This window comes from Lepisosteus oculatus, chromosome 4, assembly GCF_040954835.1.
Source record: "Lepisosteus oculatus isolate fLepOcu1 chromosome 4, fLepOcu1.hap2, whole genome shotgun sequence".
In the NCBI taxonomy this organism is placed as follows: Eukaryota; Metazoa; Chordata; class Actinopteri; order Semionotiformes; family Lepisosteidae; genus Lepisosteus; species Lepisosteus oculatus.
The window spans coordinates 29,494,011-29,566,099 of NC_090699.1; the positions used below are offsets into that span (position 1 = coordinate 29,494,011).

A 72,089-nucleotide genomic window follows, 5' to 3' on the forward strand; every position below is an offset into this window, starting at 1 on the left:
TCCTTGCATCTGTTCCATGGGCTGTTAAAAAGCCCCATTGTAGCAGAGAACTTTGGAAGATACAGAAATTTAAGTCACTCCAAAATTATGGGAGCATATCTGCTCCAACCCCAGTTATACCATTGAGTACTTGTGCCACACAACATGTACGAGACTCAAACATACGGTGCTAAATGGCAGAACAGCCTAAAGTGATGCCTTTAATTCCCAAGATTTGCCAAGGGAGTTAAATCACAGTTGCAGACTGATTATACACTATGAGCCCCGACACAAAGAGAGGCTACACTGAATAATATGCTGCTTGGATCAGAGGTAGGTCTAAATATGCTAGTATTGTATTAAACTACTCTACCGAGACAATCATTAACACACCGATTTCAATCTGCTGTGTTTAGCATCCTAACTTCAAAAAGCAAAGGGAGAAAAGTGAGTTGCATAACTAGCAAGACCTGAGAGGAGACTCAAGTACACAATCTCGATTTCGAACCAGATTCCCTTCATTGGCCTGACTAATCTTCCTGATCGGTAATTTCATCTTAAACAAATAGCATAATGTTCAAATTAATTTCATGCCACATACCAAAAATGATTTGAGAGTTTGAGCTACTTTGAGATCCTTTTGATATTGTGTGTGGAGCACACCTCCAGAAGCTGAACTGGATTTTCTTGAAATAAAGGACAACAAGGACTTTCAATGCATATGGTAGACTTTGAACACCAGAAGTGCTGGATACTCATTAAGCACTTAAAAAAAATTTAATCCAGCACTGGGGTGTGCACCATGGTGAGGAATGTAGCCAGGCAGCTCTGAGATTAGGAAGATCATGAAAATGTGGTTTTGCACACACCTAACATTGATCAGTACTCTACCAGAACCATAGGAAAGCTGATTAAATAAAAACACAATTCAAATGAATATACAATGTGATCAGAAGTATTTGAAAAAATGCAGCTACACTCAAACCATGTCTGCAAAACAAAATAACATCTCACCCGCCGTCAGGTTTTATCTTTTATTTGCAAAAGTGTCAGGAAATCAACACTTGCAGCAAAAATTTTAATTGGTCCAGTAGAAAACATTAAATGATTTTAATACTCTTTTTCCCTTTTTTGTTTTAATCTTCTTCATAACTGAATGCTGTGTAATCTACATTTAGTCTAAATGAAGTAACAGTGTAGTAGTGGGTATTTGTAAAGACTTTACGTTATATATTAACATCCAGTACCCTTCTCATTTCAAATAAGATGTTTGGAAAGGGACAATAGACCAAGGACTGTGTCTTCTATGTAAAAAAAAAAGGTTAGCTGGCTACATATAAAATGTACAGTATTTAAAATTAACTTAATATTCACATTTATTTAAAAAAATATGTATGAACCCAGGATCTTTCAAAATACCCACTATACAATATTTCTGTTACCTGCAGTGAAAGATCATTTTAAATTACAATAAACATAATGGGTTATTAATTAATATTTTTTTGTACTTTTTAATTTTTTACATGAGTCAATAAATTAACATGCTACCTCTTTCCCTGAAAGCAAATACTCCACCACTGTGTCGAGTGAACAATGAAAGTAATACATGATTTTCACCACGGAGCTATGAAGAGGTGCGACACACTTCACCTCAGTGTGATTCAGAAGGGAGGGGGGCGCTTATTCTTAAATCCATACAAAAAATAATTCAATTGAAATATATAATATATATTTATACATATTTGAATATATTTACAAATATACCCAGCACTCTATATACTGTGTTTTGCTGACCCATAATAAGTGTGTGTGGGCTTAGTTTTGAAAAACAATGATACAAAATAAACAAGGGAGGCAGTTTCTGTCTCCTCTCCTCTTCACTTTTCTGTTTTATTCCCTGTCTTGTGCCTTTGAGTCCATCTTGGTCCATCCCTTCTGGAATGAAAAAAAAAGCTGCGAGCCACCTGCCTGGCTGTTGCAGAATGGAATGGAATCACTGAAATGGAAGTGAAGAATTCCAGAACTCGGAATGAAACCCCAAGCCGTCTTTTGTGACTGAAAAGGTTCCTAAGAGCTTTAAGTCTTGAGCCTGCGGCCAGCGTCCTCATTCGCCTCGGCTCCTCTGCAGGCTCCTGCAGTCCGGGGGGAGCCAGCAAGGTGGGCGGTCTGTCTCTGGGGTGGGGCAGGTCAGGCCTGGGCTCCTCATGTTTTCACACTGCCATTCATGTGCTGGAACTTGGGAAGGCAGGGCTCATCCGGGAGAGGGTCGTGGGAGAAGACGGAGTCGTCTCCCGATGAGCAGGAGCTGCGCGTGTCTGGGAAGCTGGGGGAATACTGTTCTGCTGGAGCGCACAGGTCCAGATACTCCTGAAAGACACATGGGAAATATAAGCCTGGTTTTGGACAGGGTGCAAAAAACACCAAACAATATACAGACTTCTTGCATCATTCAGAAGGAAAACCAACACCCAAGAACTAAGAATTTTCAAAACAGGTTTATAGGGGTGTTTAGTCATAGTAAATTTGGCTTCACCCACTTCGCTGAGGGCCAACCCCCTGAAAACAGGATGAGGAGGCTGGGGCCCCTTGCAGAGGGAGGAGTGAACCCAGGGGGAGCAGCAAAAGTGGAAATGGGTAGAGGAGGGATGCAAAAGACAGACACGAAGGAGAAAAGGGGTTTACCTATTTTTTCTGTTAATTTAATTTTTATAAATCTAGGAAATTATGTGAGGAATGATTGTGATTTAGGACAGGCAAGGATTATTGAACCCCCAAGTGTTTGTTGTAAACTCCATAAAATTTGTTTGCAACACACAGTGTGATCCCAGCCAACCAACTCAGAGAGCCTTCTGATTTCAGCAAGATTCAGACTGATGCTAACTGAAGCCAATTCAAGCTTCAAGTAGCCATACCGGTCTTAGCCTGCCAGAACACACAGAATTACATACTAAAAGGTTATAGAGCAAGACCGTAGAATGTTTTTGAACTGAACATTGCACAAACAGGGAGTCTGCAGTCTAAGAAGGATTATTTCAGCGGAAAATAAGTAATTTATGAGATTGGGCAATGTGTTTATGTATTTTAAACCCAAATTAAATTTGGAGGGAAGGAGTGTTGCCATGACATTTCTTCAAGTCAGTATAACTGCAGCTGGAAACTCATTTAAAAAGTTGTCACGTCACAACAAAAATGATCTTTTATACTTGAAAAAGCTTAATTAAGTCCTCACATGAACCTCCCTTGTGGTACTGGTTATTTCTTTGTTGCCTTTGCTATTTCCTTGGTTAATAATACTTACCAAATTTATTCAGGATAAACAAAAATGGCTTCTGAAATCAGAGCTTGAAACATGTCACTGATCATGTTTCTTAAGAGCTGAACATCTGTGAGTGGTTTAGAAAAGTTTATTATGCCTCAAAAGTTCAAATTCAAAGTTATGCTCTTGGCGTATCAATAACTCATATTTAAATACAAGGCATTTTTGTTAGGTTTTGCCTGTGTCTGAACTCTGTTGTTTATGTGTTGCACTGTTACGGTAACTGACAGAATGGGCAGTACAACACTGCAGTTTATTTTCCGATTGTGCAACAGGATGCCTTTCACACAGATTGCTTACAGTCAACATGATCATATTAAGACAAATGATGATGAGACAAATGATGATGAAACTCTTCCAGAACAATAGCAATAAAAAACAATGGAGGGTCACGTGGTCTCTTCCAACACAGGCCTCACAGCCACTCAGATCCCTGCCAACTGCTCAATCAGCTAGATCGTTAAACTGACACGGACTCTGTAGAATACAGAGCACAATAACCTGGCTGAATGTACAAACAGAGCTAAAAACGATGTAAGCCAATGAGAGATCAAAAAACAATACTTCAAATGATACAGAAAACAAAGGATAATGGCAAGGCTGCAGGAAAATTTGCCAATTTAAGATACTAAACTAAGCACTAGCAGATATACACTGACTTGAATTAGCATGGCCACTTTTCAAATTGAAAATCTGTACAGCATTATTCTAACCTAAATGAAACTCAGCTAACTTTCCACAGATATGATTATGTTCAGAATTTATTTGATTTTGTTTTTCTGTGACTTTTTCTTGCGCTAGAATCAAATCTCGCAGCTTTTGCATTTACTTTCAAGAAATAAGGGGGGAGACAATACAATGTAAGGGTCCGTACAACAGCAGTGGGATTTTCAAAATGTTTTGCTACACAGATGAAACCAATTGTTTTCTGATGGCTGAAGTTTAAAGATGCATATCACATGTGTGCAAATCAGACATTAAATACTTGTACTACTGCCTTTAAAAACTGTTGGGGAATTTTAACTGTCTTATTTGGAAATTGAAAAAGTTGCATTAATCCATATACAAGCCCCAAAAAACTACTAAATGTGAACTTTTTATTCATTCTAAACAAAGTGTAAGAAATGGCTGGTAGCGACAAGCATTTGTAACCAAAGTTCCTGGGTACTCTGAACAGTACCCGGTTACAGAATGCAGAGGGGAAAAGCACTCACTTCGTTGGTAGTTAATGTTAGGATCCGGTCCAGGTCTTCAACCAGCTGTTTGAATGTTGGCCTTTGTGAAGAAATGGCATGCCAACAGTCTTTCATCATCATATACCTGTGCAGAAAGAAGACATCACAGATGAAATCATCTGGCTCACAAAAGCCTGCCACCTGAAGTAGTGAAGCTTCCAGGTCAAAACATGTAGCACTCTTTATGATGACTGTCCTTTTATATAAGACAATTTACTCACAAAAGCACTGATCAAAATCTCAACTTAAAGTAAACTGTGTATATGTGGAAGTTCTTCTTAAACTGACCATACAGCCAGGCTAATTAACCAGAATAGTTCTGTCTGGCATGCAATCTGTAGTAGTCACAAACATCTGTTAGATGGAAAATTAATTATTAAGAACATTTGGGAGCGCTGTAACTCATCTTATACTGTACACTGTACACAGACTAAACATGACAGGCTTGCTGCCCTCTTTTATGTCAGAGTAATAGGCTACGGCAAGAATCTCTGTTCATTTGAGGAGCTGCATCTCAGAGGAGAGACTGCTTTCTGTCAGTCAGTCAATTAGCCAGTCCTGACATCAGAACCCAGCTGTCAGCAGCTGGACCAGCTGAGCACATTGCCCTATTCTTCTAGGTACACTGTAACACTTTCCAAATCCAGTTATCTGGCAGCCCTGCCTCTCACTATCATTCCCTCAGCATGGCCACTTAAACATATGGGGGTGGGAGACAGAAGAAACACAGGGGCGAAGAGAAAGAAGTAGTGGTACCATAGAGAACCCGGAAATATTTTTAAGTCTTGCCTTACAAATAACTCAGATGACATATTCCAGCTTTTTCCGATAAGAAAGATGACTCTTTCTCTGAACCAGCGGTGGCCAGAAGCAACAGCTGAACACTGTCCAGTACAAATAAGGTATAGGCCCCCATTGGGCAGCAGGGATTTTGGTCCTTACAGCTCATTGGTGCAGTTTCCTGGCTTATCCATGCGATGCCCCTCCTTCAGGAGTTTGAAGAGCTCTTCAACTGGGATCCCTGGATAAGGTGACCCTCCCAGCGTGAAGATCTCCCACATCAGCACCCCAAACGACCACCTGCAAGAGCAACACATGAAACACCAGCTTACCAAAAATGTTGACTACAGAAAACAATGACAGAATAAGGATATTCTGTCATTAAGAATAAGAATAAGATGGCAAAGTGTAGCAAAAAGATGGTGAAGCACAATCAATTATGACAGAACACACAGCAAGCGAACAAGAGAAGTACTATGAAAGCAGCATAAATTATGCAGTTAAATTATTGTTATAATATTGCAAATGGTGCATGTGCAAAACCACCATGACTAACTTACAATGTTAACCTTTCTTAAAAGCCATTAGATACATCACCCCAACTTCCTTTGAAGAGAGCCCTTATCTGAGGCCACTGGGACATGGTACAGCTACTGTATCCCATTGCACCATTCACAAAAACATCACGCTCAGATAAATATGCTGTCAATGTGGCTGAAAACTAACACCCCTTTCAACAACGCCTTTATAACTGTTTTCTTTCCTTGCCCACTCCAGTCAGCAGTGCACCAGTTGTAACAGCTAGATGCATTGAGCACTGGTTCTCAATGGTGGCCTTTGTTTGTGCAACTCTCGACAGTTGCCCCATTGTTAATATATGCAATATATACACAACTCATCTTCTACATTTCTTTCAAATTTATCCTCAAAGAAAGGATCATTGAACGTTGTAAGATAATGAACACAGTCTAACGTACATCGGTACCGACCATGATTGTGGCACCTTAAGGGCAAGGACATTGAGATAAGCAGACCAGGAGCCTGTGCTATGTCCTGGCAGAGAATGACATAAGGCCATGGTTTTCATTCAGCACAAAAGAAACAGAAGTGAGGGTCAATGCCACAGAGGCCCACAATCCACAGTTCACCAAAAACAGGTGAATTCTCCAAATATTTCCACAGTGGTTATACACCCCTGGGTATAAATATAACCTATTGTGCGAATGCCTGACATCAGACTCTGACAAAAGCACAAGACAGAGCCAATAGTGCAGGTGGAAATGCATGAATGGGAGACAGGGTCCTGAGATGGAACACAGTCATTACAGGTTTCCATCAGTACAATGACTTTATTATTAATGGTATAATAAATTGGCTATGAATATGTGAACATATTGCTATGAATATGTTTCTCCTGAAGACTATGATCATTAATAAAGATACATTTTCACCACACAAATCACGTACAATCTTTCCCCACTAATTTTCACATTCTGTCTCCTTGTCAACTGCTTGTCAACATCAAGCATACAAACTCTCCCTGGCAGGTTCTGTTGTAGGGAGTGCATTCATGTAGGGTATAAATTCAGTTTATCTAAAGCATTTACCTATTTGTATTCACTTTCTCTGCTTTTGATCAAATTTGTGTATTTTTATCAGACTTCCTTAGAGAACACAGTGGACAGGACCACTGGCAATTATTCTTAGAAACTAATTAATAGACCAAGAAACACACAAGAATAGAAAACAATATAAAGTACTAATTTGTACTTTTGTGACAATTACAATTCAAGTGTAAGGCAATGCTTACAATTGAAGTCTTTTAGTCTTTAAATGAAAATTAAATACAACTGTCAAGAAAAAAGATTACTCCTATTAGCATTCAGGAAAATAATAGAACTCATACGTAAACTACACTACTGCCTTTGATTACTAATTTAAAATGCAATACATAACATATATTCAGTGAAAGGCTTCAACTTGCTGGCCAAGACTCATTTCACTTACATAATTGTTTCACAGTCCCGTCAAAAACTGCTAAATTAACCTTACTGAGCCTTGTCAGCATTGAAGATAAGATAAAAGTGTTTTTAGTATTAGGAATATGTCATTCACAATACAGATGAATGAAAACACAGACGGATTATTTTGAGAAAAGAGAATAACTGAGGGAGGTAATAAAGAAAATGTGCAAAATGTGACCAATTCAGACAAGAGCTTTGTAGTCAAACATCTGTGAATAACTTCAAGGAGGAAAAACTTCCGCACTGACAGAAGGAGGTTAGCATTAGCCACCTTTCTTGTGCTTTGAAGACAGGCAGATTAGTAACAGAGTGTTGGCTACCAGTCTAGCGTGAAATCTTTACTTTCTGTGGGCAAAGTGCCTCATTGTCACCCCTGACCTTTCACCAGCTCTCTCACAGCAAACACCAGCAGGACAGGGTCCAGGACTACAACAACATACTCACACACAGAGGGAGGAAGGTCTGTGGAGACAAGTTCCACCAAGAGTCTCGACAAGAGCAGTAGTACTTACACATCGCTCTGGTGCGTATAAACCCTGTCGAAGAGAGCTTCCGGAGCCATCCACTTCACCGGAAGCCGGCCCTGTGGGAGACACAGAGCAGGAGGGGGTTAAAGTTAAAGGCACGAGTTCCTCTCTAGGCTCGCAAGCGGCCTGAACTGAAATCAGAAACCATAAAAATCATCTGGGAAACAAAGCAGAACAAACATGTCAAGAGAGATCAGACACTAACATACTTTCAACTCCAGACCGCTCTATAACTTTAAACTGTCCCTCAAGAGCTGCTTATTTCGTATGCACTCTCGCAATCTACATTCGTATCTGTACTGGGCAGTTTGAAATCACTCAGCAGCTGATTCAGTTTGCTTTGTGGGAAACTGTCATATGAATATGATGATATTGGTAAGAATCATCTTATGTTCATCTCAGGTCATTTTTTTAAATGTTAAAAAATGGCACTAAAAAGTTAATTAAGGGTGTGATGTACAGATACACTTCACTGGTCTGGGCGATGTCCTCTGTTGAGCCATTCGGCTCAGCGTGCCAGCCTGCCCGGCTGTTTATTCATGTCACTAACTGTGAAGGTAAAGGACTGAAAGCAGCAGTGACACGAAAGCCCATACTTCATTCACTGGCAGCCTGGGAACCTTCGAACAGTGCCAAGTGCAACACTACAGTGCCCAGAGACAGAATAATTAACACTCCGCTCTCTGAGCCACAGCCAAGCCTGTCTCGCTGAAACTCAGCACTGAGCTGAGCCCCCCCAATCCGGCAGCAGCCCCCCAGCGGCTGTTACAGCACTCACGTTTGTCGTCTTTTTGTAGTAATCGATATTGTGGACGTCTCTGGCCAAGCCAAAGTCTGCTATTTTCATCACGTTGTTTTCTGTGACTAACACGTTTCTCGCTGCCAGGTCTCGGTGAATGCACTGGAAACAAAGGGGAGAAAGAAGAGCACTGATCTTACAGATCTGTTGCCGACAGGATTTCAGGCAGGCTCCCTAGAGATGAGGTTGCTGAACAGCATCATCGAGCATGCTGCTATGTCCACGACGAAGGCACAGAAGGCACACCAGATAGCGCAGCAGTAGGCTGTATTGTATTCCCAGGAGATAACCAGAGTTCCAAGAGCAAAATTCAACATATGTAGATACTGCAATTTGAGTCAACACCAATAAAAATGTATGGAGTACATTAACTGCAACCTTTATGCAAAGAATACATGGAGTGAGTGATGTTACGCACAAAATTGAGGTAAATTTATACATACGGATGTCAGCCACTCTGACTCCGTACAACACTGGAGACTGCACTGTGCACGTGTACTACATGTCTACACTTCACACAAGCTAACCGAAACTTCCAGAGAAGTCACACTGAGAGTTCATGCTTGGTGTATACAGCTCAGTTCATACCCTTTGAGGATTCCTCCTTAACCACAGGTATTTTTTCGTTATTGTAAAACAACAGATTAAAAGGTTTCTTGTTTAATCAATAACGACAGATGAAACCCACAGTGTTCAGGCTAGGGAGGCCCTTGTTGCTGGGACTCACTCCTAGGTTCACAAGAATGTCAGAACTGTGTAGCTGCATACTCACTGTTCTGCATTTTCATGTTTATTTTGCAAAGACCTCCCTTTGAAAGGCTATAAGCAGCCAATGTATCTTAACTGTGGCCCAGTCTATCAAAACACTTTCCTTACCCTCTGGGTATACGATGTTTATGTATTAAGTATAATTATTTTTAATATTATACTTGAAATTATTACGTCTCTCTTGTCTTGAAAAGAATATTGTCCGGACATTTTAATCAACAACCGGTGAACATAAACACAAGACCATATATATATATACATTTGTAAACTGCAGGATTGAATACAAGTTAAAGGGATCTAGGATCAGTGATCACCAGGTTACTGTGGCAGCCAGGACTTGATATTTACAAGGACAATTGATTTCTATATGTGCCATCCTTCTTGAATAACATTGATCTAAAATGTTTTTTCACTGAAGTGATTTACAGTCAGATCTCAGGCAGTCCCTTTTCACAACTTAATTCAGGATACTGAGTGTAGCGTTCAATCAGTGTGCAGTCTTCTAAAATCCAATTATGGAATTAACATGCACTTTATGCAACCTTCATCCACACAACCTTTATTTAATCTTTATTCTGCACATCAGGACTCCACTTGCCTTTTGTGATGCCAGGTATTCCATGCCACGGGCTACCTGGTATGTGCAGGAAACCAGATCCTTGAAAGTGAGCTGCTCATCAGGCACACGGGCAATATCGTAGGAGTACTCCATGCCTGGGGGGCGACGGGCTCGCAGGTACTCGCGCAGATTCCCCTTGGAGGCATATTCCACTATCACATAAAGAGGCCCTGCAGGAGCACACAGCACCTAGCTCAAGACACTGCACAATGAATGCTGCACACCCCAGACACACTCTGAGCACTGCACACAGCCGAGCACACAACACACAGCATCAGTGCATTCTGCACACTGAAGAGATACAACCGGAACTCTCTTTATCCACAGATTAAACAGATGTAAGGCTTGCCAAAAGTAACAGAGCCAAATACTTTTCTTGCACTTTGCTTACCATCCTGTGTGCAGGCACCCAACAGATTGATTATATTTTTGTGCCTTCCAATCATTTTCATCATTTCCATTTCGGATACCAGGTCTGAAAGATCCTTTTCTGTGGCATCATCTGTAACAAAAGGAAAGCTGGCAATTCAGCTCAAAGAACAGTTGAACAATGTGCTGTGCTTTTTTCCCTAATGCACTTATAAACAGCACTGTGATTAAAGGGGACTTTTAGACAATGGAGTATGAAGTTACCAAGGAACTGTAATACACAAGCATCCTTTCAGCTATGGAATTAAATGCATCAATTTAATTTAAAGCAATTACCTGCAGCCTCTTTCTTCATTAGCTATCACTGACTGATCCTCATTCTGGTATAAGACAACACATTTCCTAAATTCTTTGTGACAATTAAATGTTTTTTTAAAGGAGCTTCCTTCATATTGGACTTTGTTTCAGTCTTTTTTCATTGAAGCACATGTTTAAAGCGTTCTTTGTTTAACTGCTGAATGACAACTAAACAGCTGATCCCAGAGGTCAGCTATGTGACCACTGACCCCCCACAAACAATCTTCAATCAGCACCATTGTATAACAAAATCCCCAGCCAGACACTTAGTGATGAGCAGGCACTGAAAACAAGGAATGGAGAATTCCTGGTGTACAGTCAGGACTCACTAGGTGCACTAGTCACCTAAGGGTTAACAACCCTGTGGATCAATTATACACACAATTCACAATGCAGGACTTTGTGCACTCCCCTCACGAATAATAAAAGCCAGTACTGAGAGAAAGGTGTGAGTTTGGCTTAAGTGCAACACAAACTAATGGAGCGTTACTAATTTTTACTGGAGAATTACTCAAGGTGTCAATCAGTCCCTTTAGATTCCTGATCAATATCAGCCTCCACCTCGCTTTACCTTAAAATGTCAAGAAGCCTCTACAGACCTTTTGGACAGTCAACACTAGTGGCTGTGAAAAACCATTCATTTTTAAGCACTCAATTTAAGCTAAAAGAAATGCACCGGATATCAAAAACCTCTGCTCCACTCTTTCCACAACAAAGTTTCTCTTAGGGGTTGTTCTACACTTTTCAGGTGGTGTTCAGAAGACGAGATATTTATGCATAGGAGAACGGAAGGGGACAAATTTAGAATTTGACCTACTACACTTGTGTTTAAAAATGAATAAACGTAGGTTAAAAATAACTTTGGTTGTTTTTTGCTGCATTCGACACAATTTACCATTTACCAGTTGGACTTGGTAATTCACTGGATATTCAAGGAACTTTTCACTGGGAAATGAAGTCTAAGTTCACACATTTTTTCACTTGGCTTTTCATGACTTCATCAAAACCACCAGTAAAGATTTCAGAGTTATACTGCATTGAGGCGTAAAATATGAACAGCCTTACCGATTCAGTTGAACTCTGCGATACTTTAGGCATTTGACAACTAGAATTTTTGCCAAGAGTTAACGAGTCTTAAATTATAGTCAAGCCTCTGCTTCCTACCTTTCAGCATCTTCACGGCCACAGTCAAGGCCTCCTTAGGTTTGTCCTTGTCGATTCCCAGAGCCTCTGCCATCACCACCTGGCCGAAGCAACCCTCCCCCAGTGGCTTGCCCAGGGTCAGCCTGAGGAGAAAAGGGATAGTCAGGACTAGCGACTGGGAGATGACTCTAGAATATGGAGAACCTGGGAAGAAGTATTTGTGGTCACAGAGGTTACTCAGCAGTTTCTCACTCAGTTTACAGAAAGGAGAACATTTCTGTGTCTGTGGTGTGCTCTCCCCTCGCACTCAGTACCCTTTCTCTCACAAGATGGGCCCCGCTTTCACCTTATTCTGGGACATGTCTGCATCTCATAGCAGCACCAGACCTTTCTGGATTATGGATACTAGAAATATTCCTGTCATCTGTGATTCAGAAATCCCTTTCTACAAAAGGCTGTTGCCCACTCTGTTCATCACACATTTTCCTTGAAGAGGGTCAACAGCAAACTCCTCACATTTCTTATGTATTGGAATGCATTTTTATTTTTACCTCACAAACCATAGTGGTGTAAACCAAAACAAGTGGGTTTAACATTCAAGTCTGAAACTAGGCATATAATAAAGAAATAGTATATTATTGTATTTCCACTTAAAAAAATAATCTTAATAAATTGCAAATGTTCCAGCTCAATGCACAGAGCAATAAAAGCAAACATATTCAATTCAATTTTCTTATGGAAATAAAAGTATGCTAAATTAAAACAAGCAAATATAAAGATAACATGTTGTTCCAAAGAAGAATGTTCCCACTGACTCTGCTATTGTGTGAGCCATGAGCTCTTCAGGCCTGAGTAAAGTCTGAGAACAGTCAAAACCGCCTGATGCCTCACTCTTTCTGCATTTTAGCAGAGGTTTGAATGGCAGCCTAAAGATATGGTTCTTTCAAAACCTTCACCTACAGTCTCAAGTGTTGTACAAACATTTACATTAGCGATGGATAAAGTATATGACCCAGCCATACCGACTAGAGCAGAACAATTCTGTCTCTGTGCCGAGACTTGTCTTCCCTCCCTAATAGCACTCTCAATAGCACCCTTTCACTGGGTGCAACACAGATAAATGTTTTTTTTTCTTTGCAAACGTTAGCATTCCAGAATTTTCCACATTACCGCATTGCCTAAGGCAGTGAGCTACCAGTGATATTTGTGTGAATAGCTACCAGAAAGCTATTCACACAAAGCTCTGATTCAGTACATCAGCAGGATGTTAAAAACACAGCCACAGTGAGAGTGACCGTCAGATATTCACACCACGCTGACAGGATTAAGAAATTTTCTGTGATGTGACAGAAACAAATTTTACTACTCTGCCATAAACATTTTATACAACACAATGGATCAGATTCACAAGCCTATTTTTAAAGAAGTCTGAAACTTCCCTGGAAAAGTTGGGTAAGTTGCAAAAGACTACTAATATAAAAAATGAAGCCTGGAAAATAATTATTTTTTCCCTGTGCAGAGATTTGGATAATTAGCTGGTGTTACCAGGACTCAAGAAAAAGGAAAACAGAAGCAAGAATTATCTTAAAGCAGAAAGATTTAAATGCTGTCCTTATGTAGTGAATGGCCACAGCTTTCTGTCTCTCATTTCAAATGAGCTCACGATGACTTCATGGAAATAATCATTGACTTAATTTGCCTGAAATACCACATTTTTCCAGATCTTCACCCACTGCAAATTTGCCTTATCCAGGTATTCCCATAGTCCTCAAGTACAAGGCATGAGTCTCACGTCAAGCTCGAACCCAGAGGGGCAAAACACATGACGACCGCGGGCTTACATTCCGTGTGACCTCTTAACTGCTTAACTAATATTAACTGGACCGATTTCCCGATCGGAGCCTTCCGGGACTAGAGTCAGGTGTTCCAGGTCTGAGGAGTGGGACAAGCCTGCGGCGTGCTTACTCACTTGTCCCGTGAGAATTCCCAGCGGGGGTCCTCAGGCAGCTCGTACTCGGGCACACCAGCCAGCATGGGCGCGTCAACGGCAGAGGACAGGCGCGTGGTGATCCTGACCAGCGGGGTGCTTGAGTTCATGGAGGAGCTCGAGTCCGCCGACACCTGTGGACGGGCAGGCCAAACACAAGGCTGATCACCACTACCTGGGTTGTCCAGAACATTCTCTCAGCTTGAGCCCTACTGCTTCAGTATGCGTATGTGCTTGGGGGCAGCACTGCACTGGTACAGCTAACATGCTTCTGTATTAATGTGAGCTAAACAGTTTTCATATAATGATGTTCTGACATTGTTTTTACCATTTATCCAACTAATTGATTTTAATATGATTCATAATTTACATCACACACAATTCAATCGTTTCCTTCAGTAAAATAAATTTAAACCACAAAGTTTGACCTTAATTCTGACGACAACAGGTAAACTGAGGGCTGTCGTACTAGAATGAACAGTTAATTATTTCTAAAACAGTTCCCTCCAATTGTGATTTAGTTAGCATGAAAGCTGAGGAAAGTGCCTGGAAAATGTCCTCAGCATGTCCAAAGTGTTTTGGGCTGATTAACAGGCCACTCAGCTTGCTGTCCAGCCATGGAGCTCTGTGGCTAATTTGAGGTGGTGAGAGATGTTCACTCTGTCCTGCTCTCAGTGCCAACTCCTTATAGCAGTGCAGGCATCTGGACGACCTCCAACCTGTTGCTTTATACCTTCTTGAAGCATCTTCTTCTCCCTCCGAGGCAAATTATGAATCACGTCCGCACATGTCACAACAGTGGAATCATATACTAAAGGCATTTCACAATATCATCTAACTAGCTGGCTCACCTTCATCTAGCTTTGAAACATAAAGAAAGAGAAATGCTTTTGAAATATTCCTGAATAAGGAACAAGGCCACTAAGAAAAGGTGCTACTCTGGGACGGGATCGGCCCTGCTATGGGAGGGAGCAGCAAAGCTGACTGTAGAGAGCTGGGGACTCTGTTATCCTGAGAACTGGCAGGACTGGTAACAGAATAAGGCAATGGGTGGCTCCTGCTTCTCTGGACAGTTTACCAGTGGCCTTCCAGCAACTAGGCACATTAACTAGAGTAACCTTTATAAAATGTTATTGTGGAATACAAGAGAAAAAAGAGAGATTAGGAAGAGCCACATAGTAAACCTAGGGAGAAAATCATAGCATGGTATGTAAGAGACAGATTATGTAAAACTATGGCAAAACAAGTTATATTAATGGCATAACATTTGGGAAAAGCTACATACATATCAGTATTCAGGGGCCAATCCAGAACTTTGCTGTGCACACAAATAGTGGGACTCACAGATCCCCTCAAAAGATGAGTGAAGAGACAAATGGAGATAATTCTAGTTACCTTCTGAACAACCAAAGAGCTCCTAAGGACTAACAGTCTTTACTCCACTAAAAAACTTTCTTAATGGTCTCTCTTAATGGTCTTAATGGCATGCTAAAACAAATATCCTCCTAGTAATCTCATCTGTGATCGAATGTAGACGTTAACTTGCTGGCACTGAGTGTGATGACCCGCGTCTGCGTATCTGCCTCTGTGTTATAAAGTAGATGACATGCGTCCCTGCCTGTCTTGTGCATGGGTCTCTGTGATGTGTATTTCCCTGCTTCTCATGTATAAGAGTTTTTGAACTCTTTATCTACTTTCTGTTACCTGTCTGCGCAGGGGGATTTGCTTGCTCAGCTTGTGCACGGCTGGCTGGCTGCTGAAGTCGGGTTTCTTGGCGGTGTTCTTCATGCGGCACACCACCACGATCACCACCATGCAGGCAATGAGGAAGACGCCGATACAGTAAATGGCGATCTCTACGTAGTCCGGGGACGTCGGGCCAAATATCGGCTCCTCTGGATCAGCTGGATTACAGATAGGGACAGTTATCAGGGACAGAGCCATGCTGTCCCGCAGACACAGACAGGGAAAAGAGAGCTGTCTTACAATGCAAGCATGCATTGTGTCCTGTGTTATAAACTCCTAATCCAATCTCTGCCTGCCCCCCAACTCCTTCCCAACAATAACTAGGGGTTATTTGCTGTTTTTAATAACAGTGTTGTTTCCAGTTCCTTTCAAAAATAATTTCCTATTTCCCAGTCCTTAAAATCAGTTAATTTTCATTTTATAGAGAGGCCTTAATGGAATTGGAATAGACTAAAAGAGAATGAAAATTGGAAATGAAATTACATCCGAGATCTGATTTAAAAATGGAATTGGAATTTAAAAGCAGGAATTGACCCAAACCCTAACCCCAGCCCTCCGTTCCTTCCCAATACATAAACACATACCAAGAGCTTTCAGTTGCTTGTTTTAAGTCTTTAATCTCTGTTCAGCACACTAGCTAAATATTCCAAATGTGGGCCATTTATTGTAGAAGCCAAATGCAGAAAGAACTTCAGGAAATAAAAATGTCTCTAATTAAACCACAAATATAGAAGATCATTTTTCTGTGGGTAATCAGTCCTTCTAATTATGAAAGTGCTCACTTCTTATAATGTTTTAGGACAACAAAAATAATTGTTTACCACAAAGAAAATGTTAAATATAAAACAAGAAGCATAACAAATCCCCTCCAGGCAGCTGTTCATCAAGAAATAACACTAGGCACCACAGCTGGCCAGTGTTATTTAAGACAATTTTTAGTTTATCTATAGTAGTATAAGGATATTCTTTATATTCCTGACATGAATTTTGGATGAGGCAGACTGCTCCACACACTTAACAAACATGCTGTTGCAGGAGTCTCTGAAGAGATCAGTCAAGCAAATCCAGTGTGAATTTTGTACAGTTCAGAATCTCCACAAGATGAATTAATTTAATTAGGAGTGTCCACTGCATACATGAGAAAGCAGTGTTGGCCCTGAAGATGATCTGAACCTCATTCAACAAATATTCAGTCTCCCTGACTGCTTCTTGGTAAACGCTTTACCCACATAGAGTATTATGAAGGACAGCAGGTGTGCTGTGGCAATAATTGCTGCAATCCCTGTCACAGCTGGATGCTCTGAGTAGCTCAAAGCTGTTATTGTTGCTCTCCTGCAAGCATTATCTGTTTTCACTGTGTACGTTACCTCATAGCAGAGTGTATAAGACTTAAGAAAGCAGTTTATACTGGTGTCCCATGTCTATGTACAGGTCCTGGGATTACTTCACTGAAATCTCTGATCGTTGTCAGTCACATTTTTCTATGGTTTTCTCTTTAACCTGGAGAACATCTTAGAACTTGTAGAGTTCTGGTTAGTACCTACCCCCCCCCCAACCTAAAGTCCAGCTGCAAAAAAAAAGAGCTGCGAAATCCGTCAGGCCAGCATGCTGTGATCTGAACGTTGTGGCACCTGCAATGGCCATCAACAGCAATCTGCCCCTATCTATTCCATTCCTCAGTATCTGTGTCCAATACTGGTTTTCACATTTTCATTTCTCCTTTTATCGAATCTGTCCTCATGACACAGTGAACTCACCTCTCGGCTGCTGTAAACTGTTGCTATTCAGAGACTTTCTCATCCATCTACCTGATAAACAAGTCCTAGGGTGCTACACCTGCACCCTTAGTCTGCTAAGTCTGCACCCTATGGTGCTAAGTGTGCGTACTATCTGCTTCCTACTTTCATTTATTTTGGAATGGGACAACTATGCCTGCTGTGAAATGATCACTTGATCTTAGCTACAAGTCTAGGTATTCTACCAGAAGCTGTGACTACACAAACTGCATAAACTATATCAAAGAGAAAATTTTATAAGTATCCTCACATGATCATGTGAGACAAAAAAAATCAAAAGAGTCCAGAAAGTTAAAAATGCATCCACTCTGTAGATCTAGCGTGGTCAACAGCCTGGGGATGCTATGATCAGAAAAAAAGACCAGCACTCCCCTCATTGCCAGACTCAATGAGCATGTAAGTCTGTAAGTCTACATTCCATTGTTAATTCAACGATAATGAGCCACCACTGCCTGCAGGATAAATGAATTGCTGCTACAGTATTATCAGTCTGTAAACTCATCCGTAACACAGAAGCTCTCAGAGCACGGCAACTGTTCCATTGGGGGCTTTAATATAAATGAGGTGCCAGAGTATTGATTTATTTGTGTCTCAGAATAAAAATTCTTGTAAGGAAATCAATTTCACAACAGAACTAGAAACTGCAACATATTCTACAGCAAAGTATAGCAGCTCAACCTGGAGGAGATTTTTTTACCCTTTGTTCAATTTGATTATTCTGTATATCTGTGGGCATACTTTAATTAGACAAGGACTGAGTAATGAGTCAAGTGTATACACAAGAGATTTATGTAGTGCAGCTACGGTTTTTTGTATGGATCTTTGAAAACAGTTATGATGTGTAATATTAGTAAGCAAAGAAGAATACCTTCTTGGCAAAGCCTTGGAAAAAATCTGGGAGTTTCCAATTCAAAATATCGGATAGACAATTAAACATGGATTATATGCCACCCATGCAAAATTCTAAAACAGCAAAGGGGGAATTCTACAAAAAATGAATAAGGTAACAACTCCTGCAACAGACAGCAGAAGCCTTTTTTAAAAACTTTTTGAGCCATCAGATGAAAAAATAAAAGGGGCAGCAAGCAAATAGCAGTGCTCTTAAGATGTAATTTCAACACAATGAATAGAAAATACCTGCATAATAAAAATCACTTTCACACATTACCCTGGCCTTTCTGTAGCACACACTCATGGGGGCAGTTCACTGCTGTCTATTGCAAAAAGTGACAGTGTGTCTCTGATTTAACAACATCCCACTCTCATTGGTTAGAAACAAATCTAACAGGTCAAATGAAACGGCAGCTTCATTAACAGGTCGCAGTGTTGGGACTTTTTAAAATTGCTTTCTGAATGAGGAAGAAGATGAGTTAAAGTAAGATAAACACTCCTATGCAGTGAGAAGTAACTTTTTCCTAAAAAGAAAGTAGTGCCCAACACTGCAAAACACGGGTGCTCGTTGTTGCACTTCTAGAGAGTTGCAGGTCTATGAATGCATCTTGGCCAAGAAAACTGATAATTGAGAAAGCCTAGCCCGTGCAGGGATGCGTAGGGATAGACTTTCTTTTCTTTATGTTACAAGCTGACAATTATCAGGTGGGTAAGCACAGTGATTGTCATTTCTCAGAGGGGGGACAAGAATGACGAGCCACAGTTGTGGCAGCACGGGCTCTGATTCCTCAGCGAGAGAGCAGAGCCTGGCAGAAAGCATGCATGGCATAAAGGAGAGGCAGAGCACACAGTACCAACAGACACCCAGCGAAGTGACAGCCAGCTTCTGTAGCCAAAGACACTGACCTTTGCACAGTATATTGGAAAGGGCTAGACCTGACCACCAAGTCTCTTACTTTCCATTTTTCCCCACTAATAAAACAATGTTTGGTGCTAGAAATTTGCAGACTACTAGCAAATAACAACAACAAAATATTTTTAAAGACCCATTCTAGATATCTTTTCTAAAATTTGTATACATAGAGATGGCACTTTCCTTGCTTTGGTTATATTATTTTATTCATTTCATGAATAATAAAAGATGACCATAATTACACATTAGTACGTACTTAGCTTTAATGAAAAGTGCCTTGATCTACAGAAGGGTCATTTTCTTTGGCTGATTAAAAGCAGTTGTCACTCCCTTCAAAAATCAGCATTGTCAAAGTCATAATAATTGAGGAACAGGAAAATACCATAGGAAGACAGAAATATATACCTGGAAGAACTGTCAACCATGCAGTGTGATAGGAGATCCCAATAGAATTACCCGCCAAGCATGTATACTCCCCCGCATCCTCAAAAGTAACATTTGGTAAAGAGAGAACCTCGATCTCTTTGTCCGTGGTGTTAACACCTGCGGTCTGGGAAAGAAATGGGGAGAGGGAGGAAGAGAGGAAACACAAGCACAGAGATGGTGAGACACTCTGGGTGGAGAGGAGTGTCGCCCTTGAGGGCCTCAGTTGCCCCATGAAGAGAGACTGGGGTTATGGGAGTGGAGAGAAAAGGCTCCCACATGACCCCTCTACACACGGCTTGTGCTTCCACAACGCAAACACTGAACAGCCCCAATACCCGGCACCCGGCTCTTGGAGGGAGAAGACGTAAAAAAAAAAGATGTTGTTGCCACCCTTCACCAAGCTCGTAATCCAGAGCAGACTTCCACATGCACACAAATCAAAACACATGGAAAAACCCCTTTGAGCAACCAAGGCCCGCGGATCATCTCAACCACGATACCAACACTACACAATGAGGAGGGGGAGCGAGACAGAGTGGCACTGATGACAGGAAGATAGAGTGTAATAGAAGTTGTGGATAGAAACAAGAAGAGAAAGAAGCACTTGGTACTAGGGCAGCTGTATAGACATACTGTACACTGGAACAAATACTGAGCCACAGAGAACAAGAGAACAGACAGAAAGAGAAACCAGCGATGGCCAAAAACACTTGTAAAAATGGAGAGGCCAGCAGAAACAGAGCTCAGGATATCGAAGTATTCTCTTGCAGTGTACTATAAGTTTGAAGGTGCAAAATACACTTTTGAAAAGCAATAGTGAGAATTCAACTACAATTCCAGTAACCTGTAGACATTTAAAATGTTTTAAATGATCTGTCTGATGACATCTTAAGAGCTTTATTTTCCTCAAAAGTTGATGTTGCTCTTTGTATCTAGGGCTGTTTTCTTTAAATGCCTCTAGCTTGTGGGATGCCGTGCTTCATAACCTTATGAATTAACTGCAAACATTTATCTTTGGCTTTCCCTTTAAACTTGAAACTATTGCTGTTCCTTCCATATTCATATCACCAATATTACTTCTGTTGATTTTGATTTCCTCAGTGTGTTATTTTCTGTTAATCTTTAATTTCACTTTGATACAACAAACCTCACAGGCAACGCAAGAAAGAAAGGAGGAATACATATAAATACAAGAAACGCAAGGTCAGAGAGGCAGTAGACTGGCTGGTAGGGTTGAGAGAAGTGGGGTGGTGACCTGCAGGGTTTTTCCATGGCTGCTGACACAACCCAGCGCACCCAGAGGTTGAGGCAGTGTTCATTTAGTCTGCATTTGTTTAATTTTAGTCCTACTCTCAGTCAAACTGAGCAAAGTTTTGTGGAACTTTAGAACAGGCACCGCTTGTGTGATCCTACTGCAGCCAATTTGTTTCCACTGCAGAAACAGTGAAGACTGTATTCAGTGTGACTATATTTTCACTATCTAGTCCACTTCAACTGCTTACTAACCAGGAAGTTAATCTCACTTTGGATTGAGGTTGAATTGCATTTAGTAGTGTGTCCAAACCAGTATACGGTGCTCACAACCACCAAAAGCGACTTTTTCACTGAACTGACCAAGATTATGACTATAACTCAAACACATGCAGATTAAAACGAACCCTGGTCTGAGGAGAGTGAGGAGATCCACATGGCCCAAGGAACAGCCCGGGACACGGCCCGGACTCACCACACCCCATTGAAACTGGTAGCCATTGACACGGCCAGGAGCACCATGCCAGTGGCGCTGCTCTTTACCTGAGAGGACCGTCAGCCAGCCGGACTGGTTAACCTCTCCAATATAATTGGAGACTTTACAAATATACTCCCCCGCATCCTCCTCTGTCACATTGCGCAATGTCAGCACTTCCACATCAGAACTATTTATTCCTGAACGCTAGAATGGAAGAATCAATGACAAAGGACAACAGTGGATTACAATCTGCCTCAGCTAGGCCAGTAAATGACATAAAATACATTTGGGAGCCCATCAGTAACAGAAGGCAGTGTGACATTAAACTGATCCTTTCTCGAAAGCTGTAGTGGAGCAGAGCACATTCAGAAACTTTCCTCGGTTTGTCAAAACATAAAGCTCAAATTAACAAAAGCCTCAGACGGGTTGATTTTTTTCAAGCTCAAGATTTGGGATAAATGTGCTATTTGCAGACAGACATGTCCTTTGGGTTGCAAGATTTTGAAATTAAGTTAATCTTAAAATTACTACAGTGTGGTAAGAAATACCATAAGGCATTTGCATACGCATAAAGTAAGAAGCCTCCTTAAAGTATGTAGGAATCCTTTTAGGAAAGTTTAAGCCATGTTTAAGCCATTCAGGCTCCTCACCACAATTCAGTAAAAGAGATGGTGCAGATGTGTCACCTGGTGCAACATCTCTGACACATGCTGACAAACCTGTCACACCACAGACAGAACAAATCGGCCCGCTCACACGGCAACATTTCAGAGCATCAAACTTTTCTCTCTGTGCTCTCCTGTTTTCCGAAAATAAGTAAAATTCTGCTCCAGAATGAAAAGCTTCAAAAACAACTTTGTTAATGCCATTCAAACAAAACTCGCTCTGCTTCAGTGCAATCCATTCTGAAACTCCTGGAAGAGACAGGCTCAAGTCCCCTGTGCCATACCTTCAGCACGCGGACATAGGGCTGGCCATCCGGACCGTAGCGGCTGCCGTTCTTTTCGATGTGCTGTAGCCACTGGATGTGTGGCTGCGCATCGCTGTACACCTTGCAGACGAAGCGGGCGTCTTCACCGACGCGCACTGTTGTGTTGGCAGGCAGGCCGGCCTGCAGGATAGGCCGGTGAGGAGAACGCTCTGCGACACAAAGGAGAAGGAAACAGGTGAAACACGGCCAAATGAAACCCAAGTGTGTGGGCTACAAACTTCATTAAGAAAACCCTAAGGGTCAGCCTCATCTCTGTAGGGAAGCGGACCTGAAATATTATAGTACAGGGACTCCCAATTCTGGAACCCTGAGTCCAAAATCCAGCAGTTTTCAATGTCTGTTGAAACCTCCAACAGCTCAACAGATCCAGTTAAATCTGAAAATGGTTTAGGCATTAAGAAAACATAGAAACCTAACAGATGCTGTACTATTGGATTTGGGCACCCCTGTGAAAGGCAAAATGAATATGTATTGAGTAACTCCAATGACCTGTTTTCCCAGAGAAATGACCTGTTGGATGAGGCACTGGGCCTCTGTTTTACCCACTGTCCTCCAGTCTGCAGGCTGTCCTAAATGAGGGCTGGGTCTCCTCTTGGTTATTTGACAAAATAACTGGTGGATACATTCATTTTATCTGGCGTAATTCAGACAATTACACAGCCTGTGTGAGAAAGTGATAGGTCACTTCCCTGGGGACTTTAAACAGCACAGGGCTCAGAACAGGCAGCTGACGTTTCTGCTAACAAAGCAACTGCCCGTATCTTGTGTTTACTATTTTTAATAAAAGAGTCATGAATAACTGAAAATATTTTAACCTATAAAATAGGTATAACCTAAACAAATAAAAATATGTCTCTAAGTGCAACGTGTTCTTTTATCATATCACACTAGGTTTATTTGGAAAACAAAAACACTTTTAAGTCTCATTTCAAAAAGGGAGCTAATCTTTCAAAGATACAGTCAAACTTCTGCTCTTCCCATTGGGTTTATGCGGTGTTAGTTCATTACAACACAGCCCTTTCAGGGTTAACAGACATTTGGGTAAACTACTTCAAGGAACACTTATTAAGCTGCATTCTTTCACAAGCAAACATTTCGACTTCAAATCCAAACAACAGTGCCTTTTAACAATGCTCTCTTTCACACACTGTAATAGGGCTGGCTGCCCACAGGCCTCCTTTGGGAAGGCTGCAGTAACGTCACTCTGGCTGGCCGCACTGCAGGGGAGAGTCCTGCCTTCTCTGAAGGGGGAGAAAGGTGCATCCGCCCTGATCGTCTGTGGCTCTGTGCCTGTGAGGGTTAGCCTGCTCTGCGATCCCGGTCAGATATCTCATGTTCTGCTGCCCTTGTCGTCTGGGTTCCACAGCGTGACCCGGCAGAACTCATTATCTCTCAATTTGAAGCCCAGATCAGAGAGGTGTACCATAAAATCAAAGGGGAACGACCTGCCAAACATGTACAGTATGCTCCAATAGAAAAATATGCTCCACATTCTGAATGCGGCAAAAACAACCCATCTAAAATCTATTTTAAAGTGAAACAGATTCATGCACTTTCTTTTTTCCCCATGCTACGCTCTCTTGCAAGATATAAACCTTTTCAATGATTTTCAGGGAGTCCAAAACAAAATTATTTTCTTGGCAGAAAAAGAAAAGTTTTTAACAGAACATAGTACTGTAGTTTTGAGATTGTGCACTTGAGAGATTGAAAGTCAATGCTTCTCTACAGTGCCCGGAACATAGATTCACCATTGCTGACTCTCCTACAATCATCGCTTGGGGGTTCCTCTGCAAACATGTCTAATCTGGGCATAACAGGACAGCTACATCAGTACACCACACACAAAGTGTTTGCATCTAGTTTCAGCCGGGCGTTGCAGTTCATCTGTCAAAAATTTATACTTTTATGACTAAGTTCTCACGCTTTGGACTGCAGAAGAACAACAAACCATGCAAAACAAAATACCTAATTCAAGAAAACACTGACATAAAAGCGGTGAAATAAAAGAACTATAAATTAAAATACTGTGATGAACATAAACAATACATTCACCATCAACCAACATTATAGCATTTACGTATTCAAGATTGTAATTGTGTTTATGCATTTTGGAAACCTGAGACCAGACTGAATTGCAGACAATGCATAACCAGAGCGCACTTCACTTCAAACGAAAGCTATCAGATTCTTTTCGAAACCCACATGTGGAACAGGAGTTTATAAAGTGATAAAAACACACAGGATGGCAGTGTAACTGAGTACCCTGTTGAGTTAGCTAGCCCTCATGAAGCACAGCATCTCCATGAGATATAAAGACAAATCCGAGCTCCTATTCTCTCATGTCAACTTTCATTTCAATAGGTAGGACTGAGCAGTGAAGCAACAAAGTAGGGAGCACTACATGATAAAAATAATTTCATGAAGCCTTAAATATACATATCTTTATATTTATCACATATATATATTATCATCAGCATTATACAGCAGTTATGGATACATAGCATATGAAATATTTATTTAGATATTAAGAAGGCTTTAGATAAAGTTTATTAAAAATTGAAAAGGGAATTATATAATCAACACATCATTTCAATGGTGACTGCTCTTCATAATTTATATTAGTGATCTAGATTCTGGTAGAGTTACTAAATTTGTCAATTTCACAAAGATACCAAATTAGGAGAATTAACAAACACTGTAAAAGCTGTAAAGCAAAAAATGGCGGATGACATTCAATGTAGACAAATGTGCAAAGTGTTACTTGAGGAAACTATGCTGACACCTCATTTACTTCTTCTACACAACGTGGGGAAGCAATAAAAAATGCAAAATGGATTTTCATGTGCAAAACAGAATTTAAATCAAAGGATGTTACAATCAACAGTATTATCCCCTTGTAGCCTTATCGCAGAATGTAAGTCTGGGCTTGTTCAGTACTGGGATAGAAGATCCCTATGGAAAACCAGGTTATTCTTGGTGGTGATGGTGGACCAGTAGGTGACACTCTTCTCCCTAGACCAGAATTTACAATTTAATTCCCCATTATGATGACCAGAATGCTCTGCTGTAAGAATCATCATCACCAGGATGAGAAATTAAACCAAGGTCCTGACTGTGTAGTCATTACACCTCCTCTTCTTCATACAAGGAGGGGTTCATAAGAGCTAAGACCTTTATGTCCTGGCTAAATTTCACAGTCAGCTTTTGCACTCCTGACACTTCACATTTTTCACCTTTTCACTTTTTTTGCAGGTGTAGAATGGTAGCCACACGTGACCTAGGTGGGTGCTGCACTTCAGTAGTGGGCAAGGTTGGTCTTTTCGTATGTATAACTGTGAGATCCTTTGGAAAGAAAAGTGCTTTCTTTGAGAAATGGCTGGGTGAGATCATCTATCCTCATGCCCTAGCTTTAGGGATAAATTAGCTAATAAAAACAAAATGGACTACTTGCGCATGCTGGCCTCCTCTCATTTCAAAACCTCATATTCTTTTCATTGTTTCTTTCCATTGTCTACACTGCTGAACCACCCCGAGTTTCTTCCACAGACGTCTGTTTTTGCTACCAAGATCCACTTTCCTCCTATTAAACCTCATGCTTTAATCTTCTGGATTTTCTTCTTGGTGATTTTTTTGTCTCATGTGATTTGTCCGGAAGCCCTAATTACTTTGGGATTATTCACACCACAACATTTTACAGCAGGTAAAATTCTTGAAGCAGTTGTCTGAAATGAGTACTATTGATTTGGATCATCGGAACATTTGAGATCGTACCTGATAAAGATATGGGCTGGTAGATGCTTTTGAATCAGAACAAGGAAACAAACTCCTTTTACCCAGCTTGCCACAGTAGGCTATGTTGATGGTTCAGAGTGGAAAGGTGGGCTGGGGGGCATTGTGCTTATTCTGTGATGTGAGGTTGTAACTGGGTCACACAGCAGTTGACGGTGGGGCAGAGGGAGGAGAATCAGAAGAATCAGAGTAGATGGAGAGTACAACGCAGGCTCTGCTCATTTATGTCACAAAGCTCCTACCAATGATCACAAGTTCTTCATCACCTTGGCTTCTGTCACACAGTCATCAAAACTCAACAGCTGAAAAGTTTGATGTGCTTACCCATCTCAAAGCAGAGTTTATTATCTATATTTCAGTTTCCAAACATAATTTCAGTTTCCAGTCTCACCACAGACAAAATCTGTTTGGAAACTACATGTTATTTTTGATTCCTTCCTTGCAGCTGGAAGCTTTACGCAAGTTAATATTAGTTAACTTATTTCTTGTCATGTATGCCACATAATAAAAAAAACTACTTGGTCACTAATCTGCACAGCTGCATGTCTGCAGCAGCTTAAACATTTACTTATTTAGAACCTACATATTGGCTGAATTATAAACCACTCTAGTACACTGGCAGTCTTCCTTACAGGCATTGATGTCTGCTCTCAATAACAGGATATGAGCACAAATCTAAATTTCTGACAAACTAAAATGGACACTCTATAGTCACTTACTTAATTGCTTTTCTATTTAAAATATCTAAAATAGTCTGAGTTTCATACAAAGCTTTAGCTAATCCCAGACAGCAGAACTGAATGAGCAAGTGGATATAAACCGTCTGAGTAAACAGAAACCGATGGCTTTTCCACAAGCAGCTCCAGACACAGGCGCCCGTCTAAACAGTCTCCCCTCCAGCTTTCATCACGCAGGCTTAGCCTAGTGTGCATTTCCATGGTGTGGATCGAAAACAAGACTAAATTGAGTTTGTGGTCTGACGTCAGTACAAGAAAAGGATCTTATTCTTGCATTCTTTGCTTTGTTTCAGGTTGGAACTTGGCAACCCCACTCAGGCACAGCTGGAACTGGGGCTCCTCTGAAGGATATGGGATACACTGCTAAAAAAGGGAACTGGACAAACCTGCAATCGGCAGGAGCTCCCAATGCACAGTTCTGCACGAACCCACACTCTCTCCTGTGTTCACTGAACTCTTTAGGATTCAAATAAAAGAAGCCATGTTTTGATCTACACTTTCTGTGTAACCCTTTTATTATACTTCTAATTGCCACAGGGAAAAGAAGCCCAGATCTAGACAGAATTATTGTTGCAGATTAGCTGCAGACGTTTTCTACTTTCATTATGAAAGCTGTGACATTACTCACTGAGCAGTTGTACATTCTGTGGCTTTAAACACAAACAGACAGAAGACCTTTGGCACTAATGCTGACCTCTCAAGCTAAAAATGTCAGACTTTCCCCCCGATTGAATTCCTGGCCATCACAACAGATTGCCTGTCACTTGGGAGCAGACCTAGGGGTCTGTGTGGCATTTTCTTAATTGTTCCTTTGACTCTCCACAAAAGCTGCCAAAAAGCAATCCAATGCCAGGTGTACAAACTCGCCCTCAGATTTGTCAACAGCTCCAATAAAAGCTCCCTTATTCTCTAAGCTCTCAGTCCCTGGACAAGCCAGCATGCAGATTCCTGCCTGCTCCCCACCTGCTTCATCCCAGGCCTTCGTCCAGGCCTCATTCCTCTGGACTTTCCGTGTAGCTTGCAGCACCTTCTCGCACACAAACAGCCTGGCTCAGCTCAGTGTTGCTCTGGAAGGCTGTGTCCCTTATGAAGAAGTATTCTTTTTCTCACTTCATTTTTAAAACTTTGGGAAATCTGTTTTTTTTTAACGAGTGAGAAAATGATCTCAACTTGAGGAGGATAAAGTCTAAGTACTATACAGTACGCACTAGCTGGAATAATGACTTAGGTTTACAAAGTAGAGAGTTTCAGTTTTCAAAAACATGCAGCTGATGAAAGAGAGGAGGCTTGCATGATTTATGAGACCAGTAAATAAGCTCCCCCACTACAGAGTCACAGTGTTAACATACATATGGAGTAACCCATGTTTCTTCCTCATTAGCAGCGTTATTGCTGGTCCCCATTGCAATCCACTGGCGTAATCTCAAATATCCACACCACTACCGTCCTCTTCATCTGCTCACTGTGCCCCAGGAGGAACAGCGGCTGGGGCTACTGAACCAACAAGGCCAGAAACATTATGCCTACTGCCTCCCCAGAGTCCACAGCATATTACAGTTTCGGACTTTTTTTGTATTTCTTCAACAATTTGTTGTTCTGGAAGAGAATGACAGCTCTCTCAGCTCTACTGGAGCTCCCCCCTACTCTTCAGAAAACTAATAACTCAAAAACCTCTCACAACACAAAATACAGCAAAAAGATTAAAATTTAACCATTTTAATTTCCAATAACCTTCCTCACAGTAACACAGGAGAACAAGCTCGTATCTCAAAACAGAACAGTGCTTCGTGTTTGCACAAGAGCTGAGCAAAGGTTACAAACCAATATTCAAAATACTGCAGGAAATTGATTTTACTGGTGAAATGTGTATGTATGTGCTAAAGTTGAATTCACATTCCTGAAGCAGAGTCTTTCTGCTTTGAGCTGCATGACTCCAGGCTGATTGATCTGTGTTTGTGTTTTCCTCCCCTTCTTCCTGTTTGTCTTGTTTTGTCCTGAGCTGCCTCCTCAACCCACTGCCTCCCTGACCTTCCGGGCCACACACTCTAGCAGTCACAGCACACGTGGACAGCTCTGCCTGACACCCAGCCGGCAGGTATCCGTTTACACGGAATACCAATGACGTTCATCTTTCACGAGAAAATGAGCTATGTGTCGAATATGCTGTGAGTGCCAATGCAGAAACTGGAAGCCCACAGACTCTCAGATTAGCATCCCGGGACTGGCCCCCCATTCACCACCACAATTCCCATCTTCCCCTCTATTTCCTTACATCGCTAAGCTTCTGTGCTCCAATCGCACACCTGTCTGCCTCTGGCGACAGCAGAGACGGAAGGATTCCCGAGTGACTTGACGTCCACACTTGGGAGAGTACTAAGGTCAGCTCTTCACACTGCACTGCCTCTCGGCACCACCACCCATGGAAAGAGCTGCTTTCAGAATCCTCACAGGTAGAGCCTTTCAAAAAACATTTCTAGTTTTTTTTTTACCTTTCTTAAAAAAATGCAACAAATGCAGCAAGATGAAAAGAATGATTTAAATATACTGCCAAGACACTGCAAGCACTGAGCCATATGTGGCCAGTAGGAGCGCAGAACTGTGACAAAAGTAGGTGCAACTTACCAACTACATCCAGCGTGTAGGTATGGTTGATGGAGCCATACTGGTTTTCCACCACGCAGGTGTAGTTTCCTTTATCTGAGGGAACCACGCTCTCCATGATGAGGGTCCAGTGCTGGTGTCGGACCTGTAGAAAAAAAAATTACCAGGACTTAACTCCCTTCTCTAAAATACCTCAGTGTGGAAGATGTAAACATGCCATATTCATTACAGCAGTTCAAGCTATTTTGTATTTGATTTGATATCTGTTTAATTAAATACAAACAACGAAAGTTAAGAATATCAGCAGTGCTGTTTTGTCCCATTTTAGGTTTTTTTTCCCCAAGCAAGAAGTTGTACCTTCTCTTAATGGGAAATCAACTGGGAACAGTACTCGGAGCCTCCATATGGCAGAGGACTCCAGGAGGTTGGGCATCCCATTTGCCCAATATCCCAATGCTCTCAATATGTGGGAGGTTCCATCAGGCTCGTTATATGTAAACAGTTGCAAGTGTGAAGACAGATAGATCCCAAATTATCACGCATGAGCTGCAAAGGTCCCACTGGACTGAGCAGCCCCACTGAAGCCCCTTTTAAGAAGCACCAGAGCCTGCAGTATACCAGGCAGTGCCAGACAAGTTCCAATTCAGACTGCCGTAATTATACGCCTTGCTCTTGTGCAAATGACTTACTGGAAAAGCTGAAGCCCATTTAAATAATTAAAAAAAATGAAACAGTTCTTAATAGCTGGATCTGTCTAATGCAAACATCCTGCACAAAAAATACTTATAAACCCCTACAAACATAAGAAATGTTGCGGACAAGAAGAGGCCAATCTGACCAAGATGCTCATTTGGTGGGAAGCCACTGATCAATTCCAGGAACTCTTACACTGTTACGCAGAAGTATGACCATTGACTCAGAAGGCCTCTGCCCAGAGATTTAAAACTAAAAGCACCTGAATAGAAATCGCTTCGGACAACAATATTTATTATTTTTTATTATTGCTTACACTTATATAGCGCTTTTCTGGACACTCCACTCAAAGCGCTTTACAGGTAATGGGGACTCCCCTCCACCACCACCAGTGTGTAGCATCCACCTGGATGATGCGACGGCAGCCATAGTGCGCCAGAACGCTCACCACACATCAGCTATCAGTGGGGAAGAGAGCAGAGTGATGTAGCCAATTCATAGAGGGGGATTATTAGGAGGCCGTGATTGGTAAGGGCCAATTGGAAATTTGGCCAGGACACCGGGGTTACACCCCTACTCTTTTCGAGAAGCGCCCTGGGATTTTTAATGACCACAGAGAGTCAGGACCTCGGTTTTACGTCTCATCCGAAGGACGGCGCCTGTTTACAGTATAGTGTCCCCATCACTATACTGGGGCATTAGGACCCACACAGACCACAGGGTGAGCGCCCCCTGCTGGCCCCACTAACACCTCTTCCAGCAGCAACCTTAGTTTTTCCCAGGAGGTCTCCCATCCAGGTACTGACCAGGCTCACACCTGCTTAGCTTCAGTGGGTTGCCAGTTGTGAGTTGCAGGGTGATATGGCTGCTGGCTAATATTGTACCTATTTAGACAACCTGATTATGCGGTATTAAATTGTTACTTTTGCAATGGTCCGTTTTAATAGCAAGACACAGCCCAGCAAAACCTCAATACCTGTAGCATTCCCCTGTTCTACTGTATGGAAAAAGCCAGGTGGTGAATGTGACAACAGATCTCTGGCACAACCTCTCAGTCCAACCTAAGAGCCTGATGACAGAGATTCTCCACTCCGGCCAGCCCGGTGTTCCAGAGAGAATTCCTCTCTTCCCGAGAGAAACGCTCAGTTACTTGGGTCACAGCATTGAGAGTCACATCTGCTGAAATAACCCTGCAGCCTAGAGCCAAACAGAGCAGCTGTCAACCCTGCAGACTGTACCTTGACCCTCAATATGGTCACGCAAGATGGGAAGGTGGACTCCTCGGTGTTTAGGGCAGGGAGCACACCTACATTTAGGGAGACAAGTCCAGATCCTTGAGGGCTACAGGGTCTTCACAGGTTTCATTCCAATTTAACCTCTCAGCTAATTTAAATAACCCAGATATTATAAATTGAACAAATATTAACAGGTGGCATTTTAAAAGAAGCAAGGATTTTAAAGGAAAGCATCCACTTAAACATTTCAGGCCTAAAAAGAAGAGTAAATTCTTTCCAGTTAATGTAATAATGAGACCAATGAAATAAGTGAGGTTGTGGTGGAAAGAAGGCCCTGCAGGCCTCCAGGAAGTAAGCACAATACCATTGCTACACCCCTGACAGGCAGGGGAACCTACAGAAATAATCTGGGGGGCTTGTGAGGTTTGACAGGTTTTGTAATGTTCTGCAAAAAATTCAAGACACTTTACAAACTTTATTGTAGAGGCATTCCATATTTTAAGACAACATTTTCCTTTCATATTCTCCTTGACATTTGAATGAAAAAAAACAATTACAAAATATTTAAAGAAATGTCAGTTACCTCTTCAAATAATGTTAAGCCCTTCCAAATTCTATGCTGAACTAAATGAAAACCTTTATTAATAAAAATGAGTCAAAGCCTTATCTATGACTCTGATGTTCAAGTATTTCAAAAACAGATAAAACATTCTTAAGTGCTTTACTCTTTGAGATTTTGTCTTTTTTTAAAGTCCATAATGCCGGGTTTGTTTACACATACCTATACCTCTGAAAGGCACATTTTTTTTAGAAATGTGCAAATACAACTTTGGCCAAGTATAGAGAATGGGAACAAAGGCTCGATCTTTAGTTAACCTTTAACTGTGTTTAAAAGTTCAGTGGGTTTGCGAATGCCTTTGTCCCCTCTAGGATGGGGTTAGGAAAATATCAGACCTCCAATCAACTCCTTCGCTGGACTTTAATTAAATCAAAATTAATTTAATTTCAAACTAATAAATCAATAAGCAAATGTGATGCTATAACTCTGCAATAAATGTGTTCTCTTCTGACCAAGAGGTTTGTGTTGCAGTTGTGGACGAGGCTTAGGAAGTAGTATTGTACTGACAGACCTGAACATGGTACAACAAAGGAAAAACAGAATTCCTCCAGCCGCTAACTGCTCACCATGTGGTATTCCAAACAAAGTGTTGTATTCACACATACAGGTCGGCATTAAGTTTACACCTTTATGCTCTTAAGAAAACAATACCATTAAGATGTGAAGGATCAAATTATTTAGAGAGTGCTAGTTTCTGAGTACTTCCTCATATCCTAAATAAATATTTTTTTTGTTATGTAACATTAGGAGATTGACCCTGGCTGTCCACAGTGAGAGTGACTGCACTGTAGGAGAAAGCCACTGACAGCCGATTTCTCCCTCCATAGATCTGTCAACTAAACCGGATGACAGGATCCATTTGGAAAGCAGGCTCTAAGGCAAGCTGTCGATCAAGTGTCCTGCGCACACTGCTCTGTTAATGCATTATCCTGTATAACGATGAATGCATTGAGGATACTCTGGGATAAGAGACCAAAACTGGATTTTCTCTTTGCACCCATTGTTTTATACTAAGACACAGAAAACACTAAGAGTGTTTGAATGTGTTTCACTACGTGTGAAATGTAAATGAGACATTCTATTTTAATTAAGTTAAAAACGAGGCAAATTCTAACAAGACTGAGGCTGTATTGACTGTCCCTCACCTTCAACTCTGAAAATATCTCAACCATATTTTGATGGTCCTGGAAACTGTGCAAGTACTCCAGTAAGAAATCTTGAGGTCATTTTTCCACCTAGGCCCTGCACTTTATTTTCTTGTTCATGGAGTTGTGAAAGTGTCTTTTTTAATTTTTGTATCATTGCATGAATCTGTAAAGATCTCTTCCAGTGTGATTCAGAAAAGGCTAATGCCTACTTTGGTCTTTTACAATCTAAATTATTGCAAAGCAGTGGTAGCCAGTGTATCTGAACAAATGTTTAGCAAGTTGCATCATGCTTCAGCTGCTTGGATTGTGAGCAAAACTTAAATGCAGGACCATCTATCACTTGATTGTTACACTGGCTCAATTTGACAATAAGACTCAAGATATTGCTTGCTCACATTTAAGAACTTGAATGGTTTGTCTCCTGACTACATGAGTGAGATGTTAACCCACTATATACCTACAGTATATGTAATTTGTGCTCTTCGGACTTCTTTCAGTTCCCAATAGAAGTCTCCTGTAATTTCTGTTCTGTTGCTTCAAGACTGTGAAATGATCTTCAAGCCCATATCAGATCTTGCAAATCAGTCGGTGCTTTCAAATTCGACCTTAAAATTCCTTTTTACTTCTGTGCACTGTTTTAATTTGCATCTACCTGTCTTTTTTGTTTCATTCTATGGTGCCTGGAGATGATGCAACACGAAAGGCACCATATAAAAATGAAATAATTGCTGTTTTTGGTATAAAAGGCAGCAAAGCATTTTTGGGAAGTGATTTTGAGTGCACAGGTTGCACCTCATGTACAGTACCTTCAAGATGTATTCATACCTTCAACAATATAGGAACAAAACAGCAGAAAGATTTGCAGATTGGATCATGTGTTTTGTGTAAAAAAACACAGTCATAGTTTCCATAATGCAATTAAAAATATTAAGGTCACATTTTTTCATAACTCAAGGTATTACTTTAAAATCCAACAAAAACAAACCTCCAACAACATTCTTCTCTTTGGAATGCAATGGAAATCTTCTGAACTACATGCAGTAGTAACCTCTAACAGTTTGTTTTCCTGGGGTTTAAAAGGAGGTAACATACAGAAAGTATTCAGAACTAGCATGCTTCACCATATGTACATGCATCAATGTAGGTAAATTATTTCCACAGGCTGGGGTATGATGATAAAAAGAATCCACAAAAATCTAAATCTACAGTACACTTTCCAGTGAACTGCCCGTTATTAAGAAATTTAAGGCTATTGATCTAGTGGCAATCCTGCCAGGAAGAAGGCATAGATATCTTGCCACCAGGGCTGTGAGACAAGTGGTTCAAGAGTCAACCATAAATCTGAAGACAGCAGCTGGAAATCTCCAACTCAAGCTGGCATCTGCAGGATACAAAGTGTCGAAAAGCTCAACATCGCCCACATGAATGTGGCTTTCATAGCTAGGTTGCAAGGGAGAAACCTTTTCTCAGTGCGAACCACAAAGAGAGACAACTCAAATTTGTCAAATTACATCTCAATGATAACAGCCTTTTGGCCAGATGAAATGAAAATTGTACTATCGGGACATGCTCATTCATGTTATGTTTGGCTTAAATTAGGTGAAGCTCATGTAGAGAAAATGCTCCAGCTCACTGTGAATTACAACAGGGGGTCTATTATGTTTTGGGTTGTTTTCATCTATGGTTCCTGTAAACCTTGTTAAGACAGTGGGAATTATGAACTCCAGCAAGTACCAAGACCTTTTGGCCAAACACCTGGTTCCCTCTGCCAAGACGCTCGAGCAGGGCTGAAAATCAACATTCCAGCATGACAACGATCCAAAGCATACATCCAAATCCAAAAAGAAATGGTTAACTGCGCATAAAAAAAATGTTCTTGGCTGGCCATTTCATTCTGCTGTTCACAAATAAAAACCAAAGGGCCTGAAGAACCTAGAGCAGTTCTACCTGAAGGGACCTCACATCACTTTGCAGGCGGTGTCGTGTCAGTGTTATTCATCTCAGAGGAGGATTTAGAAAGTTCTAACTACAAGGTTGTGAATAAATGTGACCCCCGTGCTTTCTGACCTTAAAATTATTGATGTCAAATATAACTCTGCTCTAAAATCGCATTGCTTTTCTTGATCCTGTTTCACCAGGGGTATGAATCCATCTGGAGGTCACTGATACAGGTTGACAGTTACTATGACTAGAGCAGACGCAAACCAAAAGTAAATTCAATCATGTCATTATCATACCTTGTAGCCCCCCATGCGGTCCTCCTGCCGGAAGTTCCTGCCGTTCTTCAGCCACCTCAAGTGGGGCCGGGGGTTCCCCCCTGCCGCACACCGGAACTTCACTGTGTTCGCAGCCGGCACCGCGTGCAGCCTCTTCTCCATCTTCTCTGGCATGGTCCAGTATGGTGCCCCTGCAGGACATCAGGATGCGTGGTCATTAGAGTAACATATACCACGGAGGGCTGAATATGGACTGGGCAATGGGGACAGGGTGTCACTTGTGTCTCAAACGAAACAACAATTGTGGACTGATATTCAACCTGCCCTATCCTGCAGCAGCCCTGTTTTCACTCATTTACTGTACAGTAGGAGTTGGTGACCTCAGTCCAACTCGATCATAATTAGGCACACAATCCGACAATCTTCACAGATGAACACCTGTTGAAAAGCACTTACAAAATCTGGCTGACAATGGGCTGACCTTGAAACAGGTGCCAAGGCAGGGAAGAGAGTACTGACTCTGGTGAAAGCTTATGACTGATGGCCAGGAAAACAAATAAAATGGGAAGAGGCCCTTCAAATCTGTCCTGCTTTGGCAAACAAACACTCATACACTTTCTGTAACAGTGGATCTGTAACATACACTTAACAACCCATTCATATACAGGAGGCTAATCAGCATCAAGTCACCAGTTGAGTGCTGTGTCTGATGCCTTGGCCAACAAGTAATGCAAGACTTTGCTTTCTGTTGTAGGCTCAAACTCTATTCTTGGTCTCTTCATACAGTGGCCTTCCAAGTTTATTTCTGTCTGTCTGTCTCTGTGCAGTTGGCTCATCCTATATCACATAGTCTTAGCTCTACGGAAGCCAGGAGGAAAATGACATCAGCAGAGGGAATGCTCATGACCTTTATATGAAGTAAGAATAACCTTGCCATCAACACAGCATTAGTCTTTCACACTAAGTTAAATATACAATCTACACTTTAACATCAAACACAACTACAAGCCAAATTTAGGCATTTATGCATTGCTACTGAACAATGCAGTTAATAAGGAACAAGTAATAGCTTTATTCCATGCTGAAAAAAAGAAGAAAGAGAACACAACATTTCGGCCGTGGAGCCTTCTTCAGGTGTGCAGTTAATATAAATGCAGTTATGCAGTTAATAGTCTTAAATAAAAAAATAATACGAGTGTTTGAAAATATATAAAAATATAGTTTTGGTTTCATCCAGTACTATGGAAAGTTATGCATAAAACATTCAAGAATCATGGGCAATATCCAAAACTAAAGCCAAGAAAAGTAAGCAGACCATGTACAGTTTTTTAGTTTTCTAATGGAAATTAATCAACGCCTGTCAACATAATGTGTGAATGTTTTTGTTCTTTCTCTGACATCAGCTCAGTGCACGACAGTCAGGGATTAGACTATCTTCTCCGATAGAAAGCAAACATTTTCTGATCAAGCTGCAGTTACAAGAAAAAAGGTAACCGATTAATTATTTAAAAACAAATAACTCACTATCTTCAACAGATGATTAAATTTAGTGTATTTATATAAATGTATAAATTAAGGCCCAAGTATTTTAACTGAACAATGAGATTTTTATTCAACAGATGATTTCATGTCACAATATACTTTTTATGCCAATAAGAGTAACATTTTATTTCATATAGATCCCTAATATTTCACCAGGAAAGTAGATCACAGGATATTACATAAACCGCAAAGCTTAGCAAACTAATGCTGCAAATATGGCTTTTAAAAAACGAACATAAACTATTCCTTCAAAATATAATGTTACAAAACGGAAATTTCATTATCTGTGAAAGAACCACGTTACTCAGTTACTCTCTCTCTCTCTCAGCTCACAGGCATAAATTACTGTGAACTTTCTCCTGGCAACAGAATTGCTTCACCCCTTCTGTTACAATACAAGGAAAATCCTCTTCTAGGACTCCAAGAAACACAACACAGACCATCTCATTAAACTAGTCCCTTTCCAACCATCCATTCTATTCCCCTTCTGCGGGAGGAGGACCCCTCGCAGGTGCCTCCCTACAGACCAGCACCAGGTCACTGGTCTAAATCTAAATGGAAAGCTATTGCAGAGAAGAGAAACACTGGTCTATTGCCATACATTTCAGTCAGGGGCATTTAATGGCATGTAGATTACACTCAGTAAGAGGGGTAGAAAAATTCCTTGGATATCATTAATTGGTCCAGAGACAATGGGCTTTCAGAGTTCAAGACTACACAAATCAATTGGAGCCCAGGGCTCCTTAATCACTTCTGGAGACTCCTGACAGGGGCTGCAGAGGCACACGTGTCCAAGGCCGGACGCTCTCGCTCTGGGGACTCAACCCACTGAGCTATGCCGAGGAGAGCAGGCTCATTAAGATTAAACAGCCAGAGGAACCAGCGAACAGCTTGAAACAGAGGAAGGAAGAGGGTCATCTGATCCCTGTTAACAAGGGGTCAGAAAGCTGCCTGCACGCACACTTTTAATCAAGCCAAACACTGTAAAGGGTCACATAACTTAAGGGTCTTTAAATATTGAAATTATAGTAAATGTAATTGCTCCACAGCCCCTGGGGCAGTCTGCATTAAAAGGCTGATCATGATAAAGGTTTTCCAAACTGATCCCTACATGTAGGTGAATGACAGACATCGTTGATTCGACCATTACAATTACACATCTAGGCTAGATTAGGGCATTAACAATGTAAGGACATTGTCCACCCCTGAACCACGAGCTTCCACAAGTATTGCTAAGATCTACAGAATGGCATTAAAGTTGTTCATTTACATCTGAGGATGAAAGCTGACACTTTTTCTCTGCTTAGTAAGTCTCAAAGCTATCTATGCTGCTGTCCCACAACTGCAGGGTCTCCCACAGCCCCTCCGCACCTGTGAGCAGGACTTCCTATATCACACAAACAGATACAAAGAGGAAGAAGAGAAGGGCTCCGCTCGGACCTTTAACCATCTTCTAGTGTTTCAAAGCCTACAGCCAGCGGGAACTCTTGAACGTAAAGGAGGGAATGAAGAAACCAAAAACCTACAAAAAGAGTAAATTAGATGCAGCCTAACATTTGAAGGAAGGATCAAAACGTCCTTCAGTTACAGCACTGCTGCACATCCTCCCTACACACAGCTCTCTCGAGCCCATGGACCTGGACGAGAGGCGCCTGGTCACGGAAACATCAGCTCTCCCACAGAAGGCGACAGAGGAGGAGAGGGAGAAGGAATCTCCACTGGGCCCCAGCAGGACTTTTTTTCATTCTTTCATATATACGTCTACCCCTCTCCTTCACACAAGAAAGCTTTGTCCAGGACACCAAGCTAAACAACTTTAGCCTAAAAGGCAAACTGTTTACGGTTTTACAGACCAATCTGCTTCCAGTGCTGACTTTTCCCATCAGTCTGAGCTAGAGTGCCTGGGAAGTGTCTTAAGTCTTAAGTGCTACTGTAGTGAGCAGGAGTGGGAGGGATTCCTTTATCCACAATTCCAATTGAATTGAATTACTGTGAATAACAGAAACATGTTACACAGCCATGTTGTTGAAGGCTACACTCTGGAAACGTTCAAAACCCAACTCAGATTAAACACCTAGAATTTGTTACCTTAAGATCATTTTAAAACCTATTCCTTTTCTTTTCCAATTCCTGGGTCATTCAAACAGTATTGTGCACATAAATATAATGTAACCTAGGGTATGGAGTGTATGTTATTTCACAACCATTTATTCCTATTTACTATTCAAGACCTCATCATTTATCAACATTTACAACATTTTTGCTGAAAAGTTTAAAGATGGATCCTAAAAAAATTCGCTGAATCAAACTGATGAGATCTGTATACCTGCATTTTCTGCCTTGCTGCTGTGCACTTTTATTCATAACATGACCAAATAAGTTCATATGGTTTTATTTTCCTTTCCTTAACATTAATCACCAACCATCATAACATTCAATCAGCTAAGTCTGTAGGCTATGATAAACTACTTTAAATGCATTGAAATCAATTTTCATAAACCTTGTTTAGCCTCATAAGGCAAAAATCAACAACACTGCCAAAGAAAGTGCCTCTTCAATCATTTAGCATTTGAAAAAATAAGCATGATATACAAGACTACATAGAATCACATTTACACAGTGAAAAGTCTTTTTCCAAAACTATTTCGAAAAGGGCTCTCTTTACTACTTCAATTCATACTACCTTGCCAGACATTCCAGAAGCCCCTAAAACTAGACCAAACAGAAGCTCATCACCTGACTTTTTACATGTAAACATATCGAGGGTTACAAACGTCAGCACCAAGATACATCTTAAAGTTGCATATTGCTCACAGAGAACTGAAACAGCTGCAAAAACAGTGCAGGTCTTACACTGCAAAAGTTTATGGTGTACTATAATGATAATAATTAAGTATGACATTTCTACACAACACTTATGTTAATAAATTTATAATAACCGATATACTGATGAAAGAACTGTAGAAATCTCTTGGTCCTGTACCTTCCAAAGGTCTGATCCCCAAGAGCTAGAAGCAATATCTTTGTGCAGAACTATTTAAAAAGACCAAACCACACCAAAAATATCCATATATATAAAGAGAAAGAAAAAACGAATGTGTATTTCTAGCTGGCCCATAAAACCATGAATTAAATCATGGCCTGGCTTTCCTCCCCAGTATGGTCAAAAGTTGCAGATAATCTCTGGCGAATCCCTGGTTGTCTCTGTACATAAATCTGCTTCACAGAAGAGCAGCACTTAATTTTTATCAGTGTCTCAGACGGGTTTCAAAATGTTCAGGACAGCTGGGTCAGAAACCCTACCCACTGCCTGAGCTCCTCCAAGTACAATACTTCAATGAGGCCCTGCGCCAACTCTCTGCTGTGCTGAGAGGGCTTGGTCTGATTCCAAGCAAGCCCTGAAGTTAAATGCTTAAAATATTCAGCTTGAATTTAAAACCAGGAAACTCGATATCACTGCCAGTACAGTTTTCTCTTTGTTTTCAAATAGCAAACCAGAAAAAAAAGTAAAATTTGTGTTCATACTTAATGAATTTCAAGCAATTACAGCCAGTCTGTCAAGAATTCAGAAAGGAAATGCAAGATGTGCATTGAATGTTAAAAAGATACATTGAAAGCTCTGTCCTGAGTATTTTAGAAAGCTGAACACCTACTGTATTATGAGTTTTATATCATTGCCCTAATCTACCCCCCTGATTTGATTAAAGCTCTAAGGACATGATATTAATCATATTTTAATATTATTTTTTGTACAAGAAACTGATTTCTAAGTGTTAGCTGTATTTTAGCAACAATAACAATTTGTAGACAGAAGTAAAGTAATTAAAAGGAAATAAATTCAAAACTGAACCATGGGTTGCAAGGCAGGCCACTAAATCTAATCTGGATCACAGGTGAAAAAATGAAAAGATAATGTCTAGACCTGATCTGACATTGAAGAGATGAAGAATAGGTTCTATTATTCTAACCATAGAATGAACTGCAGTTTCCACACAGGCAAGCAGTCAAGGAGTAACTTTTGACTGGATTTCTAATGAAAAAAAATAAGACTACTACTGAAAAGCAGAAGGTCTAGATCAAGAAATGACAGAAAGTGATGCCAGGGGTTAGGTCACAAAGATTGAGCAATATGATGCAAGGGTGAGGGTTATTTTAACACAGACATTACTGCCAGTGGATGTTAGGTTTTAACAGAAAGGTACTGGCCATGTGAGCATTCATGCAGCAGTTGTTCGTCAAATCCAGGCGACTACCATCTAGGTGTTAGTGCAGCAGTACTCCAGGCTGTTTCGCCTGCCACCCTGTACTTACTCATCTGCTCCCCATCTCCAGGAACATCCTCAGAGCGCTCTGTGTCGTCTTCATCATCTCCTGAAGAGATAGCATCTGCAAAGAGTGCACAGTGTCCTCATTCCATACGCATGCCCCTACACTCCAGCGGGCAGGAGGAGCGCCGCTGTGTAACTCACAGCAACACCCGAACAAAATGCGTGGGATTTATTTTGTACAAAGTAGATATATACAAATGCACTGTCTTCTAACACATTCAGCCAATACCGTTTTCCTCTTTTCGGTAAATGCGCCACAGTGAAAGAAAATCAAAAGCGCGCAGAAACCAAAAGGCATTTCAACATCGTCGTCAACATCGCCCTCAAAGCAAACTTGGAAGCTCTCTCTTGCTCACACCAGCAAAGGAGGGGACTGCATGTACATTAGTCTCAGACGGTCTAATCTCTTTATACAAAACACTCAAGCACATTGGAACTTTAATGTCACAGTCTTCAATCCTGTTTTTTTTTTTTTAAACGGGGCATCAACCCCATCCCATTTTCCACCTTGAATGGTGTGGCACTGACGTACAACTGGTCCAACATGTTCTCATCATGACCACTGATCGGAAGCAAAATCTGAATTCTTTGCAGTCTGAGATGCTCAACTTCTTCAGTTAAAATTTCTCGGCCACACAACTGTGGACCCACCAGGGCAGCTTTCTCTGAGACAAGCAGCCTCTCTGCTTCTCTAAGAGGACAACCTGCCACTGACTTGTATGCAGAGCACTGCCACATTTTAACAATTGTCCAATCTTCTAACCTCATTTCTGCGGTTATCTTTCCCAACAGATTTAATCTTACTAGAATTTCTTGCTTGATGAGCTCTGACATCAGGCCCTGCATGATGTTTTTGGCCAAACAGACAGATGAGCTCGTCGCTGCCCTGTTTTGTGGTTGGAGTCCTGTCATGGCTATCTTATTCCCAATGTGGCTCTATGCTGGAACACTGCACTTCATAGCCTGGCAACTCACCTGTGACATTGACAATGAAGCAAAGAGTATCGCTGCCTATCGGGCTAACTGTGCTGCAAGCATAAAGACCAGAGTCCTTGGGCGTGGCATCTCTAATTTGCAAGGACTCCTCTACAATAAGCGTCCTGTTGTTGGACCCCAGCGAGGACCCATCCTTGGTCCAGGTGATGGTCCCAGCCTCAGGCAGTGGGCAGCTCAGCTTCAGCAGATCTCCAGGGTGGACAGAGCAGACTGTGGGCTTAGAGATTTGGTATTTGGTTGGAGGCTCTGCAGTGAGCACAGGTACACAGGGGTCAGGGTGCAAAAAAGGGACGGAAATAGACGGAAGACAGAGAAAGAAGAGAGAACAGGAAACAGCGGTCAGGAAAACCACACACCCCACAAATTGTAATGCAGCAAGATATAAAAGCCCACAATAAAAACATACAAAAGACCACAATAACCCGGTGCGGCCCCCCAACATTTAGGCTTTTTTTAATTTTCCAGTATTTGCTGGACTTTTTTTTTAAAAGCATGCAATTTCCCATGAAGCAAGATGCAGATAATTAAAACTGTGCAATTAATAGATTCTTATTAATTCCAGCTCCCAGCAAAGCAGCACCTAAAGCCCATATTTTTTTACATTAAGTACAAAGCAAGTGAGAGCATACACAGCAGTTACTGCACGCCTTTCTTTTGATACAGCACCAAAAGAAAACGCTGAGGTCCTGGATCTCAAACAGCAGGTATTCAGACTGGTCCCACTGCCTAACCTGTTTGTGTCCCACACAGGGCCCTCCTGTAGAGAGGTTTTTTTTATGTTTTGCAAATGAAGATGTTCTGATACCTCTTAACAAAAACCAAGAACAAAATGCTCTACTTTTGCTTCAAGTTCATTCTTCATGAACTCTCTGAGGGACTGTGTTCCCCTCATATCCCAGGAGCTCTGATGATAATGGAGCAGAAAGGGACCATCCTCACTCATTTACCTGTGTGTCACCTGGTGTATCAGCGTGACAGCACTGCCCAATGCAGGGTGAAGTACTCTTACACATACAAATTCCTCATTTCAATTTTAAAGAACAAAAACTTCAATTCAGCTTTTGAGATTTTAATGCACTGTTTTAAGTTTCACAGAAATTGTTTTCTTGTACATCGTGCAATGGTTTTTACAGGAGATGTATGAGTTATCTTATTGTGTTGCAAATTGAGGTGGTGGTGTTAGGGTGGGTGGAAACGTGTTCTGGACTTGTCTATTGGACTGCAGGAAAATTAAAGACATACAAGCACTCCCAGCCTTTCCTGTTTCAACAAAGATCCCCTCAAATGCATTCCAGTGCCATTGTGTACCGTTCCCCCAAGCAGGGAAGGCAATTTAGCTTGATTGGCATCTTCAATCCCAGCAAAAGCACAGAGGGCAAAGAAACTCTTAATCTGACTGTGCCTCCACTAAAGACACCCTACAGGCACGTCATCCATACAGGTGTGGTTTCTCGTTACTTCAAGAAAAACGGCTCTGGAATAAGGAAAATGTCCTTTGAAAAGTGTGTGAACCGACAGCAGAAAATGTCATTTTTTGCATTTTCATGCACAAAGTTATTTTATTGTTTTCTTGCACCTTCCTACTAAACTTCCCAGCAATGCACTCTGAAAGGATGATTAATTAACATTAAAATCCTATTAAGAACTTTGTCAACTATTTCATAGTCTACCTGTTTCTTCTCTCAAGCTAATGTACAGAAAAAACATTTTAACGGTAAGAAAATGTTCTGATACAGTGATGTCTTATTAACAGAAACAAAATGTGCTAAAAGTCCTGTGCATTTCATTAAACTGTTAAACCTAATAAAAGGAGAGGCAACAGACATTTCAATGTCACAATTAAGAATTGTTTGCATCTGCAACAATAGTAGCAATACATTCCTAGCATATTCCACAAGGCTCTCTCACTGTAAATAATTCAGAACAAGGCTGGCTTTAATTATGTACCTATTTTTCATGCTATCTTAATACAACAGTAATACTCCTTTAACATCTACCATCCAAGCCGTCAGGATAATTGCATGGGATACGCCTGCCACTGTAAAGAGACTATCTCTCATTGAACTGCTGTTTGAAACAAAGCATATACAGTAGACAGGACTAAGATGTTTCATAATTACTAATACATTGTTGCCTTTAAGATTGTTTCACACTTATAACAACGTTCCTGAGGCCGAACCCTTCTCCTGGACAGGGTCAGGCAGGGCTTCCTGTTGCAGGAAGAACTGATATTAAAAGTTTTGCTTTCAATTGAATACACGCACAAACAGCTCTGCGACACTTTCAATACCATGCTAGTTAATAATTCAGGCTATTAACTTGGAACTTATGAAAACCCATCCTATGACAGTTAAAACATAGGATGCAATGAGATTTTTAACTCTTGTGCTTTTGCATTATAAGCTCCCACTGAAGGCAGGCCAAATTGTGTAAAACAAGGGTAGATTTCTGGGTAGCCTGAGGATGAGGGAAATTTGGCCAGTAATGCAGAGAGACATCAAAAGCTATTAAACAGGCTTACTGCCCTGTAGTTCCACGTTTCTGTTCATCAATAGGGATCTCAACTCTCACTAACTCTCACAACTCTCACTCCTTTCACATCTGCTAAGCTCTTCAGAGGCTCTGCACTATCTATCCCAGGGTCAAAGAGTCACTGGTGACTGCACCCCCCTAGTCCGCCTTTCTCTCTCACCCGGCCACAGCTGGCCATCCCAGCCTGCATGCCCGATTATTCATGGGAACCCACGCTTCTCCTGGCCCAGCGCAAGACGGGCAGCACTTCACAGCCCGGTGCAGAAACCGAGAGGCTATTTAAAGAACATAAGCCCGGCAGCTCTGGTAACTGATCCACAGGCATGCACACATTTTCATTAATTAACTTTTATAATACTGTGTTAACCTGATCTATTCATTAGCTTTAGGATGAAAAATGTTATACAAAAGTAAGGCAATTTATTATTATTATTATTATTATTATTATTATTATTATTATTATTATTATTATTATTATTATTTAGTTCTAAAAGAAAACATACATTTTTCAAAAACCACACTTCCAGAAACAAATGTAATTTAGTGTTTATAAGTGCCTGTTTGTTTACAGTCCAAATTCCCCATGTACTCTTCCCACTGTTTGCTGATAAATGGAGACTACGGTGTTTAATCAAAGAAAATAAGTCCATTTTGTGATGCCTTTCTGGGACATACTATCGTTAAACCCTCTTTCACTTTTGCTGTTTATATCAGTAATTAACAGGATGGATGACAGGTGCGACTGACAGGATTGTCCACCAGAGCACTACCTAATAAACAGCTTCAGATGTTCCTTACACATTTTAATAGCAGTGCTTTCAGACAACAAACAGTATCAAATCTCTTCCAGAGGTCCCTGGGATTCAATTCTCACACTGCCGGCCTCTCTTGCCCTCTTTTGGAGCGACGAGCAGCACTCCGGCCTGCAGCCTCTGCCTCAATTTCACAGGTGAGAAGACCAGTGGGAGGTGACGGCTGCGAAACTCATTACTGCCAGACAGACACAGCCAGCATCGACACTGGTCTGCAGAGTCTCTCTGTGCAGCAAGAAACCAATATGTTATATACTTTAGCTCTCCGTCCACCTATGCACTTTTTTAGGAGGTTTGAAGAGGGAAAATAAGCATTACATACCCAGCACCAGGTGCTTATTCTAAGACTGTTATGTGGTGTGTGGATAAGATTGCAGGTTCAAATCCTGGCTAGGGCAACACAGTTGTACCCTGAAGCCAAATATTTCACACAGAAAACTAGAAATCTAAATGGACACAAACGTATTTCTCCTTAGATAATAGTGGCTGTCAAAAATGAAGATTAAAATCCAAAAGAAGTCAAGTGGCTGTCTGCAGTGGACAGATAGGTTTCCCCCGAGCATCATCTTATTTGCTGAGCCTTTTTGTTCTTGTTTCTTGTCTTTTCTATGAGTATCCTGATGATAAAAAACAGGTGATTGTTCCAAGGTGAATTCATCAACAATCTGAGGACACCCCGAGTGGCACACTGCTCATTACAAAGCAAAGAGGACCTTTTCCTAGGACCCCTGAGCCAACAATCAGCCGCCAACGCCAGTTCCCTCCCTGACTGCTGTATATTTTTGCAACTTAAAAACTATGATAGCATAAAGGAGCATGACGTCTAGTTAAGCACCCTGCTTGCAAAGCTGCAATTGAAATAAATATAAACACAACCACAATGACCACTGAATAGCTGAGTGCCTGTTTTGAGGAAAGGCAAAAAAAATCTTGCCCTTCATTTTCATGTGGGGATGTTGGGTTTGTAAAGGAGAAAATGCTTTCATTACAGCTAGAGAAACACCCTTTCTTTGCTCTCTCAGTAAAGTGCACATTTGGAAAGCTGAAGGTCTTGAAGGTCCTTGAAACTGGCCCATTGCCGCTATCTTTTGCACTGCATGGTATAATTTCACTGGAGCGAAATAACTTGTAGTAAAGAAGCCTGTATTTACTCTGAGCAGCCGTGACTCTAACACCCTGTTGCTTTACAATGGGCAGAGCTAAACAGGGCTTCAGCGATTACAGCTTGAGTGGTTTTATCAGCAATTTGCAAAATCCATCACAGGAGGTAACCGAGTTGTTTTCTGGGACATTAGCAAATACAAACAAAAGACAATTGTCCTCCAAATAGAGCTAAACAACAGCTGGGTCATAAAAGCCTTTTAGCAGCTGTTTAAGGGCACAGCAAACAAGTGGATGAGTTTGTTTAATGGGAGAGTTCAATGCTGGTGGCATACCTGTCAGTGGAGGCACAGGGACCTCAGAGCAATTTCTGTCTTTATGATGTGTGTTTTACTGTTACAATAACCCCCTAGGATTAACCACCTTATTTCATGTTTAACCCTTCCTCTTTGGCTCTTTGTTCTGCAGAAATCGCACACAGGTTGATTACAGCAAAAGTCAAGGAATGAAAGGGCTCTTGCTTGGCTGTCTTACTATAAGAAAATAAAACAATAGTGGCATCACAGGACACCCACTGATCAACAGGTATGATAATGCACCATTGAGGGGATTACACAACATAGCACACAGTATGCATGGAGCATGAAAAATAAACATGTTACAGTTGCACTTTAAAAGGCTCTATGAAAACTGTTTGGAAACAATGGGCATTATACTGATGCTCTTGACAAACGTTCAGAATTGTCTGGGCTATGTATTTCAAATTAAGGATGGATAAAACATGTCTGAACAGAGAAAAAAAATGGGAAGCTCCTAAAGGAATTGCTTTTGTGCTGGAGAGCTCTGTGAAGCCAAGTTAAGGTTTACAAAGTTTATAATCTGCTGCAGCTTCCAGCTCAAGTTATCTGGACATTGCCTAGCGTGATTTACATACAGACCTGTGAGGGCTGCAAAAGCCATTATATGATCCTCCAGAAGGGTTCACCTCATACTTTCTCAATTGCCAGAAAAGCCCAGAGTAGTGAAGTACTTCAGCTTGTCAAGTTTTATAATGTTTCCTCATAAACCTTTCAGCATGGTTCTGAAACCAGCAGCCAATGTACAGCACACAGCAGCTGGGACAGGAGAGGCCTGTCTGTCCTCATCAGCACCAACTGAAGAGGAGTCAGAGGGCAGCAGACTGTTTAACCATGCTGCAGCTTGCTTTTCCTGGGTGTTTTTCCCCAGAAGAGCAAGTTCTCTCAAGGGAAAAAGAACAGTCAGGCACTACTGAGCTGCACCGGTACTATACACTGCTCTGTATTTTGTCTAATTTTGTAGAAGAAATTTCCCAGGTATAAACCCCAATTTCATAGCTTTTTATAAACAACCTGGGCTTCCATATGTGTCTGTCTATACAGGCCTGCCATCCATCCATTTTCTAACCTTTTTATCCAATACAGGGTCATGGGAGAGCCAAGGCAAGCAATGGGCAAAAGGCAGGGTAAACTGGGCAGGAAGCTACTCCACTGCAGACCACACACACGGGCCAAGTTTCTGAGAAGTCAGTTAACCTTCCAACTCTATCTTTGGAGTGCAGGAAGCAACCGTAGGATCTAGAGGAATCACATACAAACACAGGAGAACACACAAACTCCACACTGACAGCACCCCAGGAATTGAACCCAGGGCACCAATGCTGTAAGGCAGCAATGCTAACCACAACACCACTGTGCTGACAGGCCCCCCCTTATTCCACACACAAAAAAAAATACTCAGCCTTTTCTAACTTTCATACACAAAGGAATCAAGAGCATTCCTTCTAGATCTTCATACAGCCCAAAAGCTCCAGCCGGAAAATCTCAGCGAGCAGCTAATGTACAATATTTCATTGCAGATTCACTAAACCATTTCCCCATAATTTACTACATTAAAAGACAAGTACAACTTGCAGAAGAAAACCTCCCACATGCATAAATATACTAATCAACATTGTTGAACAAAAAGTTTAGCTTGTCTAAGCATTATAAGCTGAGCAATGCGGAAGCTGGAGTGTGCAGTGGGGTGTGTTCTGCATGACATGTTTTTTTCAGGTGACATCACTCTACAGCTACTATTTCCCAGCAGAACTCCACCCTGGGGGGTCAGTGTGATCTATGCTTCTATGCAGGTATGCAAGGAGTCAGCAATGTAACACAGGCTATGCCAAAGGTACATGTCTTGACAAAAGTACGTGTTAAGACAATGTACAAAATGAACAACATAAAATTAAAAAAAACTCTATAGGACTCTTCTTCCAGATTTGATTGCAAGAAAAATGAGAATATGAGCTTACATTTGAGCTTGCCACATGTGTATGTTAAGCTATGTTTTACTGCTCCCTCAAGAAAGTCATGCATCCTTGAGCTTGACCCAATCGTTCACACTACTGGGACATTCTAATGTCTAGGTCACATAATTATTTCAATATTCACAAAGACATTTAAGACTCTGCAGCTGTATAATGAGTACAACACAGGGGAAAATAGTGCAGGACAGGATTACAGAACTCCTTTGTGAAAGCAGAAGACTGCAAGCTTTCAGTTCAGGGGTGTAATTTTCACTGCAACAGCTGAGCATAGTGCTGTACTGACAACGTACTGCCAGCCTGTCTGTCTGCAGAGACACCATTAGAGGCAGATTCCTGCACCACGGCCTCTCTCCTGCAGATTCCACAAGTGCCGATATGCTCAGAACCACTCCACACTACTCCATAGTGCCAGCATTAAAAGTATTTGCAGGTCAAAAAATATTAACCCAGTATTTATTTTTATATATATTTTATATTTAGCTGACTAGTATTTAAAGCATTTTACTGAATAAACTACCTCAGCAACATCTCACCTGGGATTTGAACCCACAACCCGATGAAGCACTGAGAAAGCAACAAGATCATTTGCACATGCTTGTTGTGAGTTTACTTCAGAAAAGGAAGTCCTGAAACCACTAAACATAATGGAATTCAAGTCTATGTTTTGGATCCTATGTATTACAGACAGCCCCAATCTGGAGGAAACGCCGACTACAGAGCAAACCAACCAAGACTGGACTCTTTTCCAAATTCCCCAGCGATTCTCATACCACTGCCTATGAAGTCACAGTGCAAAGTTTATCAGAATTAGAATTTATATTTTTTGGAAAAGGAACTCTCACTGGAATTGCAGAAGGATTTTTTCTTTAAAAAAATTAAAACTGAAAATTACACACAGCCCAATTCTATAACACACAGCACTATCAGGATAAGGGCACCACTGCTGGAGATGACAATAGGTGCTGATGAGCTTTTCTCATTGATTTATAAGAAAACAACCAAGTTAAAAAAAACAATTCTGAAATAATATTAGAACATGACAGAAATGTCATAGCTTCACATAAAATGAAAAGGAATTCGAACTTATTATTCAGCACTCTGGAAAAGTATAGCTTTTCTTATTTTTTCATAAAAACGCTAATAAACAAAAAACCCAGCTAACAAATTGTGATGTATGAGAAACATAGGTAAAAAGAATAAATTAAGGAAAACATTCTCCATACACTGTAGGATAAACTTTCAAATCAAATCCAGCTTTCCTGTTACAAAAATAGAACAACTGCTTTCTTAACAAGCAAGGTCAGAACAAAGAGCACAAAAGTTTAACCGAGCAGAAACATTTATAATAAACAAATAAAAGGCTTCCTATTTTGATTTTACTTTGATAAAAGAAATGTACATAAATAACATTGAAATTAAAACCATTTACAAGCTTTCTCCTCTTTATTTTCAGGCTTTTCTCGTTCTATAGCGAAGTACAAATTTAACCACACAACCCTAGAGAGAGTGAACATTGACTAGTGAATTGTACAAAATTATTCCAGCTTTCACCAGAATAATTGTATTCCTTCTGAAAAGTGCCTTTAACGTTCACTTCCAACAACTCTCTCATCCCTCTTTGCAAGTCATATAAAGAACTAAAAAATAATTCTAGAAATAAGCTCTGGAAAACCATTGTGAACACAGCCTGGTTGCCTGTAGGGATTGTCTTTCTCTTTCCTGTAGCATGTTTCTCTCTGTTGTACAGTCGGAGTGAAGGTGTGAGATAGACAGATAAGACTTTATTGATCCTGAAGGGAAATAGGAGTGTGTGTGGCTGCTGTTTGCCTTGATCTAGAATAGAGTACATTGCTTGTTTACAGGCTAAAACAGTTAGATTGTTTTCACCAGCTGGAACAGTGGAAAAGCTCTGTCAACTAAAAGAAGCTAGCCTCACTCGGTCTGCTTTAGTCCCACACTGTCTCACTACTTTAACCTCTGATGACCTGCTGACCAGCCCTGAGCACCAGCCTGGGCAGCCAGAGGTCAGCAGACCATCAGGTGGGCTATCAATTCAGAACATCATTAGCCAGCGATGAGGGTCTTGCCTTTCTCTTTCATTCTCAGATTACACTTGGTGAGCCAGACAGCCTCCAATCTTTCTTAACTGATGACAGACCCCTTATATATGCATATGTGAGTGTTAGAAAAGAGGGGGAAACGTTCTGAGTTAAATGAGGTTTGTATGTAATTCTCATTTCTGCCTTATCTCACTGTAGAATAAGTAACTTATCCTAAGAAAAGTATTCCAAAACCACTGATGCATTTTCATATCAAAAGTCAAAACAATAAATACAATAAACAAAACACCTATCTTTACCACAAGCCTAGTAACACCAAGAGTATAAGTACTTGAAATGTATCACCTGGTCATTCAGATGACTCTGAGTCTTATTTATAAAACAATCTGTGGCTTTTTCAATAAAGAGCAATGGTATCTCTGTGCCAGTTAACCAGTTTTCCACCTCCCCCCACCAAAAAGAATGAAATACAACTGTCACTGAACACAGCTGCCAGTGTGTTGCAATGCCACAGAAGTACACCTGCTCACCTTCGGGTTCCAGTGTGGTTTCCTCCTCAGTGTTGAACGGTGGTCGTGCCAAGGAGACAGTTGCCATTGACACCAGAGCCAGGTACAGTAGGCAAGCCCACGTGGACATCCTGCTAGCGGAGATTCCCCATGCTCCTGTGGATCTCCACCCGGACACAGATCCCATCTGAGGACCTCTGTGGAATCATGAAACACGGGCACTCAATCCTTTCTCCACCAGCGCTAGTGTCTGTAGCACTGTTCGATGCAGAGGCAGAGAGAGAGAGGGAGAAAGAAAGACAGGGAGAGAATTAGCCTCCAGCAGATTGTCTTTAAATGCCCGTTTCCAGTCCTGGACTGTCCCCAAGAGGGGAGCTGGACAACAGCTACCATCTCCTACAATGCAGGAGAACCCAATTATGTTTCAAATCTGTACCAAGTCTCTACCAACACCTGCGAGCAAGTTTGAAACTCTTCAACGGGCAGCACTTGAGTTCCTACGCTATGGCTCTGCTGCCTCTGCTTTCTTGTGAAACTGAATTACACTCTTCTGACACAAACTGAAAGCATGTGACACTGATACATTGTAAGTAATAGGCAGCAAAACCTCAAGTCTCAAAAATGGGACAGTGATTTGAAATGCTGCAAAACAAGCCAGACCACAATCATACCTAAGGATTTACAAACGGCATTGCAAATGAAGCCTCTTTTCAACTTTTAGAATAATTTGGCCAGACTCTCATTTAATTGTGTTAAAGATCATTTGGGTTTTGTTTCCCTTCCCTCAAAATCATTTTAAAATCCATTTTGAATTTCTGACGAGAAAATAAGTGTAAAAATAATCTTTTTCTAATATAGTCAATTTTCTATTGGTTTTCTATTAATTTCAGAAAAAATACGGTACACACTTGAAAACATGAGAATGAATGTATTTGAAAGAGAGTTTTATGTATTAATAAACTATTTCTAATGGATTATTATCCTGGAAAATACTATGAATTACTACAGTAGACGCAGTACCTCCCGAAGAAAATACTTAACGAGGTTTTTTCCGTATCTGGCAATTAAAACAGTCTGTTACAACAGCAACATGAAAGCACGAAAATATGTCTGGAGATTGAATGTTTAGAATAAGAGAATTTTCACAGATGTTTTTGGTCTATACTTTAATGGTTATTTTACATAACAAAGCCCTACAAACTGAAGAAATTTGGAGTTCAACCCGTTTCAAATGCAGCCACTTCAAACAGAAATTGTACCACCGTCAATGCTGGAAAAATGAAGTCGGTGCCAGCGGGGACCGCAGCGCCCAGTACTCCAGAAACTGTAACCGCTGTGACGGACCGGTCAGTGGATCAGAGAGGGGCACACTGCTCTCCATTCCGACAGCCAACAAAGGTCCCATTTATCACAACACAAATACTATCAGTCCGCGTGGAAATAACGATATGAATTGTGGTTTTATTAAGTAACATTATTTCCAACACAAACTGAATCGTGTTCCGCATCTTTCGCTTTCTCCTAGGAGAGGGGACTGCCGTGAATAATTTAATTCTACTTTCAACTTTCTTGATTTAGCATTTATAATTTAAATGTCATTATTATCCCTTTAATGATCCATTATCTAGCCCCACAACTCAGATATAAATCCTCTCGGAGTACATCGGCAATGAAACCGCATTTCCTACATTATTTGCTACAACGCGTTTTAAATAATCGTAGTAAAAATACGAAATACAAATAACAGGACGTTTTATTTTAAAAACCCGATGGTCAAAATCGGTAGCTCTTCACGTTTATGGACAAATCGAAAATACCAAACAACATATCAAAAAGTTATACTGAGGATACTATATATTAAAAATAATACAAACTGAAGAAATCCATTCAGATAGTGTTTTCCAGGAGTGTTTTCAGATAGGAATAACCTCACGGTAACAGTGGAGTTTATCTCACTTTTTAAGGATCACTAGACTACAGTTTCAGTCAATCGATGTCATACAGGACTTCTTGACATCATTTACTAATTTTATTCACTTTAAATTGTATGACATTTTTACGCATCTTAATTCGAGACCAGGTTTTCGATCAGATAGATACTGAGCATGATACTTATTTTAATAATTCACGTATTTTTGTTTCGTTGACTTTTTTGTAGCGTGCAATAAATACTTTTCTCGTTTAGAACCAAACATCGCATAATCTTCCAGCTGGAAGACGCTGCGCTCGCACTGAATAGGCTGCAGTAATTGCGTCTTGGAGAATCTACATTTGTATTGAGATTGCTAAGTGAAGTTCTCAAGCGCTGATTGCATTCTATTGAAATTCAAATCAGATTCACAATGAAAACGCTTGTCAGTCGCGGAGATTTACGGCCATCACTCAACTCAGGCATCAACATCAGGCAACTGTATCTTCTATAATCGTTACAATAAAATTACGTTTTGCTTTAAAGAATGAAATATTTTAGTGACTTCTAGGGTTCTTCATTTGAAATAACACTTTCACGCCTCAATATTAGTGTTATATGGACATAACAACACAGCCAAATCATCTTCTGAGAACCCAAATGAAATACTGCAAGTGAAGTTGTATTGCAATTAATATCTGAGTATTATCAGAGAATTGCTACAAAACATGCATTATCGCTTTCCAAAGCAAAGTCTGAATTTTATTCAATAAAACCGAACAAAACCCACTGAAATGAGAACTGTATAAACACGAATCAATGTTAATAATGAGTATTAAAATAATAATACACAAAAATGAGATTTCTATTAAAATATTGGCAAAGAACGAGGGCCATTGGGAAAAGTTCAGTCATATACTTCCAGAACAGGTACGCAGGAAACCTAATTCAAACGTTGTTACGAGTTAAGTGTAAAATCATGCCAAAAATAAAAGAAAACAACAGTCATGCACGCGGAGGTAACATGTGCAAACAGCACGAAGGATGCTAAAGCATCTTTACTTTGGCACGAGATTTACTCGCACAACTATTCTGGGCATCTTCAACAAGCGATGGGTCCAGCGATAGTTACCTTGAGCGTTTAAGAGCCTTGGAGAAGCCGATCCTCATGCACTGTGCAGCAGGCGTGTGCATGAGCCGAATCAAAGCGAGGAATGCGTGTGAACTCCCACCGGGACAGCTCCCCGCTACAAAAATGCCAGACTGCGCTTTACTACTCCAACTTCGCCGTCACCGCGCTCTCCACAACAGCACCGAAGAACTGGAAAATCCGATAGCCGTGGAACAGTGCAAGCATGACCCTTCAAGAAATCCGGAGTAACCCTGTATATATATATATTTCCCCGAAGACAACTGCAGTTCCGAGTGAGGTCCAGGAAAACTTTCTTCTCTGTTGCTTCACCACTTTTTTTCTTTAAAAAAATACTTATCAACAGCAAAAAATAACAATAAATTCTTTTCCAGCTCTGCAAACTCAGATGAAAGAACTAAAAAGACGGATCCTGATGTAAAAGGCGACGCTATGAAACCTCCAAAAAGTGAGCAAATCCATTAAATTACGATTCTTGTGTTTTGTATGCCTTCTTCAAGAAACCTTGCTCTAATCTCAAAAGCTTTGTCAGGTTTACAAAGGTTTTTTTTCTTGCGTCCCCCCCACCACCATCACTGACTCTACGAGCCCCCTCCTCCGGCTCGGTCTAGGGTCACTCCCCCTGTAACCTGAGATGTTTCCTGGGCAGCTTTCTTACTCAGCCCGCCTTCGCCAATCAAATCACTTCACCGGTCTCTCCGGCTCTGTTAGCTGAGCCCAATACGCTGCAAGCTCACAGCCCGGCGATTGTGAAGTTCTCTGGGTCCGGGAGCCCAACTTCATTAGGAGCCTCTCGTTCTTAACAACGCCTCCAAGCGGACTGAATAATAGCTACAGAGAGGCAGGCAATAAAGTTAACTCTTCGAAGTAACGACCCAAGTAATAGTGTGCCGATTGAAGGGTTTTATTCTTGTCTCCGGACCACGAGTTAACGCGACTAACGCTTGATTTCTAAGTTTTCTTTTTTAAGACCAAATGTGCTGAAACTTCAGTTCATGATGTGATGATTTCTCACCCCCAAGAATTTCCAGATAATATCATGGGGTAGCTTTTATAGACAGCAGGAAGTGAGCCAAGCAGCCCAGTAATACAAGTTCTCTAAATTATTAGTCTTGCAGTTAGTGCTGGTTATTATTTCTAGAGTTCAGCAGGACTACGTGTTCTTGCATCCCTGCCTTGTCCAATAATTACCTTTAAGAGCCAAACAATCAGGGACTGTTCACAGACATTATTTTTCCCAAAGAGCTGTCATCACAACAGTGACAACCAGGGTTTGTGGCCACCTGTTATCAGACCGTCACAGCACTAGCGTACTCAGGATCACAAAAATGGTAGAAAAAAAACATACCTAAATGTATCCAGGGCCCCAAACTATCTCAGCAGGACCTAGCTGCCTTTCACATCAGTTTTGTTCTTTTCAATGGATTGAAAGGGAGAGAAGGATGGGGGGGTAATCTCTTCACAGTTTTTTTTTCTGTGAAAGTAGCTGGAGCCTCTTAAAAACCAGTCCCCACTGGCTGTGAATGGGGTAGCTAATAAGCCTATTAATGAATCCTTGGGGTGTGGTATGAATGGGCCAATAGGCCTCTCTCCACAGAGCCTTGCAGGACAGCGCAGTAAAGCCATCAAGGACTAAAGGTGACAGTTTGGGCTGGGAGGGGAACAATAACTCCAGGTTTCCAGGGAAATAAAAGAGGGACAAGGCTACCATTCAATGGCTCCCATACCCCCAGCTGAGTTTCATTTACCCCCTCCTTCTCTTACCCCCTCTACTAAGTCTGGAGCTGTCCCCAGTTTGTCCAGAAGCCATTGAAATGTCCTTTCTTTCAGTGGCACTCTCCTAATTCGACTGCAGAGCGACACTGGAAGACCAGAGCTCTCCAGGGAAAATAAGAGGTCATAATGTGCCATGGCTCTACACAGATTGCACAGCACGGCCCTGCCTCAGCCCCTGTCCTGCAGACAATACGGCAGGATGAGAAACACCTTGCAGTCCTTTTCAAGCAAGACAGAAAGCTTCAAAATCAAGGAGGCTCACTTTTGTGAAGGAACAGCATCTTATTCCCAGCCTCCCCATTTTCCAATTCTTCTGAAATGCAAAAGAAAACTCAGCTTCCTGAAAATGCAGAAGCAATTCAGCGGTTTCCCTGTTTGCTTTTAGGTCTTAAAAGTCGATATTTAAAACACCATAGCAATTTATACACACAGAGTACAAAAGCAAAAAACGAAATGTGAAATGATGGAAAAGAAATCCTGCACAAGGAGAGAAAATCTGATATCTGTTCCAGCAAACAGTCTTTTGTATGTAGATGTTGGTTGCATTACTATTTTCATCACACATATTAGTTATTTTTTGCAGAGATGTCTAATTGACGTATTTGATCAGGCAGCTTTGAGCCACCTATGATGATGGAGTTACCCAGTTATCCAGTATCTGGGCTCTCCTCATTATTACATGCAGTTCTCCTAGGGAGTGGAGCACTTTAGCTACGGATTAGTGAAAGGTCTAGAATTCTCCAACCCAACCCACCAATTCATAAAACATACAGATAATTATGTACATTTAAGCTTCTTTTTAAGTTTATACTGTATGTTCTAATTTGCTTATGTAGTTTTCCTGTTTTTAAGTAGACGTTCAAGTATTTTACAATAAGTATACACTATTTTTTTTCCTCCAGACAACTCTCAGAGCATCCCTTATTGAAGTTTTGTCAGTGTGTTTATTATGGGGCATTTACTTTGCTGTGCTGTTCTGAGATTCAGTTTACTACCCATTGCTCTGCTTCTATCAGCTTATACTTGTAAAGGAGATGGCCTGCCAATGTGCAGATTCCCAGGTTGTCTTTACTTCGCAAGGCAATCCCAGTGTTGCAAACTTCTAAGAGAGTCAGAATTGTGTTTCCAAATTAAGATTTTCCCAAGCCAAGTAGGATATGAAAAAAAAAAACAAGGAACTTTAAAATTGAGTGTTTTTTGGTTTGGTAATGGCATAGTCACACTTTCCATATACTTTGATCGGGAACAAAATCACAGACACCTCAACATGTTCTTACCTAGGGGTGTCCTGGCGTAGACTCCTAAACAGTGTCCAGAATGGTGTCTGTCTCAGGCTCAATGTCATTAAACCCAGTGAGAAAAACTGTAGAGAGTGAGTGGATGATCTCTATAGAATAATTCCTACCCTCTGCAGCAACTCAGTGAATGCCGGTACCGAAAGTATGTACTCTGCATGCTTTCATTCTGGTCAGTTACGCAGTGTTCCACTTTCCTTCACAAAAAAATGATACGTATTGCTTAGCACATTCATTTAGACACAGAGGAATCTATTCATTTATTTAAGCAAATGTTTGACTGGTGGATTCAATAGGATCTCTGTATGGGGATGGGTACTTTATATTTGACAGCTCATTCTTTTTTGTGGCCGTTTGAATAGCAAGAAGTATGTCAGTAGCGTCTAGGAGATGTTTTATATGCATTCCTATCAGTAGAGTGTAAGTTACTACTGCTGTTTTCCTTTTTCTCAGGGGGTGGGGTGATGAGGGTCAAATTGCTGATTGGTAGCCCCTACAGATCTGCACTGGGTCTGCTTCAGATGACAGGAGAGGAGAAACAAACCAAAAACACTACCTGGTGAAAATTTCCATCGTATTTCTTCATGTTATAATTAAACCATCAGCACTATAAAGGCAGTGATTCATTTCCTGCATTAAATTTAAAACAAATGGAGGAGTTTAATGTGAACCATATAGGTTCCCCTTTCCCTGTACATGTACAGTACTGTACATTAATGTTTGGAAGGCATGAACATCCAGCACTCTGTCTGGACAATAAAAAAAGAGACTCAACAGGGACATTTTCAAAGCTCTTTACTCCAGATTAAAATTTGTTTCTCATTCTCTGAAAGTCATCAAAATTGTTTAAAGGCACAAATCTAACAAAAGATGACATTGGTGTGGCAAAGAGAAATAAAACATACATCCACACATTCTTCGACATCCTTTATTGTTTTGACCTTTGCCCTCAATGATCTTTCTTCTCTATCCAAGAAAACTGTTCTGTGTTGATCTTCAGGTGAAATATGTTGTCATTATGTTTCAAGCTAACAGTTTATAGCTATGTATTCTGTAGCACAGAAAGTAGCCATTTAGCTTAATAGATGTATGGAGAGGAAGAAATGATGTTAATGATGAAGCACACCTGACAGTATGTCAAAAAGATTTGATCTGGTAAATGCGAACAGGAAACATGGATCCAGTTCAATAAATCTTCCTAAAACAAGTAGAATGTTCTCACAAGAACTCTGTCTGGAAAAAACTGAGTCTGAGTTTGCACTGGTTTATGTTAGAGTTCATTTGAGGATAATGTTAGTTGGTATTAAAGTATTAGTGTCAGGATATGCCAAAAGCCCCATGTACAATAAAATATCCCTGCATTTTTATTTAGACATTGGGGAATAAGTACAATATGTTCTAGAAAAGAAGATGTTTTTTTATTTAAAAAAACTGCTAAAACTACATAGCCTGTGTTCATGATCCCACTGTTGTATTGTTTCCTTTATTCAATCTGAATTAATCATGACGAGCCACATATTATCGTGAAGTCTTACCAAAATATGCTTAATATTCCATAAACTATACAAGGAACTTGGTGAGATGTACTAAAACTGCAATGACATGGACATTAGTGGCTATGAGATTTATGAAAACAGGACAAAAAATCCAAAACGTTTCTCATTGAAATGGGCTTTCAGTGAATCCCCTGTGCCTGCTAATGACACAGACAAAAACAAGTTCTGCTGCATAAAACATGAGCCCGCAAAATGGATGACATCAACCTTCTTATGCAAATCCGGCATTTCTCCCCTCAGCCTGCCTGAAAACAGCTTCATCTCTCCCGCAGAAGAGGTCGTGAAAGAGCCTTCTCTTCGCGTGTCAATGGCTGAAGCCACTGCCTGAAAACTGAATGCATTTTCTAGGTGCTAACAACGGTGACCAATTGGCACCTTATCCTGCTCTCACAGTACTCCCGTTAGTCATGGTTCAGCTCTCGGTAAAGGACACTCAGTATTACCTCCTGAGAATCTGCAGGCTCCTTACTGAGGCCCATTGGCAACACAGGCAACCCATCAGTGGCAGCAGATTTGTTTCTATACTGTTAGAAAATTAATATCACAAGTTTAGAATTTGTGGATGAGACTGTGACATTGTTACCAAACTGCAGTATTAATTTTATGCGTTATTACTTTTTTATTTTATGTCTTATTTGCATTCCCTTTTCTCATTGTATAGTTTCATTAGATCAGGTTGGTTTAACGCTCAGGCTCTGCATGCCTCATGAAATGTTAGTATGGTAAATTTGCGAAGTGCCAATAGCTTTATGTTTTTCTGTCTACTATGCATTCACATTTACTTTTTCCGTAGTTTCCAACTGTTTGTGCAGCTGTTTCTTTGCCTTACGTTTGGTATGGCCTACTACACTTCCGTACAGTGCCGTTACTGTGATACACTACAGTGATGTGCTTACATGAGATCGCAGTTGCATTCATGCACACATTTATTGTACACCTGTACCCACAGACATGGCTGCACACTCATAAGACACAAACACAGCCCAGCAAAAGGCACCATTAAATTTATGTCTTTTCTGTGACACGATGACACAGCACTAATGAGGAGCCGTAAAAGCCAGGTCAGTTCTGTCTGTTAGCCATTTCTGCTGACCGCTGCTTCATAGTCTGCGCCTTTCTGATGATCTAAGCAGGAAGTAAAGTTAAATATTGAGACTAAAGTGATATAAATAAAATACAATTGTTGTTTCACCAAGAACTTTGGTGTACAGATGATAATAATAATAATAATAAGAAGAAGAATAACAGTCTGTGAAAACATGGTGAATAAAAATAATCTATATCCTGGTAAACACTAGTGCTGTCAATTAACGCCACAGACAGCTATCTCCAAATAAAAAAGGGAGTCCTTGAAGACTGTCCAGCTGACTCATTCTTATCAGTGAATCTATTAAATGTCTGACTCTAGATATAAACACTATAACTGTCTGCTTCATTATAAGTCAAATCTTAATTAAGGTGCTGCTACGTTGTTAACTGTTCTGAGGAAATGTAATTTTTTTTTTCATTTTAAATAATGTGGCAACAGTTATACATTGCACACCTGCAGATCATTTAAATTACATTAAAAGATATTCAGTGTCTTTTATGGAAAAACATCATTTGCTAGGCAAATAAAGGCAATTATTACCATAAATGAAAGGTGTGGGAGGTTGGGCATGCAAAGAAGCTGTTTCTTCTCTTCCGGAAACATCTCCATAAAGCCACAAGGCTTTGAAGTCCTTTCTGTACTATTCCAAATTCAACTTCATTTAAAAGAGAATGTGAATTGTGATTATGTAAATCACCATTTCCTTCAAAACAGACACCAGATACCAGTAAAAAAAAGAACTGCAAAGTTACATTTATCAAATGTTCCACACAACTTGACAGAGAAATACATACAGTAGTATGTTTTTTAGATGTCTAAACTAGTTTTAAAAATTAATCTTTTTTTTTGTTTATTGAAGTAAACATCAAAGACAAAAGAACTTTGCCTTTTATTCAAACTGTGTTGTTCTGAAAAAGCACAATAATTTATTTTCACAGGGTGTCACAATGAGTAGGCATTAAAAAAGGGGAGGTCCATACCAGAGCATACAACTGTGCCAGTTTATCCAGGTCCCTTTAGCTACAAGCACACTAGAGAATACATTTAAACACAACAAACTGCACAACATAACACAACAATTTTTTCATGCCTAAAAAATTGAGCAAGGACTAAAGAACAGCAGGTGTTCTATGTGCTGCCTGATCCTTTGTTGTCTTGGTAATGGTTTTCAGAAAGGTTACAAATCAGAGGAAGCCATTCAGCCCATCTCGACAAAAGGAGGAGGCCCATCGACCCATCTGGTTTCTGGTGTCATGCTTAACATGCCACAGTGTTTGGCATTGCTGCCCGTGGTCTGCAGTGCCTACATGCGTGGTGTATGCATGTTCTCCCCATGTTCACATGTACAGTATTCTCACGGGTCCAGTTTCCTTCCATGCCCCAGATACATGCAGGTTAGGTTTCTGATATTGTCCTCTCCACATACACCTCCCCACCTCCAGGTCTAGATTGTTGTTCCCTTGAGAATGGTAGCTGGATTACATCTCATTTATTGTCCAAGAAGATACAGGCTTTTCCAGTGCCCACAGCTGACTACGATATCCCATATCCTGGAAATGCTGGGCATACCCTTAATAACAGTGAGTGTCCTAAAGGAGGAGCCTGTGAGCCCAGCCTGTCATAGCAGGAGAGTCCTCAGTACATTTATAAAAGCCACATCCAGCTCTCGCCCTCTTAGCACTGAAATCTCCCTCCTATTCAATTTCTTCAACATAACCCGACATCTAACTTTTGAAGTTTGACTCAGAATTACATTTTATTTTTTTTACTTTATCTTTTTCATGGGACTGTGGAGCGCAATACAACAGGAATAATCTACTAAGCAATAGAGTGGAATCCCCAGAAAACAAGTTAGATCCTGTGTTAAGATAATAGATTGTTTGCCCCTTCTTGCTCATTTGGTTCTGTGTAGTGTATTGATCCAAAAACCTTATCAAGATGATTTTCCAATTATTTATATAATTTAGTGTCCACAGCATTATTCACTAGATTATTCTGTGAGTAAAGGAGCATATTTAGAAGTGAGATACAATAGGTGAAATGCCCTTTTTTGTGAAAGCTGTTTTTCTGTTGTTCCACGCATGCAGGAGAAGATATAATCCATAAAAGCTCTGGTCCCTTTTCTTTATATTCTGTCAATATGCAGATTTCAGGAATAGTGTACAGTGCAGTACTGAAGCCCAAAGGCCTCAGCTGAAAGGAAAGTAAGTAGTTAATACCACATCCTGCCAATTTATTACGACACATGGCTGTTTTCCCCTTCAAGTTCAAAAGCTTTTTTCTTTCTTGAGCAGTCAGAACGGCTCCTATTTGTTACGTTTTAAATTATGGAATGGTATCAGCTTCACAGAGGGACAAGCGTGCATTACAGCTGTCTGAAAATCAAATGCTGCTCCAGAGGTAACAAACGCTCAAATGCTAATACATCTGTGTTTCTTTCTTTCAGAATTTCAAGTGTGACTAAACCCATGTCATAACTTGATGCACGAGGTAAGAGTGATGCAGAAAGTTGCTGCTCTGAGGCCAGTAAGGAAAAACACATGTTTTGTAAAAAGGTGATTAAGGGTTAAATGTTTTGACCACTGCTCAGAACTCATGAACTAATTTGTGCAGAAATGTTAGCAAACTGGTAACATTATCCTCTAAGCCCTAAACCTAGACTGCATGAACATTGCACAGCTTGTCTTAACACCATAGACCAAGCATGGTTTGAGTCAGAAAGGAGCAGAAGGTCATACATAGCTTTAAACACACAGCTGCTGGCTCCGACACTGACATGACACTGCTATTGCATCTGCATGATGCCAAGTCAGTGGACAGGAAGATACTCTACATTCCAGACTGGAGGCATCCCCTGAGCAATTTTAAAACAAAATATTCACCCACCTATAAGTTCCAAAGAGGGAGTGATAGGGAGTATGGGATTTCCAGACATTACAACAATGTCTGCTTGTATACTCTCTATGAACAAACTAAAATAATTTTCTTGCCCATTTACATGGATAAGGCAGGAATTCGCAGGAATTTCTGAAATCAATAGTTTCTTTGAATATGCAAAATAACAACAATACATTGTATGTAAATTGTAAATGTGCCCATTTAAAACTCTAGATCATAATCTTATTTACATGAAGGCAGAATTTTCCAGCCTCACAGACTGTTACTTTTCATTGGTGTTTTCTGCCTTTTCTCTGTTAAAGAACCTGAACACCCTAAAGCCTTCAAACAGAAGTTTCCACAGCCCAACAGTCATCACAATACATGTTCAGTGTTCAGCATCCTACTGTATGTGCATTGCTGAAGCCTTATAGTAAAACAATGTTTTATATAGTGTTCAAAATAAATGCCCCTTTTTATGAAAATGGTTCAGACACTTTGGTTCAGACAGCAACATAAAGTTCTGGCAGTATGGTTAGCGATATGCTTTCTTTGCGTATTGAAAAAAGCACTGTGATAAAGAAATGTTCTTTATAACGTTTTGCTTATAAGTCTTAGATTCTACACAACACTTCCCTTCACCATAAAAAACATTATTAATGCTGAGATGAATGTATCACAGAGCTGTTGAGTTCTGTGTCTTCAGTACCAGTTTGTTACTCTAGCCAGGTACTTGGAAAAAAAAAAGTTTGCACTACACTAATATTTAGTATGCTTTTTTAAACCCAATCGGGGAAGAACGTTGGCATTCTGCATAGTTTAGTGACAATCATGTTCATACCAGAGCCACAGGTGCCTGAGCAGTCAGAGCTGACCCTGGCTTCTGTAGTGTAAAGTGGACTAGAGATCATGTAACTCCCCAGGGCACTGATCTTTTACGGGAATGAATACTAATCAGTTCTCATCATTTCACAATATTGGAAAGCAGAATAATCAAGACATCTAATTCTACTTTGCATTTATAAGTCAAAGTTATCAACCAGGGACACCCTGACAGGGGCACAAGACTTGACCATAGCCGAAGACTTCATATATGGGAAATAAAATTACAGGTGTATTTAGGTGGTTCTTCTTTTCAGCTTTGTGAAAAAGTAAGAACTAATTAATATCTGTGTATATGTCTTTTCCCTAATGCCCCAGGAAATGATGCTTGATATGTCTTTGTAAATATGTACCAAAGAATCATATTCTCACTCAGGACTCAGATTATTATTTTATTGTGTGTTCCTGTGAGAATGGCAATTTAAGCTATACAAGCTCACACAATGGATGGAAAAAGAGTCTAGATCTCCAGGAGTGTGAACTACAGGCCTTATCTCCATTAGATGTTATTTTTCCCACCTCTTTCCAAATGGGATATGGGAACAAAAGCACACAAAAAATATGACTGATCATTATCTGAAATCTCTTTCAGCACTGTAAGGACTGTGTCATTAACAGCTGTAAAATTTATTAGGATAGTTATTTCTTATTTTTCTTAAAGATACAAATGTTTTAACAGGAATAAACATCAATGACTTAAAAACTTTTTCCCAAGTTATTAATCAAGGAGGCACTGAGCACAAGAAAGAGACCCACTGTTAATCTGTTGGATAGAGGTGGATCATGGATTCCAGACAGGAGAGACGAGAAGGGAAAAATTGGGTACAGTAAATCTAACTGAAATATTAAAACATTCCTTTTCCTTGTGCAAGTTTATTCAAGGGTCCTATAAACTAAATTGTTTGAAAAAAAAGAAATTTCCTTTCAGCTTTAAGACCAGAGTTTATGATACAGCTCCAGAGCACTCAGAATGAAGTGTAGTTTAGTACAAAGCAGGAAGTGATAAGTGAATGATCCATGCGTACAGCAATATTATAAAGCATCCTTTAACCATACTTCTAGGAACCTTAATGAGTGCAGATTAACAGGGAAAGAGAGGGCCAGCAAGTGCAGAATGTTTTAAAATCTTTGACCTGAAACAGCCCTGAATTCCTCTCTGCTTGTGGCATGCAGCCGAGATCGAGACTGGCCCCTTTTCCTCCTTCCTGCCGTCACCTCCTGCACCCCCAGCCTCCACCAGGTACCTTCACTCAAAGCCCTCTCTCCACAAACACTCCTCTGTACCTGTACCCCCTCTCCCAGCACCTCCCCAAACTCCTGACTCACATTCAAGCAAACTTTCTCCCCTGCACCACAACACCTCACGCTCCCACTGCCCCCTCACCTACCTGTCTCCCTGAATTGTCTCCCGCACCCCCACTTCTCTCCTTGCACTGCATCCCCATACCCCTCAGTCCTCTGAAAGCCAAACACTCAGCTTCACATTACAGGAAGGACTCGGCAAGACAAACGCCTGCACTCCCTTTGGCTCGGCTTAGATCAGATTGATTTAAGTGCCACTGTTTCCCAAGACTTACAAAATAAGCATCCAAAGGTTTACAAGTCTTGAGAAAATAGCGATCCTTTCCACACACTATGAAGTTGAGTAATTACATCTATGTATTTTTTACTATGTATTTTTCAATATTATTAATATAAAGGACTCCCTTAAGAATTCTGAATTACAGGAGTGCTGAAAGTTTCCGGTTTCAGTCTCCCTTTCCTGTAAAAATGCATTCCTTAAAGAAAACAATTTTGTGTTCTGATTTTTTTTTATAGGCAAGCCCAGGGAACTGCAGAGATCCAGTGTTCAGATACTTGCTACTAGACTTTCTTAAACTTTATTGTTCCTCAGATTATATCTGTTTGCATTGATGAATGTGTCATAGCACACTGCTAAAAGAAACAGGAGAGATTGGAAATACACAGCTGGATTGAAAGCTATCTTGCAGTGCTAGGGTAGCTCTCTTTCACTCATTGGTCTTTCACCCTGAGCTAATCCCTTCTTTTTGTTTAACACTGTGCTTTGCTTGTATATTAAGAGGTGAATTCAGATGGTGTCCCCTCTCTTCTGAACGCAAGAGTGTTACCATCTTCACACAAACTTTCACTGCACAGACTTTAAAATTGAGGCACTTTTTCCACAAAATCAGGAAAATGATGTAAGAAATGGCATGCTCTTGTAGTTTTAGGAAAACAATTTTCTAAATGCCCTTAATAGCATATGACCTGATAATAGCATTTGGTCATTGACAGAGGAAAGTAATAGTAAAGTCATCAACAGTCAGTAACTAAGAAGTGTGAGAGGAAAACTGTAACATACTGTATATAATACTTTTAGCATTTTGTTCCTTGTTGTCCCACCAGACGTTTTGTGCGTCTTTTATACTGTTCCTTTATGCTGTGCAACTGTATCAACTAAAATGTTAAATCATGAATAATGAAAAAATATCCTCATTATCTCTCCCAAGTACTGCAAAGGGGCAGCAGTCACACGTTGCATCAGTAATGATTGAGAAGCCTGTGTGCTCATTACAATGTGTGTGGCACATAGTAATTACAAAGTGACTAGAGACAAAAGACATTTTTATGGAGGGTGTGCCTGAGTCATGCTTCATGTTGAAGCAAGCATGCCTTGAAAACAAACAGTATTACACTGGCCCACGCTTTCAACAGTTAATTGAGCAATTATGCAAGAGCTTGAATGTTTGGAATGAGCAAAATTGAAAAGTATTTTCTCAATACATACCTACCACATACCACATACACTCTGGCCTGAGACAGAAAATAAGCAGTGCTCTTTAGGTAACTCAAGCATTTGTAGTTACATAACTGAATGCATTTTTTATTCAATTTATAATCATCCTCGAGTGTGAAGCATGCAACTATATAATGTGCTCTAAAACTAAATTAGAATGTTTTAAGCTTGAAATACATGGGAGGCTTAACAGACTCTTTAAAAGACAGTCATTGTCAGTGTCTATGATGTTGTTTCTTGGGGCAGTGCTATTTTTACTCCTATTACTAATTTCCTCTTCTGTTTCTTCTGTTGTTAGTTATATTATGTCTGGCAAAATTACTGATACTACTACTCCCACTGTCATGACAAACATTACTAAAAATAGCACTTAAGCAACGTGCAAACAAACCAAAGATCTTAGGTATCATCTGTGCAATAGTCATCTGCTTTTAAGAGAATAAATATACTTATATAGTCTTTTAGGTCAATACTAAAAATGTGCTTTTTTCCCTATTACTTGTATTATAAAAATGTGAAAAATTCCAACAGAAATACCCCTAAAAAAATCTGTGTAACACTCGCTTAGCTGCTGTCTTGATTACCCAGTCAGTCTCCATCAGAAGAGTATTCTGTTAACTGCAGTGTAATCATTTCTGAAGAGAAGCAGTCAGGAACAGCCAATACACTGAATGCAATTTCCAGAAAAAGATATCAATTCCAGACTTCCATTTGTTTTATCTCTTTTATTCTTCAGGAAAGGATTATAGTTTGTTTACTTTAACACCCTGTCAGCCTTAAGATCTTGCTTACCTTTCACTTTTTATTTATTTGGGCAGAAATTCGCAGACCATCGCAAAAGTACTATAAGTAAGAGTAGTTTTAATCAAGTGCAATTAAATAGCTTCAGAACGCAATGAGACGGATGTTGAAAAGAGATTGCTGTACTGGGACTAATTTAAAAGACATTCACGATTTGTTTTCAGCTACCTTCAGCCAGAGTTGGCTGAAAAGGGAGGAGCAGGCACTGAAACTGTTTTTATAGGGTCATGAATGCTCCCTAGAGAATTTAACTTTGTCTCACAATGTCCTTCTTTATTCATGCCATGTGCTCAGCTCCTAGCCCTTCACCACAAAGCAATGTCAATGCTCATTACTAGCTAATAACCTGAAAGCCATGGATAAATTAGGGAAGGAGCTGCGAACCTGTGGCTCTGAGGTATTAAATTCCAGATAAGGAATCACCTGGACTCCAACTGCATTTAACCCCTCTTCAATACTGTATCTCACCAAGTGACTCAATTTGTGTGTCACCCTGCCAGCATAGCAGCTATGCGGTTACGTTTGATTTTGGCAAAGGAGTCAGGAACACCAATTCTGCAGGCCCTGGCCTCGAATTTTGAATGAGAAAACATAATTAAGTAGGCAGATTAACTGGGTTATCACGAAATTACTCTGCATGTCAATAAATTAACTAAACATTTAATCAATCGCTTCTTGCAGAAGTACTTGTTATATTTCCATTATGTATGAATCCATAAAGTGAATGCTGCACAAGGCAGAAGATTACAAAAGTTTGAGTTGTATGCGAGTTCACATCTGACAGACAGGCTGGGATCAGGCCTGGATGAGAGAATGAATTGCAGGAGAGATTTCAGCTATAACCTCACCTTCCGGACTGAGGCACCAGACAGTGTCAGGCCAGGCCAGGTACCTAATGACACAGCAAAGTCCTGCTCAGTCTCTAGGCCCTCCGGAGCTGTGATTCGGTGCTGCTGTTTTAGACACTCAAAGAGCCCCACCCCCACACACACTCCAGCTACCACACCTCAGAAAACAGAGCAGTCCTTTTTCTTTATATTATTATTATAAAAGCAGCACAGTGGCATTGCTGCCTTGCAGTGCTGGAGTCCTGGGTTCAATTTCCCCAAAACCTGGGGTGCTATGTATGTGGAGTTTGTATGTTCTCCCTGTGTTTGCATAGCTTTCCTCTGGGTGCTCCGGTTTCCTCTTACAGTCCAAAAATATACTGGTTGGTTAATTGGTAAGTGGGACAATTGGCCCCAGTTGCGAGTGTAGGCGTGTCTGTATCTGTGTGTCTGCACTGTGATGGACTAGCATCCCATCCAGGGTGTCTCCCGCCTTGCGCCCTTTGTTTACCAGGATAGGCTCCCATTTCCCTGCGGCTCTAAAGAAGGAAGAAGCAGTTAGAAAATGGATGAAATATTATGAAAATGCAGAGGGTTTTGCATTTATCATAGGTGTTATCATTTCCTTCATTGCAGTAAAAGCAAGGTTATACTTTGATTAAACTCTAATAAAGCTGGCAGTGTTGTGAAGTCATTTATTGTACTGAATATGCACATATGACAAGAAGATATATATAAAAAACATGTTGAATACTGAAAATAAACTCTCTTCTAAAGAGTCACAAAGCCAAAAAATGTCCTCTGCACAGACTTCAGCACTATGTGCTAGGAAGTCAGAAGAGCGCATCCCTGTGAGAGAAGTCCTGTCTGTACTTGCGATGCAAGAGGTCACAGTAGGGGTTTCCTTAATTGTGAATGAAGTGTGTGTGTTGAGGTGGAGGGGGGGACAGGCAAAGCTATTACCCTTTTCCCAAACATCCTCCCACAAGAGAAGGAGAACAAGCCCTCCACCACAAACACAGGGCAAACCGCAGCTCTCACATGGCTGAAAGGGAAAGCAAAGAAACAACAAAAAACAGCTGTTGGCTCTCTGGCACAGATGCTGGCTCCCACACTCATGCTTCTTCCTAGCTTTAGTGTCTGTCCTCTGCCATTCCAGCCTCCACAGAAAGGAGTGCATACCTGGCCTCTCTGTGTCTACGGTAGACCTAATTCACAGGAGGTCATGTGACTCTCGCTGTTGACGAGACTCTTCAGCACTTTATAATTGCTGTACTGGACTTCTCCAGAATTGTGATACTGCAACCCACTGTAAAGCAAAAGCAAAGTTGTCTATTTCAGAAAAACTGAATGGATTCATTTTACATAGCATGGAATCTTGACTGATATGAGTAATTAACCCTGAAACTGTCCTACATTTTAGAGAAAGAAGGAATATAAAATATAAAAAATAAAAACAGTTGGAAATTAATGGAAAAACACATAAATAAGTAAAATTCTAAACCATTCTTTTGAAACCTCTGATTCCTGTGTGCAGTGCTGTAAACTAATCTTATCATTGACTTGAACAATTTTGTTAGTCATTATAAATGAAGATCACAAAAAATATCGACCCTGATGAAAGAATGTGGCTGAAATGTGCTGTGAAGATTGAGGGCTGTACATTAAGATGAAACTAATTAAGGACATCCTTGAGAGAGTTGGTCCAGTGTTTCAGGAAATGAGAGTCGTCCTGAAAGGGACGTTTGTCTTTGGGCAATTTCACATCCCAAAGGATGGTCATGTCCACCCCCACTTCTACAATAAGATGCCAACAGGAAAAGAAGTCCCATCTGACATCCTCTGACCCACCCAGCCTCACTTCCATCTCCTGCAGACCTGTTACTACTGCCAAGGGTCCCGTTTCAGAATCCGACATGATGGCCATCTTAGCCTTCGCCGCATCAAAACAACTAGCTGTGAAAGCAAGCAGCCTCACAGAATATGTAGGCAGAGCTTGGTTGTCTGCCTCACCAGTCCTCCAACCCTCTGCAACAAATAGTGAGAGCCGGTGGACATCAGTCTTTATGCTGTCACAACCTGGTGACAAGCAGGGCTACAGAGGACCATACCCTGGTAAAAGAAGAGGAGGAAAAACTCCTTCCTATTAAGCTTTAACACCTCACTTCAAATGGCCCCTTTTGCTTCAAAGTAGGTGTGAAATGCATCCAAGTACTGAGAGAGTTTGCAAACTGTGAAACGAGTTAATCAAACATTGTGTAAATAAATCACAGCTCATTTGAAATCAAGGAACAAATTGTTCGCAGGTTCCGCCTTTCAAAAACATGCAGATGTGATAGATTTTTGCAATATCCAATCACATTAAGCAAACACCCAGATGAAATGTTTTTCTTTTACTCTCCTCCCACTAAGTCTCACCAAGAATGCATAAAGATCTCATTTGAAGAAAAAGTGATAGACCATAAATAGAAATACAGCTTTGAACTGCCTGATGACACCTTTAGACCAATTAGTTAAGCAAACTCAAATGCGTAATGATTATGATTAGTCATAAATAAGAATATTACAAATACCTTCCAAATGAAAGAGGGGTAGAGACAGGGGAAAGGAATGGGGGACTGGTGTCTCTGGAGTCACAGTGTTCAAATTGCCTTGTAAGTCTTTACCTTTCTACCAACGAATAAGCCTCAGTCAGAGGTCAGTCAGAACATACATGGAAATTATGTTCAAGTGCAGAAATTATCCTTAAGTGTATACACCACTTCAGAATATGCCTCTAGAGACAGACACAGGGCATATATATACATTATTTAAAATGAGGTGCAGAATTTGAGAGGCACTGGATATGAAAACAAATGAGGAATTTTATACTTAATATTATACTAATGATTATTAGCTCTTTAGCTGTTTGTTGGGGTTATCATTCCATTTTTAAAGGCACTGCAACAGACCTCTGATCACCTTCATAAATAATGACTTTTCTAATTATTATTTCTCAACAATTAGACTTCAGATAAAATCAGATATAAAGTTAATTAGTTAAACTGAATGTCAGATAATAATAGTTAAAAGAGCATATGAAACAAACTCTCCCATTGTGTAGTCGTACATTTTATTGTGTAGCTACTGTATACTAATCACAGTGGACTAGTGTCCACCTCTGTGTGATTTCTCCTCACTGCTTTTAATATGAGGATAAAGAATCAGCATCTGAGAGGTTCCCTACAAGTACTCTTCGCACAACGGGGACTAAGCACAGAAGAGTGTCCTAATAGCTCAGTCACAGTCACATTTCAATTGTAGGCTGTGTCAGTGTCAAAGGGGCTTACTGAGTGGTCCAAGCAGGCAGGACTGTGCAGAGGGGCCCTGCTGTCTCCCAGGCTGTCAATGGATACAGAGCCATGTGGCCCTGCAGGGAGCACTGCAGTTGGGCAGTGACTCCTAGTGGGATCTCTAGCCCGTGACTGTCCAGCCTGTCTTCCACCTT

General features: G+C 40.6%; 1 protein-coding gene across 10 annotated transcripts; it reads right to left on the minus strand.

Moving 5' to 3' along the window:
• Positions 1-999: 999 nt before the first annotated feature.
• On the minus strand, positions 1,000-55,459 carry fgfr2 (fibroblast growth factor receptor 2). 10 transcript variants are annotated; one of them, XM_015346798.2, is made up of 18 exons: positions 54,684-55,459; positions 51,664-51,839; positions 42,279-42,545; positions 41,287-41,361; positions 35,455-35,624; positions 29,544-29,667; positions 22,354-22,544; positions 21,470-21,608; positions 15,608-15,807; positions 13,886-14,037; positions 11,938-12,059; positions 10,439-10,549; positions 10,027-10,217; positions 8,640-8,762; positions 7,847-7,917; positions 5,473-5,610; positions 4,510-4,615; positions 1,000-2,346 (listed from the first exon to the last, which is right to left on the minus strand). In XM_015346798.2, the coding sequence occupies exons 1-18, from the start codon at positions 54,743-54,745 to the stop codon at positions 2,182-2,184; spliced, it is 2,583 nt and encodes an 860-aa protein (XP_015202284.2). In that variant the 5' UTR covers positions 54,746-55,459; the 3' UTR covers positions 1,000-2,181. The 10 variants fall into 10 exon arrangements, with proteins under 10 accessions (XP_015202284.2, XP_069045131.1, XP_006630490.3 ...); XM_069189030.1 differs by having other exon boundaries at positions 13,886-14,036; positions 15,601-15,807; XM_006630427.3 differs by lacking the exon at positions 21,470-21,608 and adding an exon at positions 19,655-19,799 and having other exon boundaries at positions 54,684-55,458.
• Positions 55,460-72,089: the final 16,630 nt, after the last annotated feature.

Excerpts from the sequence above, each read along its gene's own strand:
- fgfr2 (XM_069189029.1), bottom strand. The coding sequence starts at position 54,745 with ATGCACACGCCTGCTGCACAGTGCATGAGGATCGGCTTCTCCAAGGCT. Across the intron at positions 19,800-22,353 it reads CCTATGTCCGCGTGCTGAAG|ACCGCAGGTGTTAACACCAC; the intron begins GTATGGCACAGG and ends TTTCTTTCCCAG. Across the intron at positions 2,347-4,509 it reads TAACATTAACTACCAACGAA|GAGTATCTGGACCTGTGCGC; the intron begins GTGAGTGCTTTT and ends TGTGTCTTTCAG.